The sequence below is a fragment of the Musa acuminata genome, unplaced genomic scaffold (assembly GCF_036884655.1).
Source record: "Musa acuminata AAA Group cultivar baxijiao unplaced genomic scaffold, Cavendish_Baxijiao_AAA HiC_scaffold_1077, whole genome shotgun sequence".
Taxonomy (NCBI): Eukaryota; Viridiplantae; Streptophyta; class Magnoliopsida; order Zingiberales; family Musaceae; genus Musa; species Musa acuminata.
This window is the reverse complement of record NW_027021291.1, coordinates 1417897-1487558: the sequence shown is the minus strand read 5'-3', so window position 1 is coordinate 1487558 and position 69662 is coordinate 1417897. Positions and strand designations below refer to the sequence as shown.

The 69662-nt window shown below is 51.8% G+C and overlaps 6 protein-coding genes and 1 pseudogene across 6 annotated transcripts; 4 read left to right on the top strand and 3 right to left on the bottom strand.

The window, feature by feature from the left end:
* Nucleotides 1-11953: 11953 nt before the first annotated feature.
* On the top strand, nt 11954-13128 carry LOC135666225 (uncharacterized). The gene is made up of 5 exons (XM_065177793.1): nt 11954-12004; nt 12162-12243; nt 12333-12348; nt 12829-12907; nt 13009-13128. The coding sequence occupies exons 1-5, from the start codon at nt 11954-11956 to the stop codon at nt 13126-13128; spliced, it is 348 nt and encodes a 115-aa protein (XP_065033865.1).
* A 5247-nt stretch (nt 13129-18375) lies between these two features.
* On the bottom strand, nt 18376-18843 carry LOC135666223 (DNA damage-repair/toleration protein DRT100-like). Its single transcript, XM_065177792.1, has one exon. The coding sequence runs from the start codon at nt 18841-18843 to the stop codon at nt 18376-18378; it is 468 nt and encodes a 155-aa protein (XP_065033864.1).
* A 1176-nt stretch (nt 18844-20019) lies between these two features.
* Nucleotides 20020-24399, bottom strand: LOC135666222 (transcription factor BEE 1-like). The gene is made up of 6 exons (XM_065177790.1): nt 24242-24399; nt 21247-21325; nt 21063-21128; nt 20901-20969; nt 20735-20818; nt 20020-20177 (listed from the first exon to the last, which is right to left on the bottom strand). The coding sequence occupies exons 1-6, from the start codon at nt 24397-24399 to the stop codon at nt 20091-20093; spliced, it is 543 nt and encodes a 180-aa protein (XP_065033862.1). The 3' UTR covers nt 20020-20090.
* Nucleotides 24400-33361: 8962 nt separating this feature from the next.
* On the top strand, nt 33362-38844 carry LOC135666231 (ATP synthase subunit alpha, chloroplastic-like; annotated as a pseudogene).
* A 1193-nt stretch (nt 38845-40037) lies between these two features.
* Nucleotides 40038-42322, bottom strand: LOC135666230 (LRR receptor-like serine/threonine-protein kinase GSO1). Its single transcript, XM_065177799.1, has one exon. The coding sequence runs from the start codon at nt 42116-42118 to the stop codon at nt 40262-40264; it is 1857 nt and encodes a 618-aa protein (XP_065033871.1). The 5' UTR covers nt 42119-42322; the 3' UTR covers nt 40038-40261.
* An 11868-nt stretch (nt 42323-54190) lies between these two features.
* Nucleotides 54191-58291, top strand: LOC135666220 (uncharacterized). The gene has a single exon (XM_065177789.1). The coding sequence runs from the start codon at nt 54191-54193 to the stop codon at nt 58289-58291; it is 4101 nt and encodes a 1366-aa protein (XP_065033861.1).
* A 5211-nt stretch (nt 58292-63502) lies between these two features.
* Nucleotides 63503-67074, top strand: LOC135666170 (uncharacterized). The gene is made up of 4 exons (XM_065177742.1): nt 63503-64304; nt 64387-64494; nt 65381-66123; nt 66225-67074. The coding sequence occupies exons 1-3, from the start codon at nt 64122-64124 to the stop codon at nt 65474-65476; spliced, it is 387 nt and encodes a 128-aa protein (XP_065033814.1). The 5' UTR covers nt 63503-64121; the 3' UTR covers nt 65477-66123; nt 66225-67074.
* Nucleotides 67075-69662: the final 2588 nt, after the last annotated feature.

Here is a 69662-nt window from a genome sequence, read left to right as displayed (position 1 = left end):
TTGCGTCTAAACGCAGTTTTACGTCTAAACGCAGTTTTACGTCTAAACGTAGTTTGCGTCTAAAACAGTTTCAAAGGGATCTAAACTTAGAAACTAGTTCGTAAAAGCGCAGAAGACAGTTTTGCAGAATCAAAACACAAACGTAAGCTGATTGTACGAAAAACACAGATTTACGTCTGAATGCAAATTCGAAAAGATCAGCACTTAGAACTTGTTCGTAAAGGCGCAGAGAGCAGTAGTTATGTAGGAGGTTTGCAGTAATGATAAGGTACTCGAAATAAACGCAAACCAGAGATTTAGAGTGGTTCGGTCAGTCTTGACTTACTCCACTTTTGGCTTCCTCCTCCGACGAGGTCACCGACGTCAACTAGCTGCCTTCCTTCAATGGGCGAAGGCCAACTGCCCTTTTACAGTTTCACTCCTTTTGACGGGCTCAGGAGACAACCCTTACAGATCCTTTCTCTCCTCTCTTTACAACTCAACACTTGAAGAACAGAAAGAGGAGAACTTTTGGACTTTACACAAATTTGAGCTCTTAGAATCACAGAAAAGATCAAGAATTCGTTGTGGATCTGTATCTTTTCTGTGCTGAATGGGTGGGGTATTTATAGGCCCCAACCCAGTTCAAATTTGGAGCTCAAAACGATCAAATCCCGGAATTCCGGGATCAGGCGGTTGCACCTCTTGACTGGAGAGGTTGCACCGCCTGGCAGAGCTCGAAGACTGAGCTCAGGCGGTTGCACCTCTCTGCCAGAGCTCGAAGATTGAGCTCGGTGGTTGCACCGCCTGGCAGAGCTCGAAGACTGAGCTCGGTGGTTGCACCGCCTGGCAGAGCTCGAAACTTGAGCTCTGGCGGTGCTACCTCTTGACAGAGGAGGTTGCACTGCCCAGTCTCGCTTGGAGACTGAGCCCTGGGCGGTTGCACCTCTTGGCTGGGGCAGTTGCACCGCCCAGTCTCGCTGGGAGACATAGCCTGGGCGGTGCTACCTCCCTGCCTGGGCAGTTGCACCTCCCACAGCAACTTGGGTCCGAATGGGTTGAACCATTCGACCCAATTTGAGTTCTTCAGGGGCCCAATTGCCCCAGGATTAAGCTAATGGGATCACCTCCCATTTCTAACTTAATCAACGTGCTAAATACGATTAAATCTAAGACAATTTCTGCAGCTTTGCTTCGGTACGTCAATCGCTTCTTCCGGCGAGTTTCCGGCGAAATTCCGTCGATCATCCGATGAACCCTCGGTGATGCTTCTGCGGACTTCCGGCAAACTCCTGGATTTTGCGATGATCCACTTGGCGAGTTCCGACGAGCTTCGCTTGGCAAGCTTCCGGACTTCTCGGATCTGTTCTCGCAGAACCTCCGACGACCGTCCGAACTTCCGTCGAACTCTCGAACTCCCAACGTGATCATGATCTTGACTCCGGCGCAACTCCTGCTGCTTGTCTAACTTTCATCGTAGTTAATCCTGCACACTTATCTCAACACATAGATTAGATAACAAATGACAATTGATTGTCATCATCAAAATCCGAGATTCAACAATCTCCCCATTTTTGATGATGACAATCAATTGATAATGGAGTTATCCTTAACTCCCCCTATCTATATGCCATAGTTGAGATAAGTCAACCTTGAATTCAAGACCTAAGAATTCAAGTGACGTATTGATAAGTTAGATCAGTTAAACTTATCAATACTCCCATCATGATACCCATCATGATGTATCTCTTCAAGAATGATGTCAAGGCTTGACATACATCATCAAGTTTGTATGATTATGTTTGTAACAATTCATCATGTAGTTGAACATTGTCATATAAAGCTGCGAAGGACTTTTACATGATGCACACACATGAGATTTTCTAGCAAGTTTGCATTTACTTTACAAGATAAGATATCAACTCAAGACATAATGCAAACTATAGCACACGTTCATATATCTCTTGGTGATGCAAGGATGGCATAACCATAACATTGTTTATAGCATCACTCAAGTATTTGCAACTATGACATAGACATGATCATGGCAGTGTTTATCAATTCATATGTTTCTCCCCCTTTGTCATCAACAAAAAGCATTGTAATTGTGATACGAGGAAAACAATATTAGCAAGCTTATAGAGGAATTTTACATAGATTGCTTTGAAAACTTCTTCCCCTTTTTTGTTATAATCCATTTTACTCGCAAAGATATTACAGGATGAAATACATACACAGGAATCACTTTATCAGATTTATTTCAGAAACTTATTTTTCATGAAAGTGTACGAATAAATCTGTTTTATAGCATTCGAACAAATAAGATGCATTTGGACAAGATTTTGTTACAGATTTTCACATATAAACATGGCAATCAAGTGATCTGATAATTCAATATAGTCCGAAAAATAAGTTTATTTATTCGGACACATCAACATTCCTAATCAACTCACAAGGTTTTCAAAACTTTTAGTTTCAGAGCACAACATTCTTAGTTCGGACATATCACATATCAAAGAAAAACGATACGATTAAAGTTCAAGATAACCTTTACCACAAGGCACATGACAAATGTTTACCACAATAGATGTTTACAACCAGCATGTCAGAAGTGAGTAACATAAGAAGTTTACAACAACAAATGTTCATACAAGTTCATTCATGAGGTGGAAAATTAAAGTGCCTAAACAAGGAGTCAAATTGACTATGAATCTGCTGTAGCTCTGATAGAATTTGATCTTGTCGTTGTTCAATCCGTTCTTATCTCTGTTCGAATCGGTCCATTCGAATCCCAATTTCTTCGACGGATGTATGAGTTTGCTCAACTGGATGTGTTTCCTCAAAGGGACAGATCGGAGGAGATTGGGTACTCCTTAATACTGGTGTTTCCGGTTCTGGTTCAAGTTGAGGAGGATCAGTTCTTCTAGGCAATCTAACCCAGTTACCGTTTCTATAGTGACATCTTAGTCGGTGAAGTAGACTTGTGTTTATTATGCTGAATCTATCTACTTTCATTACTTCTTCTTCTGGTGGTATTTGAATGTCGTAAGCTCTCATTATTCTAGTAATTATACCACCATATGGGAGCATCATGTCTTTCTTAGATAATTCTAACATGCTTTGTTGGATAAGATAGCCAAGACAGATGTCATGTCCCTTCATGATTAAGTACATAGTTCCTAATTCTAATTGACTCACTTCATCATGATGGTATTGTTTAGGAAGAATTATACTAGTCATGATATGATGAAGTAATTTAGTGTTCATAGGTAGTAGATGTTCACAACTTTTAGGAACAAATGTTATGTCGGGATTGGCAAAGATTGTTCCTAAGGCTTCAACATAGGATGTTCCAATAGTTTCATCAACCCATGATCCTCTAAAGTAAAGTCCTATGCTTTTCATGGGAATGCCTATCATATCACAAATGAATCTATCAGTGATTGAGATGTGTTGTCCTAAAAGATAGGTGGACATCCTTTCTTCCTCATCTATTTATATGTTATTGTAAAACAATCGAACTAGCCTAGGATAGATGGGTTCGTTAATCTGCAAGATTGGAAGTAGATCTAGGTTTGCAAACCATTGGATAGTTTCTAAGTCTCTAAGTTCATGTATATCTACGTATTTTACCTTATTGATGCTTCTAAGTTCGAAAGAGGGAAATTTTTCAGCATGGTTTTTTGAATCAAAGAGGGTGAAATCAAACTCTTCTACTAATCTCCTCTTTCCCTTGTCCCTTGAGGATCTTCTAGATCCCATAACTACAGCAGTTTAGAGGGATAAAGATGAGCAAGAGTAAATGAAGAACAAAACAGAATTTAAGAGGTTCTTAGAGAATACCTTAGTGGAATCTTCAAAAGAGGGAAGGATTCTTGATGTTTTGCTCCGAAATGGGAGGTATTTGGGAAGCCAAACGGGGTGAAATGGGGATGGAGGAGGCTTGGAGGAGTAGAGAAGGGAAGGGAAGTGAGTTGGGGTCGGTTTCACCGCCGGCCCTAGCGTGGGTTAAAAAGGCAGAGTTGCGGGCGGTTGCACCTCTAGCTGGAGCGGTGCAACCGCTGGCAACCCGTGATGGCTAGAGGTGCCATCGCCAGCTGGAGAGGTGCCACCGCCAGCTGGAGAGGTGCCACCGCCTGTAGGCAGTGAGCACTTTGTTGTGATTTGATCAGGGATGTTTTGTCTTGAGGAGAGTTTTCATTCAGAGCAATTAACGTTTCTTACGTGATTACGTATGAGTTTTTATTTTAAGGAAAAAAAAAAACTTGTACGATCAAGATAGATCTTATAACGTGCATACTCCCAATGTCGTACACATTTTTGTGATAGTTCGTTCAAGTTGGTAATCCTTTCAAGTGACATAGATTAGATAACAAATGACAATTGATTGTCATCATCAAAATCCGAGATTCAACAGACCTTTCCCACCAGCTTCTGGACAGCGGAAGTACATAATTATAGGAGTGGACTACTTCACAAAGTGGGTCGAGGCCGAGCCGCTGGCGACGATCACGGAACATCAAATGGAGAAGTTCGTGTGGAAGAACCTGGTAACTCGGTTCGGGTTGCCCAAGGCCATTATCACGGACAACGGACCTCAGTTCGCCGGCAGAAGGTTCCAGGAATTCTGCGCCAATCATGGCATTCAACTGAGGTTCAGCTCCGTGGCTCACCCCCAGACGAACGGGCTGGCAGAGGTAACCAACCGATCCATCTTGGACGGACTCAAAAGAAGAGTGTCCGCAGCCCGGTCGGCCTGGATAGACGAGCTCCCCAGCGTACTATGGTCACTGCGCACCACTCCTAAGGCCGCAACCGGAGAATCCCCGTACAGTTTGACGTTCGGGACCGAAGCCGTCTTGCCACCCGAGATGGCTGTCGCCACCCTTCGGACAAAGAGCTATGACGAGGAAGTCTCGAACGAAGGACTTCATGCCAGCCTCGACGTGCTCGAGGAGCGACGCGCTGACGCGCACCTGAAAGCCCTCTCTTACCAGAGAGCCGTTGCGAGGGTCTACAATAAAAAGGTACGACCCCGACCGATCAAGTTAGGCGATCTAGTCCTACGAAGGGTCGAGGTTAGCGACCCGACCCGAGCAAGGGGAAAGCTGGCCCCCAAGTGGGAGGGACCTTATCGGGTCATCAAGGTAGTCCGACCGGGTGCTTACCACCTCACGTCGATGGACGGTTCTCCTTTACCGAGAACCTGGAACGTTGGAAACCTTAAGAAGTTTTTCGTCTGAAACGAAGAAACCTTTTCCGTTTAAAGAAGAAGAACTCTCTCCCGAAGGAAGAAGCTTTTGCCTAGGAAAAGAAGAAGGGAACAATAAAGCGGATGGAGAAAAGTCTTTCCTTTTATTGAAGATAGCAAACCAAAATACAGGACCCGACTTACAAAACCCGACCAACAAAAACAAATTCAAAAACCCTTTATTTTTGGGGGACCTCTAGGCGATCGTCGAAGGGGACTTCCTCGGGCATATCCACCCCCCGGTCCTCGGGGTGAGGGGTAAAAGGGTCCTCCTCCACCTCGAGACCCGGGTGACGAGCACAGAAACGGGACGTAGCGATACGGTATCCATATTCAAAGGATACCCGCCCCGTCCGCGTCAGCCCGAGCTCGAACCCCTCCGACCTCTTGTAGGCCTCGAGGAGCTCCTTGTCCCTCGCGGGTCGGAGACGAGCCTCCTCCGCCAGCGCCTCTGAGGCCGTCTTCGCCTCAACCTTCGCTTCCTCCAGCTTTTTGCTGAGGGCGCTTGCCTCCGTCTTCACCAGGCGGAGCTCAGTCTGCTCCACCCTTATTGTCTTCTGGAGTCCCTCATTCGCCTTCTTAGAGGCCTCGAGCCCCGACCGGAGGCACGCCGCCTCCGCCTCCAGGTCCAACGCACGCTGCTCGGCAGCCGCCACGGCCTCCGGACCAGCTCCGGCTCAAACCTCTTCAACCTGGCAGGACGAGTTCAGCGTTGCGGCTGGCCAGGCCCCCGATGACCCGGCCGGCGTCATGCACCCTGTCCATCAGGGCCACCGCGTAGTGGAGACCTTGCATAGAAGGAAACAGGTCAAGGAGGCTGGCGTCGGACAAATGAACCGGCAAAGCAGGAGCACGCTTACCCAGGTCAGTGACTGGGCCGACTTGTTGAGCAACGCCTCCGAGGGCAGGACATACAAGTCCCGAGCCATATCGGGATGGAGCGCGCCTCGGAGGAACGTCGCGGAGGGATCCCCTCCGGCCCACACCTTAGACCCCCGGGACAAACCCTCCATGCGGGGAACCAGGGGGTCGCTGAGCTCACCGGGTAGGATCTCGCTCGCTAGCCGCGTCAGGTACGGCTCCCCGTCTCTGGCAGGAAGCCGGCAGAGGTCGCGCATGGAGACAGGGCGAAGACCCTTCCCGGCCGTCCGACGACTGGGGACTGCCCCTCCACGATGAGAGCTCGCCTCGGGCCCCTTCGACGGGGTTGTCTTCGCCTTCTTCGAAGGGCGCCCAGCCTCGACCTCCAGCGGGGCGCCCGCCGAGCCGGGTAGCAGGTCGGTCAACGGAGCGGGAGTAGGAGGTTGCGGATCGGTTGGCGAAGCTGGAAGGGGGGGCTCCAAACCCTGACCCCCCAGGAGCGAGCGCAGGTTCACCATATCTACGAAAAACAAAAGAAGTTAGTACCCGGAGCCAACCACGCAAAACGCCCGGACAAAACGTAACCAAACATACCCATAGGCGTCGGGCTGAGGCCCGCCTCGACCAGCCATTGCTCGGTCATGGTACAGATGGCCTGCGACCTAGGGAGAATCTCCTTGAGCCTCACCAGAGCTTGGCGCTCTGCCTCGCCCAGACATGGGGTGGTGTTATCGATCGCCCTCGCGGACCACCGAACCCCGAAACCCCAATCCTGCGCACGGCTGACATAAAAAAACCTCTCATTCCATCCCTTGTTACTGGAAGGGGCACCACCGACTCGAAAACCCGTCCGGGCTGACAAAAAATAGCCCCACGAACCCCTGCAGAGGCGGTAGCAGGAAAGAAAGAGGTTAAGAGTGGGGGTGATGTTGGCATAATGGCATTCCCCCAGGAATACCACCAGGTAACGCCAAGAGTTTGGCGCCACCTGAGATGGCGAAATCCGCCAGAGAGACAGGCAGGATGCTATGAGGGGGTGAAGAGGAAAACGCAAGCCCGCCTCCAGGGCGTCGAGGGTCAAGGCGAAGCCCTTCGGGACTGGATCATACGCCCGTTGGCCCGGTTCGGGAGCACTGAGGATATGGTCCTCCGAGATGCTATAGCGCGCCCGGAGTTCCTCCAGCAAGGCCCCGCTCATGGAGTGACTAAATGCAGTGTGAGCTGTAATCCATATCAATCAAATTAATACCAATACAAATCAATATCAATATATCAATATGTAGTAATATAAAAGTATGAAGTAGTACCAATATCAATATATAGTAATAATTAATACTAATAATTATCGATAATATAATTATAAATGATTATATTAACTAATACTTAATTGATACTTAGATATTTTACATATGAATATTAATACTTACATTAATATTAACTATTAAACTAATTATTAATGTTAACTAATACTTATTTTATTACTTATATTTATTTACTTATATTTATTATATTATTATTATATTATTATTATTTATTATATTAATATTATTATTATATTATATTATCATTATAGGATTATATTATGTATAGGATTATATTTTATATTATGTATAGGATTATATTATGATTACAGAGTAGAAGTTATGATTATAAAAAATAGTAATAGTATGTAATTAAGTAATAGCACGTAATTATGTAATATAGTGATGTTATATAGGATGATAGGGATAGCCTTATATAACTAATGAATATCTAATGTCATTCTAATATGACATATATATTTGTTTCTTCCATAACGTAAATCACCCGTATTTTTTTTAGATTAAATCGGATTCTAGAATCACTCCTAGAAACATAGACGGGTCTGAGCTTATAGACATTACATACATCTAGTATAACCTCCCCAACCCTTCTTTTTTTTTTTACAATTCTGTAATACCGTCCATCTTTTCTCCTAAAACTCTAAGTCATATAGTAATACGTTATTATGTTCCCCAACCAATTGGATTATCTTGAACCACGCATGAATTGGGATAAACTTACTTAATAATAATAATAAAAAGACTATTTTGTAATAATAAAAAGACTATTTTGAAAGCTAGTCAATGATGACCCTCCATGGATTCACCTATATAAGCCGCAGCTAACGTTGCAAAAATAAGAGCTTGAATACCACTTGTAAATAATCCAAGAAACATGACAGGTATAGGAACTACTGAAGGGACTAAAGAAACAAGAACGACAACTACTAAGGTAGCGCACCGATAAGGTAGGAACTCGCTCTTCTTACCGTCGTGTTGTTCACCGAAGTGGAGCTCCCAGTATCTCCCGATCATACCTCCGTATGATAAAGTCCCTCACGGGACTGTGTCGTGTGAATCGCATTGCCACGAACTGCTTCCACCACGATCCGCTGCACCATGTCGCCTCCTGGTGACATCTCCAATGCATTCTGATCATTGTGGGATGAACTTGAATTGTGAACCCTCTATGTGTAGCCTCTGCCAATACATCGCAGGGTCTCCACTTTCGTTTTGTTCGCTCTTTTGACAATCGACCTTCATCCACCCGCTCTTAGGTCACACTTAGTTGAAGCATCGCTCTAGGACAATCCATCGCCTAGTAGCTCCCGAAGTCCACCAACTTCGCTATAATTAGTGCACCATTGTCTGGATCCTGGGCCTCTGCCCCTACAAGCACAATCTCCGCTGCGCATCGCTTCCTTCAAGTAACTTGAATGGCATCACTGTGGCATATTCTTCAAGAATACCTGCCTCCGCATCCTCTTGCCCCATGCCAAGGCATTTTGAACCCAACTTCGCCTCCGCAAGTTGAGTTGCCTTAGTTCCTCCATCAAATGCTTCTCTGAGATAAGGTGCATGTGCCCATAAACTTCTTTCGTCTTTGGCACCATACAAGATGAGTCCGCTCCGTCAGAATGAATGACCCATGGAACAACATGATCCTACTCTTGCCTTTGCAAGAGTTCATGTCCTTGACCTCTGTCCAAGGAAAGCTTTGTGCCTCCGCTCCATGTTCCATCTTTTATGCCGGCTCACTTCATACGGCTTGGGTACTTCGCCAAGTTACACCCAAGTTGCTCCGCTCCTCGTTTTGCATTGAGTTGATGGTGGCCCTCACGCCCACCATTCCTCGGGTCAGCCCTTCCTTGAGTCTGATCATCATATCTACTCCCAAGTGTGCTTTCATTTATGTTGCTTTAGATCGCTCTCTCACTTGATCTCGCAATGCATCCACCAATGCATTCTCTTAAGTGAGATCATTCAACGACTCCTCATCGCTCGCTCGGTCCATTGAGCTTCGTGGAGTTGTTGTTTTTGAGGTACTCCTCCTCAACATGTGCGATCTGTTGCACATGATTCTCCCTCTGGATAACCGAGATCTATCCCTCCTAAATAACTGTCATATTGTAGCAACATCTCTCTTCGTTTCGGAGACCACCATCCCCTTAGACTACTCCGATTTGCTGAACAAACTGTGCATTGTTTCGCCTCCTGCAAACGAACTTGCTAGATTGCGACTCTACGTCAATACAGCCCCCGCTGCATCACTCAAGCCCTAGCAACATGCTGAACTTGCTGCACACTTTAGCCTTCCACGGACGTATCCTTCACATGCCGAAGAGAAAGTTTCAATGCTCCTTGGCACCGAGTTTCGGTCGCCTTGGGATGGCCACGAACATTCCATCATCCGCATGCAAGCCCTTACATGAGCACCGAATTCTTTGAGTTAGCAATTCCTCTCACCTCTGTGAGCTTTGCACAGCTCTTTCGATTGCTAAGCAACTCTTTCCACCTTGCATTGTCTCATCCTTTACCAAGCGCCTCACTTGCCTTGAGCACCATCAAGTGTTGTTGTCAACGTTGAGCCGTAGCTTGAACTCAGCCATCCGAACCTTTGTGCGCTTCACATTCTTCCCAGCTTGCTTGTCCTCGTGGTGCCTCTCGCGCGAAGGATTTGCCATTCCTCCGAATGTCAATCTCAGATGCTCGCTCCTCCGAGCGACTCCTTTTTCCTACATCTCCATGCCCGTTTTCTCCCAAACGGTCGCGCGTGTGCTGACTGCCCTCAACGCAACCCCACTAGGTCCCTCAGATTTGTATGCCAGGTGTTTATATGGGTGCTTGTCCCGGTCTGATACCATCTGTCACAGACTTAGCTAGTTTTGCCTAAGTCGTGCGGCACCCTTGCGTGTTCGTCCGCAAAGGTCAGTCTCCCCGAAACCTCCCATGATCTATTAGGACCCACAAAAGAGAAAACGGTTTAGAGTAAACGCCTCACTCGGAATCCACAAGCAAACATTTCCGAAAAACACTTCACAAACAATGCAAATTACAAATAGACTTTATAAGCTCAGAACAGTTGCACAACAAAGGGGTAAAATGGTCCATTACAGATCGAATAATCTCTCACACGTGTCTACATGACACAACCTTTATTTACAAGCCTAAAGAGGCCACCAAACCCAACTAAAATGAGACTATTAAACCTTTGGTTGTCCATCTATATGCTGTGCAAAGCATAAACAAATAGAAAGACACGGACATACGTAAGCATTACATCAAACATCCTGTTTCGAAGTTTGTCCGTGACACACTGTTCAGTTGTATCACAAAGAAGTACGTCAGGCAGTAGGGCAATAGCACTATATGCTTTCAATCCTTGGAAGCAAGGTAATAGATGATGAAAATGAGCGGGCTCATCAGAAATACTTTTTTTATTTTTATTTTCCGTAGTGTGTCATTGTTAAAATGCTTTTCTGTAAGTGTCAGAGATTATGTGCATACTTGTAGTTGTAGAGACCTTTTAATTAGCTAAAAATTATACAGGGATAAAGGAATCTCTGGTTAGCACTAGAATTATCATTAGGCATTTTCAAAAGATGGCAATTTTAACTACTTTTTAAATATCTAAATCTGGTCAATTCTTCCAAAAAATTCAACATGAGCGGAGATTAGAAGTTGATATTCCTAATCGGTTGGCAAGTTTCCATGGCCTATCCGGAAACATGAGCGGAGAAAAGAAAAGACAATGAGTCTGTAATGGGGAAGCCCATGTCAGTTTTCTATTTCCCCTTTATTTGATTCCTATAACTTCACTTTTTCTTGTTTTGCTACATTTCCATTCTCATATATCCGGAAATATCACAGGAGACCTTTTTCATATCAGTTTAAGTAATTGAATGCTCACTATATATTAGTTATTTCTATTGTGAATTGACAAACTGGGCATGAGTTTTCGGTACATCCACTGTGAGAATAGTTTAAAATGAGTCTAGAAACTTCAATCTATGTTTAAGTTATTGATTTAGTTTGGATAGATTTGATCACAAGTCTGTGTGGTAGCATCAACAAGCATCTTTTTTGTTAGTATAGCTAATATTGCACCCACGAGTGTTTCTAGCTATGTTTATGGCAGACTTCCAGAACTGATACTTTATGGCAGACTTCCAGAACTGCTAATATTGCAAATGACGCATAATGCATGAAAAATTTATGGCAGACTTCCAGAACTGATACTTTTCTAGCTTGAAAAAATTGAACAATTAGTGTGTATTTTTTCCACTGCCATTTCCACCAATGTCAGTAGCTTTGCTGCTACCGATATTTGTTAAGAAGTTGTTTTACTAAACACTTATTTGATCAGATAATCACTTTGAAGTTAACAGACCATTTATGATTAGACATATCGCATGCATTTGCAATCATTTCCATGAATATTCTTCCCAAAGGAACTTTTCAGAAATTTTTGATGAGGACACCCTAAAGTACTTGTGAACATGTTGAACTTTATCATGCCATATTTGAAATTAGCAGTTTCAACAAGCTTGGTCATCAAAGCATGGAATTAATATCATTCAGTAAAGGTACATCTCAGTTGGATTGTGAACATGTTAGTCAGTCTTGTGATGTATCAACTGATAGCTGATTTATCTATTATAATACTACAAGAGGGTAACAAGATTGTCAATTTACAGTTCATTAGGCACTCTGTTCAGATTCTACTCTATATACTCTTTTTTTTTTAAACTTATGTCATATGATTGCAGGATCATCACTATGCATTGCTGCAACGAGAGACTGAAAAACTTCGAGTTGATATCGAGAAAATGCGTAGTGAACTTAGGTCTGGTTTGCATTGAAGTATATAACAGATTAGTGAGCCAATTATATCCAGATTAATACTTCTTTCTTTAATTTAAACTCACTGTCTTAAACAGATATGAAATCGACAAGGTAACTGTTGGGCAGCGCTTGGATCTAAACCTCGAGAGAGAGAGAGAGTAAGGGATGTTAATGTCTTTTTGATAATGGAATATGTGGTGATATCTCAGGCTGAATTATTGTCCATATTTGTTACAGAAAATACACCTTTTTAATTTAACAACTAGGTTAACCATGCTAGTTCAGATGAAGAGATCTCGATTGCATAAGAAAATAGTTAAACTTGGTGCTAAATCTGACTTTTACTGACAATCCACTAGATTGTTGTAGGTAACAAAAAACCAGAGTTCATGTTGATTTGAATTCTGATTTATCATCATGACGTTCTGGTCTGAGTGTTGCTAGATCACTGTGCTAATGTTGATCCAATGTTTCATTTGAGTTTGTTCATTTTTTATCAGCTTTGTTATGCCTGGAACAAACAAATAGGACTACCATCAGTAGCATCAATGTAGTAGCTTTACTTTTAACTTCTTTTTTCTAATTGTTTAGGTGCATATTTGACGAGTTACGTGACGAGTTAGCGAAACAAAGGGCAGAAACCACAGAACTTATTACCAAACTCGACAGGGTAAGTTTCCTAGATCAAGGAGAAAAAAAATTACTGATAATTCTGTCAGTAGTTTTTGGTTTAGTATGTCTAAATTTGGTTTATCTTTGTAAATTTTCCAGGAAATCCTTGCATTAAGGGCACAGTTAGACGCAGCAAAACACGATGCCATAAAGTTGTTCATTGGTATTCTTGTTTCTATGTCGTTCAAAGCAGCAGCCTTTCTTCGACGGTTTCTCTAATGCAAAAGCAACGCTGTCAACCAGTTAAACACTAGAGTGACATTAAAATTCAGATTTGTCACGATATGACATGATAAATAGGATTTTTGTTTGAATGATCGTAAACTGAACTTAAATGAAAAAAAAGCTTAAATATCGTATCAATATATAATTGAAACTTAATACCATGATAAATATTTTGAGTCGATGTAGACCATGATATATGATTTTGAATTAAACGGTTCTTCTTAACAATCTCACGACTTCTGTCGCTCTTAAACATCGGATGGAGATTGGAGATTAGTGCAAAACCTAATCAAATTTACTTGTGATGAAAATAAAAACATAAAGAATATTCATTTTATCGAGGTCCTCTTATATAAACATAGATTTAGATTTGGTACACATATTTGTAAATATATTATTAGAAAAATATTGTGCAAGCCATAAATGGTAGAGGTTGTTCAAATTGAACCTAACCAAGATTTCAGTTCGGATCAATTGAATTGAACTAATTTATTTTATATATATATATATATAATTATTTTAATTATAAACTGATTAATTGAATCGAATTAATCGATCCACGCTGAGGTAGTGGTCTCGGGCAGATGCAGCCGAGGAGCGCGACTCAAACGGGCAGGCCGCGCAGAGGTGGCCTCGGACTTGATGCGGTCGAGGAGCTTAACTCGGGAGGTGGCCTCGAACCGGTTGCGGTCGAGGAGCTTAACTCGGGAGGATGCCTCGGACCGGCTACGGCAAAGGAGCTTAGCTCAGGCGGGTAGGCCGCGTAGAGGTGACCTCGGGCCGGCTGTGGCCGAGGAGCTTGGCTAAGGAGGAGGCCTCATTTATGGTGGGGTGGCGCTTGGCCTGATCCTCTTGTGCTTCTCCCGCCTCCCGACCATCCAGGCTTCTGCCGCGATGTAGTGGTTGGCGCGTTGGAGCATCATCGGTACCGCGGTGGTGGGTTGCTCCAGGAGGGACCAGAAGAACCTGGAAGGTCGCAGGGCTATCATAAATGCCTGTATTAACAGGGAGGGATGAGCTTCCGGCAACCCCCAGATTTATGTGGTAAAGCGATTCACAAAATTGGAGAGGGGCTCGCCCTCCCTTTGGTTGAGTCCGAGGAGCAGCACAACGGACGGCTTCGGGTGGGCGTAAGCCAGGAAGCTGAGCTCGAAGTCACTGACGAGCTGATCAAAGGAGGTGATCGTCCAGGTCTTCAGGCCGTTGTACCATGTGCGAGCTGATCCTCTTAGAGTTGTGGGGAACGCTCTACACATCAAAGCATCAGAGGTCCTATACAGCACCGTCTGGGCACGGAAAGTGGCCACGTGATCCGCTAGGTAGGTGGAGCCGTCATATGCGTCCAGAGAGGGGAGCTGGAAGTTCGGGGGGACTATCTGACCTTGAATCTCGGGCGTGAACGGAGACCCCTGTTGCGCGTTCACCCCGAGCTCCCCCCTTGACCTGCGAACCTCCTGCTGCACTTTGTCGTGCTGCTGACTAACGAAACGTAACTGGGCTCGCAGGGAGTCCGTTGAATCCGAAGACAATGCCTCGAGTTCCGGGCGACCTCTCGGGTTTGTTGTCGCTCGATCCCCGAGCAGGGCCGATCGGTCCCGAGGCGAAGTCGGGACCTCCGGAGGTAGCGTGTGGGCCTGGACAGGCAGCGCTTGTTGCCGCACTGGTTAGATCGCAGGCGGGTGCTCCGGACGAGGGACTAGTGGGATGATGGTTTGCACCATGCCCGTCAAAGCCCGGACTTGATAGGCGAGGTCCTGTAAGGCCTCGGACGACACCGATGATGGGTCGGTAGGGGGACCCTCGGGTGGCGACAAACTTGGGTCGTTAAATGACCGCCAAAAGCGTTCCGAGGTCGTGGCGGGGTGTTCATCTCGAGGTTCTCCTTACGTGGCGCGCTCCCCCGGAGCCCCGATCGGGTGTGACCCCTCAGTTGTGGCTTAGTCCAAGTCGATCTGCCGATCCCTTGACATTCGGGCCGCAAGCGGGCTGGCTTGCCGCGCTAGTGGTCTCGGGCATTACGCGGCCGAGGGGCACGGCGCAAGCAGGCAAACCGCGCAGGTGTGGTCTCGGGCATCGTGCGATCGAGTAGCACGACGCAGGCGAGCAGGCCGCGCAGGTGTGGCCTTGGGCATCGAGCGACCGAGTAGCACCACGCAAGCGGGCTGGCCGCGCAGGTGTGTCTCGGGAGCAGGAAGCCGAGGAGCACGACACAGGCGGGCTGGCCGCGCTAGTGGTCTCGGGCATTACGCGGCCGAGGAGCACGACGCAGGCGGGCAAACCGCGCAGGTGTGGTCTCGGGCATCATGCGACCGAGTAGAACGACACAAGCGGGCAGGGCTCGCAGGTGTGGCCTTGGGCATCGAGCGACCGAGTAGCACCATGCAGGCGGACAGGCCACGCTGGTGAGGTCTCGGGCATCGAGCGATCGAGTAGCATGACGCAGGCGGGCAAATTGCGCAGGTGGAACTCAGTAGTCTACGTCCGAGGGACACGGCTCGGGTCAAAGGTATGACCCGGGCCGAGGGATGCATCTCAGGCGGGAAGGCCACGCTGAGATAGGACTCGGCAGTTTGCTGCCGAGGGACGCAGCGAAGGCCGAGGTTGTCTCCGGCCGAGCCGTGTAGGCTCGGAGGAGTTTAGGCCGGGGCTAACAGCGAGTCCAGTGGAGGTAAGGCAGATACTGAACCTTCGCTCGGAAAAGACCGAGGCAGGGCTTTGATTTCTTTCACGAGGACTACATCGAGTAGCCACTATGTGCGCTTGGCCTCTCTCGTAGAGCCCGCGATCGGGAGTCGTCCCTTCTCCTCCCGGCCGCCCAGGTCTCCGCTGCGATGTACCGGTTAGCCCGCTGGAGCATTTCTAGCACCGTGGTGGGAGGTCGCTCTACGAGGGACTAGAGAAATCTGGAAGGTCGCATGTCTATCACGTACGCCTGCACTAACAGAGAGGGGTGAGAGTCCGACAAACCCCGGATTTGCGTGACAAAGTGATCCACGAAATGTAAGAGGGGCTTGTCCTCCCTTTGTCTGAGTCCAAGGAGCAGTGCCACGGAAGGCTTCGGCCGTGCATATGCCATGAAGTGGAGCTCGAAGTCATTGACGAGCTGGTCGAAAGACGCGATCGTTCCGGTCTTCAAGCCGCCGTACCACGCGTGGGCCGGCCCTCTCAGAGTTGTGGGAAACACTCTACACATCAGAGCATCAGATGTCCCGTATAGCGCCATCTGGGCGCGAAAAGTAGCTACATGGTCCGCTGGGTCGGCGGAGCCATCGTAAGCGTCCAGAGAGGGGAGCTGGAAGTCCGAGGGGACTGTCAGATCCCGTATCTCGGGCGTGAATGGAGACCCTTGGTGTACGTCCTCCCTTAGCTCTCCCCTGGACCTATGGACCTCTTTCTGCAGCTCGTCGAGTCGCTGGCTGACGAGCCGCAACTGGGCTCACAGAGATTCCGAAGAGAGTGCCTCGGGTTCCGGGCAGTCGCTCGGGTTTGCCATCACTCGATCCTCGAGTGGTAATGATGGGATCCGAGGCGAGCCGGGAGACTCCAAGGGCGGCGTGTGAGCCTGAACGGGTGGCTCTTCTTGCCACAGCGGTTTAGCAATGTACGGGATGATGGATTGCACCATGTCCGTTAGAGCTTGGACTTGATGAACGAGGGCCTGAAAGGCCTCGAGCGACACGGGCGTCGAGTCGGTTGGGGCGCCGCCGGGTGGCGACAAGCCCGGGTCGTTGATTATTTGACAATATCGTCCTAAGGTCATGGCGAGGTGTTCGTCACGATGGTCTCCGTGCGGGGGCCGTTCCCGCGAGGCTTCGGTCGGGCGCGACCTCTTAGCCGTAAGCTCGTCTGAGCCGCTCGAGTGATCACCCGACATTCCGAGCCCTCCTTCTAGCGCCAAAATGTTGTGGTAAACAACTGTAAGCCGTGGCCTCGGGGGCCGACGCGGCTTGGTTCGGGCTCGGTCGATAAGGGGATCTCTCCGAGGTGGGCTTCGACGAACCGTCTGGGTGGTCGCGTGCTGGTGTCGTCGGGTCCTCATGGAGGCGGCTCCACGACGAGAGCCTAGCGGGAGGTCGGGCGTCTTCATACCTGCACGGAGGTCGGGTCGGAAGCTCGGCCCGACCCCTCCGACGACCAAGTTAGAGGAAGCGGAGAGGGTTTTAGGTGGAGAAGTAGAAGTTCCAGTCCCCCTTTTCCATTCAGAAGGTAAGGGTATTTATAGGGAAGCTTACTGTTCCCTGATGTGCCCGCTTGCAAGGGGCAGGCTGGTAGCATCTGACATTGCTATTGACGTTGCGTGGAGAACCGAAATGTCGAAGGGTATGGGCGAGGGTCGGTTGTCGTCCTCCTCTACCTCGGTCAAGCGCACGAGGTCAAGCAACGATGAAGTCGTTGTCTGAGAGCGGATGACATCAGCGCATGTCGAGTTAGCATTATTGCCCTCCTCCTCGGACAGAGTGGCGCCCAGGTGAGGCCGACGTCGTGACGCGTCATGTCGCCATTATTACCCCTATCAAGAACTATCAAGGTTTCGAGTTTGCCTATGGACCTGGGGATGCTGCCGGAGATCTTGTTCTCTGAAAGATCAAGAATAGTGAGCCTTCGCAGCAATCCGATCTCCATGGGGATGGAGCCGGTGAGGTGGTTGCCATGGAGGTCTAATGCCTCCGTTGCAGGTACCCAACCGATGAATTCCATTTTTTTTATTCTTTAATTTTTGTTTTATTAACTTTTTAAATTTCTATACAAGTTCAAATTCATCACCACTTCAGCTTATGCTCAAGTGGTTTTCTTGTGTTCTATATCTCAAATCGTTCATGTTCTTTGAAAGGTTGTTTTGTTCATCATGTTCATCATGTGTATTGTACACCATTTTCATATGTCATTAACGAATCAATTAGTTCTTCAAATGATAAATTGTTTAGATTTTTAGCTTCTTTTATCACGGTTAATTTTTAATTCCAATTTTTAGAAAGAGAATGTAAAATCTTGTTTACAAGTTCAAAATCCGAAAAACTTCTACCAATTGTTTTTAAACCATTGACGACATACGGATGTACATGTCAACAACGATTTCTTTTGGTTTCATTTAAAAGAGTTCAAAATCGTACATTAAAATATTGATTTTTGAAACCTTAACACTTCGTGTGTGGTTTCAAGAAAAAGTGTCAAATATCGAAAGTAGTTTCGGATAAAGAAACCCGATTAAACTATGTTTTATATAAGACGTAAAATAGAGCATTAATAGTCAGGTGAGGTTTGCGAACGCGGAGGGGATGCAACCGGTGAGTTGGTTGGAGTCGAGGAGGAGGTGTTCGAGAGGCGGCCGAGGGCGGGTGGAATGGGGCCGGCGAGCTGCTTGAGGTTGCTGAGATCGAGCAACCGGAGGGAGAAGAGGTCGCCGAGGGCAGGCGAGAGCCTCCCGGCAATGGAGGCGTCGGAGATGAAGTCGGGCCCCGAGGAGAGGCCAGGGCGGGAGACGTTGACGACGCGGCCAGTGGCAGCGTCGCAGGCCACGCCGTCCCACGCGGAGCAACAGTCCGTGGCCGAGTCCCAGGAGCGGAGGAGGCCGGAGGGGTCGGCGGTGATGCTGGCCTTGAAGGCGAGAAGGGCCGAACGGTCGTGGGGGTGACATCCCTGCGACCACTGCAGCAATAGGGTGGAGCAGAGGAAGAGGAAGACGAGGCACAGCGGCTGCATGTTATCCATCTCTTACGTGAAAGAATCGACGAGGGTCGACAGATGTTCTCCCCAGTCGAAGAACTTGTGCAATGAAAAGGCGGTGAATCAAACTGGAGTAAAAAAGCATTCGTTACTGCCATGAAAGTGGCAGCAGAGGGTCTCTTAAGAGACCATTTCCTCGCAGTTTCTACTTTCTTTAATGGGCTCTCAGGTCGGCAGAAATGTGGAGATGCAGCAGCAAATTAGGCGTGGAAATGGAGTCTGCTGCTGCAGTCATGAACGGTCTCCAAGGAAACTGGGGTGAGGCTCCATGAAGCTTGCCTGGGTTCAGACGCCCCATGATGGAAGTGGCGCTGCTGACTTTAATGGGACCAGAGAAGAAAGAATAGGGGCGTCTCTCTGTCCCAATGGAGTATTTTATATCTCCTTCCTTCTCACCTAATGAGCTGTCGGAGTCGATGGGCTTCACTTGCCTTCGCCTGCCTTTCCAGGGTGTGTACTTGTGATGGCGCACGAGGCTGTCAACCACTCACCACAGCAAACTGCAGGTTGGGGGAACCTCAACTCATTGTATCATCTGGCTGTTTCTACAAGGCTTTGATACTGATTAGATATCGTTGCACACAGGCATTTAGATATCGTCATGTCCACATAATAAAATGTACTCTCAGATTCTTAATGTCTCCATCCGTTTACGTTAATAAGAAATCTATGTTGACAAGCATATTTTGTCCCGTTAACTGTATCCTTAATTGGTGTCTTTTGGAGGTTGATGGACAATAATAATATCCATCCTAAAATGGACAATTTCTTACACGTCTCTATAGTGTATATGGTCTTTCCACAAGTCAAAATTTCTCTCTACCCTCGTTCGGCATCTGCTCGTAAGATTGCGATCTCAAACGATCCAACAAAGATTACGAAGAAGGAAAACAACTAGTCGAAGAAAGTACTAGTGTCACCATCTGACACGGCACGTACAACAGAGCTCTTTACAGATAGAGTTACGCCTGCCACATCAGATCTAATTTAAATAAATCATGCTAAAAAATGTGGACTTATTTCTTGCCATTCATTTGAGATAGATAGCAACATCATCAAGTACTGAGTCAAAGTGGACAGATGCAAACACGGCAAACACAAAAAGAAGTAAAGCTTATTTATATATATATATATATATGTGCATGGGAAAATACATGTGTGCCATGCACGAGTAGATGTAATCAGAAATGGCAGTCGAAGCAAAAAGAGAGAGAGAGATGCGAAAGGACAAACTACAGAGGAAAGCCGGTGGTACAACCCCCATACTCCTCTCCCACCGGTCTCACAGCTGCCTCATCTGTCTCCTGCCCATCACCTGCCTGCAGATATAAGAGAAACAAGGACTAGTGTCCCTTCAGGCATTAACTCCACAAGTAGGGGTGTATATATGAACAATCTCAGGTACACAAATCAACTTCATTACGACTATGTTTTACAGTGCATTAATGTGAGGCAGAGTACAACACAATAAGAAGCCAGTGGCTGGCATCCATCAGAGAAGTATGAACTCTTCTTAAAGCACATAATTAGGTTGACTCCGAGTATTTAACATTACCTAGCTAAATTATATTAACTCCAAACTCTGGCCCATCGGAGGATGTTAAGTTCACTATAGTCGTTAGAAGTGGCACGATCAATCAATTCATTTCTTAGCATGCTCAGTCATTGGTATCACAGCAACTGCAGAGGTGTGGTTAATATCATTGGTATCATCACATCAACCGTATTGGTATCACTTTGGCATAACCTTTCATAAAATTGTTGTTGTGATGTGTGTGGGCGTGAGAGAGCATAAGAACAAGGGAGTGGTCCTCGCTCTTCTGCCTCTCCCCAATGGAACCGCACATGGACTATATATTCACACGGCAAGGATCACCTGTGGTGTGGAGAGAGTCTCCATGCCCATGTCGAAGCAGCAGTCGTAGAAGGAGCTTGCAGCCGAAAGTTTCAGCGAAAGGAACTGTATCAAGACAAAACGGCAGGTGCTGAAGAAAGCAAAACAGAGTGACAAGAAAACCCCTCGGATCATGAACAAGTCTTACCTCAACTTGGTTCTGCAGTGATTGTACATAGTTAATTATCTCGTCGAGCATTCCGGCCATGCCCATGGCCTGTAATCACCATGGCCTCTCTTTAGAATATTCACTAAGTAATTGAATTGCGCGTAACAAAAGCCGACAAGCTTCCTTGTGGGCTATATTTACCTTGTAGCAGCCGGGAACCAGGCCTTGTAAACAGCGCATTCTTTCATTAATCCTCTCTCTTCTCACCTGAAGCCATTAACGAATCATGTAATAAACAAACAGGTAAAAAAATCATCAAACTGATGAATGCTATTAGTCGATCGACATTAGTTTCTTTGTCGGTGATGGGAGTTTCCGCGCTTACCCTCTCGGCTAGGCTGTGGCTGTCAGTGGCTTGGCCTCTTCTTGCCCTCACATGAACCTTGTAGAAACAGCCCAGGGACCTCCTCGACCTCAACGCCCGGAAACGTGCAAAGAAAGTAACCCCCGTCCACGAGGCAACAATCAACACGGCAGCTTTTAAGAGCCGCCACGGCCGCACCTCGGCCCTTCGGCTTTACACCACCCAAGACATGCTTGGCCGCTCCTCGGCCCTTCGGCTTTACGCCACCCAAGACATGCTCGGCCGCTCCTCGACACTTCGGCTTTACGCCACCCAAGACATGCTCGGCCGCCCATCGGCCCTTCGGCTTTACGCCACCCAAGACATGCTCCGCCGCTCATCGGCCCTTCGGCTTTACGCCACCCAAGACATGCTCCGCCGCTCATCGGCCCTTCGGCTTTACGCCACCCAAGACATGCTCGGCCGCTCATCGGCCCTTCGGCTTTACGCCACCCAAGACATGCTCGGCCGCTCCTCGGCCCTTTGGCTTTACGCCACCCAAGACATGCTCGGCCGCTCCTCGGCCCTTCGGCTTTCCGCCTCCTGACACATACTTGGCCCCTTCCGGTCCCTTGGCCTTGCGCCGCACGGGAGGCCATTCCCCTTCCGCACCCCCAGGGTCTGTGACTCCGCACCCGACCAACTCTAAAAACGAAAGCCATGCCTCGGACTCTCGCTACGAAAGCCATGCCTCAGACTCTCGCTACGACTGCCGACGCATAGCTTCTTTCCGGGGGGGAATATGATGAGGGCAATAATGGCGACATGATGTGAATGACGCCAGCCACCCTGTACCAAGGCCTCACTCCCCGGTCAACGAAACCCTGGGACACCGACCCAGGCGCATTAACACCCGGACTGGACCCCGTCCGTCACAACAACGCCACCACCCCTCGGCCAACGAGCCTGGCTCTGCGCCTTCTGGGCTCGGTCAAGGGTAAGGAACACGCCAACCGAGACGCGCCATACCCTGCAGCAGCCCGGCCTCCCACACAGCCCCAATGGGCGTGTCAGACGCAACATGAAGTATTTACCCAGGCCCATCTATAAATACTAGGGAGTTCCAGACAAGCGGAGGAGGACACACTCACACACCACACTTGTATGGAGGCATTTCGTCCTCCAAAACCCCCTCCACATCTCCCTCTAACTTGATCGTCGGAGGGGTCGGGCCGAGCTTCCGACCCGACCTGTGTGCAGGAACGAAGACGAGGTGGCCTCTTCCTGGTGCTGCTGCGGAGCTGCCGACCCGATCTACCGCCCCGAACGACCGATCCCGACCGGGAGACCCCGAGGGAGCTGCGCCCGAGATCTCCGACATTTCGAGCCCTAGAACCGAGCCGCGTCGGCCCCGAGGCCACGGCTTAAAAAGTTACTCACCGTAACAGCAAGCGAACGATTTCTTCTGTTACAAGGCAAAGGAGAGGAATGGCAGACGGCTAGCGCCCACAGGTCAGAGGCTAGATGCAGAAATCAAGGTAATGCGTGCTTTGAGATGCACGAAAGCAATTCAATTCGAGTGATATGAACTATAAATATGGTTGGTCATTTGACAGTGATCCTCTCTTTAGTAACACTGATCTATTATTTCTCGATTGCGCCAGTTCTATAATGCCTGTCATCATGGAACTGCGTTTCTAGGGATTCACTTGTAAGATATCAAGTAAGATTTAGGTTATTAGCATCCTCCAATTAAGGAACCCATATCCCCGTTGGCCCGACCTCCACTTACACATACAAAACAAGTTAAGGAAATTTGTGGTTTCTGAGTGGATAAGACCAACGCAATGCACTAAAGTGCTCCGGCTGGTGCTATGACAGTAGAAAGCAAGTCTTTGCACGATTTGTTTGGAGAAAAACAAGACAAACGTGACCAGGAAGTATCAGATGATAAGGATCACCAGCTAAAATGTACTTGGCTCACATACATAACCTTCACAAATCTGGATAATATAATGCGCAAGTAAAAGAGCCAGCTGTAGAAGATGCAATTGCCCTAAGCAAAACAAATATCACTGATAACCAATATAAGCAAAAGTGCTCAAACCATCTTTGACTATTAAGGACTGAAAATTAATTCCATGTGTTTGAGTTGAAACATCTGTTATTGTGCTAATAAACATAATATGCTTTGTTCTTTTGTTTCATCACGTATGGAAGCTTCTGATTTCTCTCATCCTATGTGAGCTTGCTTTCCTATTTACATGTTTATTCTCTTTTATGCATACTCCTCAAATAATGACATTTACAATAAAATCAAAACACACTCAATTGCATAGAATCTCCAAACGTGATTCCAGAGAAGGCACTAGGTTTACTGGACACCAGATTCCTTAGGAATGATGAGGATTAAATAATCTGATTCAAATAGGTCCAATTCTAACCCTAAATACTATGATTTCCATGTACCTGACAAAATGAAAGCAAATGAGAAACTTAAAAGGCTTCAGAGAAGAAAAGAAAATTGATTACTTTGGTAAATCAATAAAAATCTGCTGCGGGAACGGGTGGAGAAAGTTCGTTAGCATCCATGTGAAATTTATTGCAGATATTGGCGGACAGAAGAACTTCAACTGCTGGTCATATTCCTGCAAATGTTAACAAGGAAGGTGATGGACCATAAATGATCTTTTGGAAGTTCTATTTTATTTAAAACAAGGATGGATGTTGTTAGGGTAAGTAACTTTTTAGCCGTGACTTCGGGGTCGACGCGGCTGGTTCAGGGCTCCAAATGACTCGGATCAGACGTGACTCCCTTTGAAGTCCCGGGGCGGCGGATGCGGGGGATCTCGCTGGGAAACTCCGCCTTGTCGAGCAGGCTTAACAGCGATCGGGTGCCTGCACACAGGTCGGGTCAGTAGCTCGGCCCGACCCCTCCGACGATCAAGTCAGTGGGGAGAAGTATAGTATTGAGAGATCGATCCCCCCCCTTTCGGTTGGGAGTCGGGGGGTATTTATACAGGGGGTTTGATGTTACCTGATGGGCCATCCTGCAGGAGGAGGGTCGTACCTCTGATGGCGTCTGTCGTCGTCGCGGGCGTTGCGTGGAGAGCCGAGCTTCGGCAGGGTGAGGGGAGCGTCGGTCAGCCGAGGGGGTCTGGGTACGGTGGGTGTGGGCGCATGTCGTGTCGTCATTAACGTTCGTTCTGGGGCAGTGTGCCGCACAGGGTGTTCGACGTGGAGGGTGTATTACGTCAAATCCGGGGTGCTATGTCAGGTCAGTTTTTTACCCCTATCATATGCCCCATCCGAAAGGAGCTATGCGTCGGTTTTGCATGTGGGGAGTCCGATGCATGGCTTCCTGCTTCAGGCGTGCTATTCGTGTGGGTCTGAGAGGCGCGCCGTAGACGGATCGGTCGCGTTAACGCTTCTTGAGCAGCGCTAGGCCGAGACACGCAACTCTATCGGGAGGCCGAGCAGGGTTGGACTCGGGGCCAATAGAGCCGATGAGGATCGAGAGCCGAGGATCGAGGAGCACAACGCAGGCGGGGTGACCGCGCAGGTGTGACTCGGGATGTCGTAAAGCCGAGGGCCGAGGAGCACAACGCAGGCGGGGTGACCGCGCAGGTGTGACTCGGGCTGGCGTAAAGCCGAGGGCCGAGGGGCCAAGTAACACGACCAAGTGGGCAGGACGCGAGGACGCGGCCTCGGGCACCACATAGCTGAGGAACACGGCAGGCGTTTGGGGCCGCGCCGCGGTGAGTCTCGGCAGAGATTTGGCCGAGGCGCTTGGTGCAGGTAGGCTGTAACCGAGGTGATGGCCCCGGGCGTAACACGACCGAGGCGATACTTGGCTTTTGATCAGTGTTTGGTCGTTTTGACCGTTGTGCGGGCGCGGGCAGTCGGGTTGCCTTTTTCCTGGGGAAGATCAAAGGGCCACGCCTTTTGGGCGTCGTCGGTTTTCGAGGTTGATATGATTAGGGGCTCCGTACTTCGCACCGTGCTGTGATTAAGAGCCGTGCCAGCCGAAGTTATGGCGATGCAGCTTTTGCGTCTTCGCAGCACATCTCAGGAGGGGAAGGGTCGCCGCTTCGACGGGAAACAGGCTATAAATAGCGCTCCGTCGGTCTCTTTCACTTCTTGGTACCTGCATTCGCTTCAACCCCCTCTTTGGGTGACTCAGCCTAGCACTCTTCAGCCGCCTTGCCTTCCCAAAAGCTCGGTAAGGATGGCTTCCCCTCCGTCGTCGTCTCCTTCTTCGCCTCCTCTTTCCGATGCCGCCGGTGAGGAGGTGGCGTTGGCGAGCCCCCGCTCGTCGTCCGAGGAACGGGCCACCAAAGCCCTTGAATCGCTGATGTGGCCGCACGACCTCGACTCCACCGTGAGCGAGTAGTCGCTGGGCCTCCTTCGGGACCGTTATGGTATCCCGACGGAGTTCACGCTCCTTGCCCCTGAGCCGGGGCAGCGGGCGTATGATCCCATTCCTAGGGGCTTTGCCCTAACCGTAGATGCCTTCGAAGCCGGACTACGCCTACCGTTCCACCCGGTCATAACCTCCTGTGTCGCGTGGTGGCGCATTTCCCCTTCTCAAATGGCGCCGAATTCTTAGCGCTACCTGGTGGCGTTCCTCGGGGAATGCTACTACGCCCGAATCACCCCGAGCCGGTCTCTTTTCCTTTCCTGTTTTCGCCTGTCCAGGGGGTCGGGGGGCTATTACCTGTCCGCCCGACCTGGTTTTCGGGTCAGCGGGGCTCCTTCCAGCAACAAGGGGTGGAAGGAGCGCTTCTTCTACGTCTGCCATCCGAAGAGTTGGAGCTTCGGGCTCCGGTGGGCGGCGCACGCAGTTGATAACACTGCCCCAGCCTTGGATGAGGGGGGGCTCCGAGCCCTTCGAAGATTGAAGGAGATCCTCCCATCTTCCAGAGTCATCCGAAAGATGACCGAGGCGTGGTTGGTCGAGGCGGGCTTGAGCCCGGTACCTCGAGGTATGCCTTGAGAAGGTGGCGGTAGGCCCTCATGTTTTATTTTCCTCTTTCGGGGTGCTCACCGAGGCCGATGTGTTTTCGCAGAGATGGTGAACCTTACTGCAGTGCGCGGAGGACGCGCCCCGTCCGCAGCATCTCCACGGCGTCAGGTCGGCCTAGGCGTCGGCACAAGAGAGGCGCCAGTGAAGCTCGAGGATGCCCACCCTCGGAAGAAGGCCAAGGTCGGTGCTTCGAAGAAACCGACTCCCCCGCGGGCTCAGGTGAGCGTGGGGGCGGCGGAGTCGAGCTCGCACGATAGGCGAGGGCGAGGTCGGGGCGAGGCAGGCCCGAGCAACGAGGCGGGGAAGGCACCGCGGGAGCCCTCGATCCGGGACTTGTGCCGTCTGCCCGCGGGGCCGCCGGACGACTTCTACCAAGCACGCCTGATGGGCGAGCTTTCCGAAGGCCAACCCTTTGAGGCGGTCGCGGCAGCCGAGCAGCGCTCCTCGGAGCTTGAAGCGGAGGTGACGTGTCTCCGGGCTGAGGCAGGGGCGACCGAGGCTGAGGTCCTTCGCCTAAGGTCCAAGGCGAAGGCGGCTGAGGAGGTGAAAGACAACCTCCGAAGGCTCCTGGAGGGGGCGCAGTCCGAGGCTTGCCTGGCCCGAGGCGAGGCGGCCGCCCTTACCCAGTGGCTGGAGGGGGCTTTGGCCGACGCGAAGGGGGCCTCGGAAGCCCTGGCGGCCGAGCGGGAGCGGCGGTTGGAGAAGGAGAGGGAAATAATCGAAGCCTACAAGCAATCCCCCGGCTTCCAACTCGGGCTGGTTCGGTCAGGGCAGGTTACCTACGAGTACGGGTACCGGATAGCCCTGGGCCGATTCCGGACGTGCCATCCCAGGTTGGGGGGTCGAGGCGGATCCTTTTACCTCGCACCCCGAGGACTTGGACGTAGACATGCCGGAGGAGGTTCCTTTCGACGATAGCGTCGGGGGCCCCGATGGCTTAGGGCAGTCTTGAAGTCGGCTCAGCCGAGCCGTTTTAGCTTCTTGTAACTTTTGTAGTCTTCGGGTCAGGTCGCAGTTGTAATCCCGTGCTTCGTAAAATCTTCTCCCAGTGTGCCTTTTCGCTTCGAGAGTTGTCTTGTATTCTCATGCTTCAGAAATAAAGGTCCTTTCCCCGTATGTTTTTGAGCTTCAGAAATTGCACAGCTTCGACTTGGGAGATGTTAACACGGGTATTGACCTCAGACAAAGAACTTTTTAAGGTTCTGGATGTTCCACGTTCTCGGCAAGGAGGAACCGTCCATCGCTGTGAGCCGATACGTACCCGGTCGGACCACGCCGGCGACCCGATATGGTCCCTCCCACTTGGGGGCCAGCTTCCCCCTCGTTCGGGTCGGGTCGCTGACCTCGGCCCTTCGTAGGACTAGATCGCCTAACTTGATCGGTCGGGGTCATAATTTTCTGTTGTAGACCCTGGCGACGGCTCTCTGGTGAGAGAGGGCCTTCAGGTGCGCGTCGGTGCGTCGCTCCTCGAGCATGTCGAGGCTGGCGCGAAGTCCCTGGTTCGAGGCTTCCTCGTCGTAGCTCCTCGTCCGAAGCGTGGCGATAGCCATCTCGGGTGGTAGGATGGCCTCGGTTCCGAACGTCAAGCTGTACGGGGATTCTCCGGTCGCAGTCTTGGGAGTGGTGCGCAGCGACCATAACACACTGGGGAGCTCGTCCGTCCAGGTCGATCGGGCCGCAGACACTCTTCTTTTGAGGCCATCTAAGATGGACTTGTTGGTTACCTCGGCCAACCCGTTCGTCTGAGGGTGGGCCACCGAGCTGAACCTTAGTTGAATGCCATGACCGGCGCAGAATTCCCGGAACCTTGTGCCTGCGAACTGAGGTCCGTTGTCGGTGATAATGGCCCTGGGCAACCCGAACCGAGTTACCAGGTTCTTCCACACGAATTTCTCCATCTGATGTTCCGTGATCGTCGCCAGTGGCTCGGCCTCGACCCACTTTGTGAAGTAGTCTACTCCTACAATTATGTACTTCCGCTGTCCAGAAGCCGGTGGGAAGGGACCGAGGAGGTCCAGCCCCCACTGGGCAAACGACCATGCGCAGTCGATGGGGCAGAGCGGGACCGAGGGTTGTCGGGGTGCGCGGGCGTGTTGCTAGCACGAACCGCACCGCTGAACGTAGGCTTTCGCATCTCGGCACATGGTTGGCCAGTAGTAGCCTTGGCGGAGTATCTTGTGCGCCAAGGTTCGTCTGCCGATGTGTTCGCCGCAGACCCCCTCGTGAGTTTCGGCCAGGACTGTCCGTGCTTCGTCAGGCTCCAAGCATCGCAGGAGGGGATGGGTGAAGGACCGTTTGTAAAGCCGACCACTCTCCTTGGCGTACCACGCGTGTGTGCGGCGCAGACGCCGAGCTGCGACTTCGTCGAGGGGGAGAGTTCCATCCCGCTTGAAGCGCAGCAACTCTTGCACCCACGTGGTCGGCGCACCGCCTGGGGCCATAGTCGCTACTTCGATGGCGCGAGCGGGGAGCTCCTCAATCTCTGTCCACGCTTCGGGGGTTTGTCTTGACGCCAGCTTAGCGAGCGCATCGGCTTGCTCGTTTTCCTCCCTCGGAACATTAGATAATGTAAAGTAAGGGAATCTCGCGGTTAGGTCTCTTACCCGTGCCAGGTATTTGGCCATGGTTGCGTCCCGAGCTTCATATCCACCGCTGAGCTGTTTGGCCACAAGTTGCGAGTCGGTGAGGACATGTATTGCGTCCACCTGCATCTCGAGGGCCAGCCTCAATCCCGCTAGGAGTGCCTCGTATTCTGCCTCGTTATTAGTGGCTTTAAACCTGAAGTGGAGGGAACGCTCGAACGAGCGTCCGTCAGGGGCGAGGAGGACCAGCCCCGCTCCGGCACCACTCGAGTTGGCCGAGCCGTCCACGTGTAGGATCCAAGCCTCGGGGGTTTGCTCGGGATCTCTGTCCATCGGAGCTAACTCCGCGACGAAGTCGGCTACTGCCTGGGCCTTCATGGCGGTCCTGGGTACGTAACTGATATCATGTTAACCGAGCTCCACCGCCCATCGGAGGAGCCGACCTGCAACATCGAATTTTGTTAAGACCTGCCGGAGAGGCTGGTCGGTGATGACTTCCACCGGGTGCGCCTGGAAGTAAGGGCACAACTTCCGAGCCGAGAGCACCAGGGCGAGTGCGAGTTTTTCTATCGGCGGGTAGCGCTCTTTAGGTCCACTCAGGACGTGGTTGACGTAGTAGATCGGGAGTTGCGGGCCGGAGCTTTCCTTGACAAGGACGGAGCTGACCGCATGCGGGGAGGCTGCTAGGTAGAGTCCCAGCTTCTCGCCGGGGGAGACAGAGGCGAGCCGAGGGAGGCTGGCCAGGTGCTGCTTTATCTGCTTTAAAGCCTCCTCGCATTCCAATGTCCATTGGAAATTCTTCGGGTTTTTGAGCGCCTTGAAGAACGGGAGGCAGCGATCGCCCGATCGGGCGAGGAAGCGGGACAGGGCGACAAGTCTTCCGTTGAATCGCTGCAGGTCCTTAACTGTCCGGGGGGACTACATATCGATTATTGCCTGTACCTTCTCCGGGTCGGCGTCGATTCCTCTCTAGTGTACAATGAATCCTTGGAACTTCCCGGAGGTGACGCCGAAAGCGCACTTTGTGGGGTTGAGCCGCATGCCGAACTTGCGCAGCGTGGCGAAGGCCTCGGCCAGGTCGGCAAGGTGCGTTCCGGCCTCTCGGCTTTTCACAATCATGTCGTCCACGTAGACTTCCATGTTTCTGCCGATTTGATGGGCAAACATCTTGTTTACCGTCCTCTGGTATGTGGCCCCGGCATTTTTTAACCCGAACGGCATGACCTTGTAGAAGTATATCCCTTGATCGGTGAGGAAAGTCGTATGTTCTCTGTCTTCGGGCGCCATCCTGATCTGGTTGTACCCTGAATAGGCATCCATGAAAGAGAGGCGTGCATGCCCCGCCGTCGCGTCGACTAGCTGGTCGATCTTCGGGAGGGGATAGCAGTCTTTAGGACATGCACTATTGAGACTGGTGTAGTAAACGCACATCCTCCAGCTTCCATTGTGTTTTTTCACGAGAACTACATTGGACAACCACTGAGGATACTTGGCTTCTTCTATGAAGCCTGCCGCTAAGAGTCGGTCCACCTCCTCTTGTATGCCGCGTTGTTGGTCAGGGGCGTGGCGCCGGGGCTTTTGCTTCACTGGGCGAGTGTCAGGTGGGATATTGAGATGATGCTCCGCGACCTCTGGGTCGACCCCCCCCATGTCCGATGGGGACCAGGCGAAGATGTCGGCATTTTCCCGCAGAAGACCGACGAGCTGTTCCCGTTCCCGTTCGGGTAGTTCCGATCCGACCCTAACCGTTTGGTTCGGCCGCGCTTCCTGCAAAGGAACGTCAACAGTGGATCCCCTCGGCTCGGGATGAGGAGCCAGTTTCTTCGCTTCCCGCGGATCTTCCAAGGGCGCCTCGGCCCTGGTTCTCTTGCCTAATGAGACGGAGGTAAGGTAGCAGCGCCTGGACTCTCGGGGGCTTCCGGTGACTTCCCCGACCCCCTCGCGAGTCGGGAATTTGACGGTCCGGTAGTAGGTTGAGACGACGGCTCTGACCTTGTTGAGGGTCGGTCGACCTAGTATGGCATTGTAAGCGGTGGGATGGTCGACCACCAGGAAAGTGGTCATTACGGTCTTCGATCTCAGCGGGGTCCCCACAGTCAGAGGCAAGGTAATGGCTCCCAGGGGCGATATTGAATCTCCCGTGAACGCAGAGGCAAGGTAAACTGTGTTTTAGAGGTAATGGCTCTCAGTTTACGTCTAAACGCAGTTTTACGTCTAAACGTAGTTTGCGTCTAAACGCAGTTTTATGTCTAAACGTAGTTTTGCGTTCAAAAGTAGTTTACGTCTAAAACATAGTTTTATGTCTAAACACAGTTTGCGCAGTTTACGTCTAAACACAGTTTTGCGTCTAAACTCAGTTTACGTCTAAACGCAGTTTTACGTCTAAACGCAGTTTGCGTCTAAACGCAGTTTTACGTCTAAACATAGTATTACGTTTAAAAGTAGTTTACATCTAAAACACAGTTTTATGTTTAAACACAGTTTGCGCAGTTTACGTTTAAACGCAGTTTTACGTCTAAACGCAGTTTGCGTCTAAACGCAGTTTTACGTTTGAACGTAGTTTTACGTCTAAACGTAGTTTGCGTCTAAAACAGTTTCAAAGGGATCTGAACTTAGAAACTAGTTCGTAAAAGCGCAGAAGACAGTTTTGCAGAATCAAAACGCAAACGTAAGCTGCAATGTAAAGATCGTACGAAAAACACCGATTTACGTCTGAATGCAGATTTGGAAAGATCAGCACTTAGAAACTTGTTCGTAAAGGCGCAGAGAGTAGTAGCTATGTAGGAGGTTTGCAGTAATGATAAGGTACTCGAAATAAAAGCAAACCAGAGATTTAGAGTGGTTCGGTCAGTCTTGACCTACTCCACTTTTGGCTTCCTCCTCCGACGAGGTCACCGACGTCAACTAGAGGCCTTCCTTCAATAGGCGAAGGCCAACTGCCCTTTTACAGTTTCACTCCTTTTGATGGGCTCAGGAGACAACCCTTACAGAACCTTTCTCTCCTCACTTTACAACTCAAAAGCTTGAAGAACAGAAGGAGGAGACTTAAAGGCTTTACAACAATTTTGAGCTCTTAGAATCACAGAAAGGATCAAGATTTTGGTGTAGGTCTGTGTGCTTTTTGTGCTGAATGGGTGGGGTATTTATAGGCCCCAACCCAGTTCAAATTTGGAGCTCAAAACGATCAAATCCCGGAATTCCGGGATCAGGCGGTTGCACCTCCTGACTGGAGCGGTTGCACCGCCTGGCAGAGCTCGAAGACTGAGCTCAAGCGGTTGCACCTCTCTGTCAGGGGCGGTTGCACCGCCTGAGTCTGGCTCGGAGACTGAGCCCCAGGCGGTGCCACCTCTTGATTGAGGCGGTTGCACCTCTCTTCCAGAGCTCGAAGACCGAGCTCAGGCGGTGCCACCTCTTTGTCAGGGAGGTTGCACCGCCCAGTCTAGCTCGAAGACTGAGCTCAGGCGGTGCCACCTCCTGGCTGGGGCGGTTGCACCGCCCAGTCTCACTGGGAGACTTAGCCCAGGCGGTTGCACCTCCTGCCTGGGGCGGTTGCACCTCCTTCACTATTTCAGCTCACTTGGTTTGGCTCCAAACTTGGCCCAAACCAGTCCGAACTTGAGCCTAATTGGCCCCTACTTGGGTTATAGGATTAACACCTAATCCTAACCCTAATTAATGTGCTAACTATGATTTTAAAGACATTTTCTAAGCTATTACAAAGTCCGCAAGTCAAGACTTCTTCTGGCGAGCTTCCGGCAAACTTCCGGCGGTCTTCCGATGAACTCTCGGAAACCATTCTGCGGACTCCCGGCAAGCTTCTAGACTTCACGATTTGATCTTAGCGAGTTCCAACGAGCTTCTTCGGCAAGCTCCGATCTTTCTCGGTGAGCTCCGCGAACTTCCAACGAACCTTCCGGCGAGCTTCCGAAAAACCCTTCGGCAAGCTCCCAACTCATTCTCGGCTAGTTCCGGTAGCATTCCCGACGAACCTTCGGACTTCCGTCGAACTCTTGAACTCGCAACAAATCCTTCGCGCTTGACTCCGACACTTTGTTTCGCTTTATGTCTTCATCGTTATCATAGTTAATCCTGCACAACAAAACAAAACTTCGATCGAGACAATTAATCCTAAGCAATTAACCAAGTTGTCCGACATGTCATTGGTCACTCGACGCTTCGTCCGATTCTTCGGCGCATCGTCCTCTCCTGCAGCCTATTTCCCAATCGGCCAGTTGACTTCGCAACTCCGATATCCTTGGCACAATACCTGCTCTTCTTGGCCTGATGCCCGATTCCACGGCCCGAAGCCTTCTGTCGATACGTCGACCGATCCACCGGCCCGACGTCTAATCTTCTGACATGTTCCTTCGGCACAACATGATTTTCCTGCTTTAATTGTCTCATCCTGATCGAAGCATCCTGCGTTACTCAAACCGCAGATTAAATCATAAACATATATCAAGTAGTTTCATCATCAAAATACGAGATTCAACAAAGAAATCGATCAAAAAAAGGCGAGTGAAGTGATACAAAAAGAACTCTGTTCTTTGTTAGTCCTATCCATAAGAGAGGGGAGCATATGAAAAATGTAATCGATTCTTTCGTTTCCTTGGGTCACTGGCCATCTGCCGGGAGTTTCGGGTTTAATACCGATATTTTAGCAACAAATCCAATAAATCTAAGTGTAGTGCTTGGTGTATTGATTTATTTTGGAAAGGGAGTGTGTGCGAGTTGTGTATTTCAAGAATAGGTTGGATCCATCCGGCTGCACTTTATTTATGGTATTTATAGGAGAAATAGGAAAAAGGTGCACGATCTCGATGAATTACTTCTGAATAAATTAAGAAATCATATGTAAGAACCATAGCATTTCGTGACTTATTGGTAAATCCACTTTGATTCTCTATCAACCAATAATGTGAGACCATTAACATGGTTAAAGCTAAATTGTTTAAAGTCTAGGTAAAACATGGTACTCTTTCTACCACTTCTACCACTACGTTAGTAACGAAATGGTTAAAAAAAAATAGTTGGTAATTTATTTGATTTGATATAGAACACTCGTATCGATAAAAGAATTTGAACCATTTACTAGAAAAATGAGCACTTTGCTTTTTTTATCTAATGCCAAAATGACGACCTATGTATAAAAAAAAGGAATTTTTGGACTTGAAGAAACAAATAAAAAAATATAATAATTATTATTTTCATTTTTTAAAAATGAAAAATGAAATAGAATTCTAAAATTGAAAATGATAAATAAAATACAAAACAAATATAAATAAAATACAAATAAAGAAACAACTTTGTTGACAATTCTAGATTTTTGTCTGGTCTAGTCGGAAGAGTCCTCCTGATATTCTGGTCTTGTATCAGTTTTGACATCTTTGAATACAAACAGAAAAGAGAGGGTAGGCTCATTACATTAAAAAAGATATGGGAATACCCACACCATAAATAAAACATAAAAAAAGATATGGGAATACCCACACCATAAATAAAATAAATAATTGAGCGTGAGAGCCAAATGAATCGAAAGATTCATGTTTGGTTTGGGAAGAGATCATGGAAGTTTTGAAATTAATGATAAGATAATCTACTTTCATTAAATGATTTATTAGATAATCGAAAACAGAGGATTTTGAATACTATTCAAAATTCGGAAGAATTACGTAAAGGGGCCATTGAGCAGCTTGAAAGAGCCCGGGCTCGCTTATGTAAAGTGGAAATGGAAGCATATGAGTATCGAATGAATGGATACTCTGAAATAGAATGAGAAAAACAAAATTTGATTAATGCCACTAGTAATAGTTTGGAACAATTAGAAAATTACAAAAATGAAACCCTTCAGTTTGAACAACAAAGAGCGATTAATCAGGTCCGACAACGAGTTTTCCAACAAGCCTTACAAGGAGCTCTGAATAGTTGCTTGAATAGCGAGTTACATTTCCGTACGATCCGTGCTAATATTGGCATTCTCAGGGCCATGCAAGAAATAACTGATTAGCCCTTCTTTTTTTAGTTATAGTTTAGGCATTATTTTTTTCTTTTCCTTCCTAAAAAGAATAAAGAAACACTAATGGTAACCCTTCGAGCCGACGAAATTAGTAATATTAATCGTGAGCGTATTGAACAATATAGTAGAGAAATAAAGATTGTGAATACCGGTACCGTACTTCAAGTAGGCGACGGAATTGCTCGTGTTCATGGTCTTGATGAAGTAATGGCAGGTGAATTAGTAGAGTTTCAAGAGGGTACAATAGGCATTGCTCTGAATTTGGAATCAAATAATGTTGGCATTGTATTAATGGGTGATGGTTTGATGATACAAGAGGGAAGTTCCGTAAAAGAAACAGGACGAATTGCTCAGATACCTGTGAGTGAGGGTTATTTGGGTCGTGTTATAAATGCTCTGGCTAAACCTATTGATGGGAGAGGTGAAATTTCTGTTAGGATCGAGAGCACTAAGAGGGGGGGGTGAATTAGTGCAGCGGAAATCTTACAGCGATTAAAAACCAAAAGCTGTGTTCGTTCAATGAAAACTATTATGATGCAAAAGCTAATTCTCAGTTTGTATCTAAGTGCAGTTTGCGTCTAAGCGCAGATTGCGTCTAAGCGCAGTTTGCGTCTAAACACAGTTTGCGTCTAAGCGCAGTTTGCGTCTAAGCGCAGTTTGCGTCTAAACACAGTTTGCGTCTAAGCGCAGTTTTGCGTCTAAGCGCAGTTTACGTCTAAACTCAGATTTACGTCTAAACGCAATTTTATGTCTAAACGCAGATTTACGTCTAAACGCAGTTTTACGTCTAAACGCAGATTTACGTCTAAACTCAGATTTACGTCTAAACTTTGAAACTCGTTTGTATACTCGCAGAAGACAGTATGCAGTTGAAATCAAGACGTAAACGTGAACTGAGAACTGATGATTGTGAGAGGAAAGCCGATTTACGTCTAAATGCAGTTTTACGTCTAAATGTTGAAACTCGTTCGTAAAATTGTAGAGGACAGTTTGCAGTTATCAATAGGATCAAAATGTAAGTGTAAATTGCAAAGAAACTCTTTCGTAAAAGCACGGAAGACAGTTCTGCAGAATCAAACGTAAACGTAAACTGTAATGTACGAAAATACGAATTTACGTCTGAATGCAGATTCGGAAGAACAGCACTTAGAACTTGTTCGTGAAAGCGCAGAGAGCAGTAGTATTGAAGGAGGTTTGCAGTAATGATAAATTGCTCAAAGATAAACGCAAACCAGAGATTTAGAGTGGTTCGGTCAGCCTTGACCTACTCCACTTTTGGCTTCCTCCACCGACGAGGTTGCCGACGTCAACTAGCTGCCTTCCTTCAATGGGCGAAGGCCAAACTGCCCTTTTACAGTTTTTCTCCTTTTGACAGGCTCAGGAGACAACCTTTACAGACCTTTCTCTCCTCACTTTACAACTGAAAACTTGAAGAACAGAAGGAGGAGACTTAAAGGCTTTACAACACTTTTGAGCTCTTAGAATCACAGAAAAGATCAAGATTTCGGTGTAGGTCTGTATCTTTTCAGTGCTGAATGGGTGGGGTATTTATAGGCCCCAACCCAATTCAAATTTCGAGCTCAAAACGATCAAATCCCGGAATTCCGGGATCAGGCGGTTGCACCTCTTGACTGGAGAGGTGGCACCGCCTGGCAGAGCTCGAAGTCTGAGCTCAGGCGGTTGCACCTCTCGACTGGAGAGGTGGCACTGCCTGGCAGAGCTCGAAGACTGAGCTCGGACGGTTCCACCTTCTCTGTCAGGGGTGGTTGCACCTTCCTGCCAGAGCTCGAAGACTGAGCTCAGGCGGTGCATCTCCTGACCAGAGAAGTTTCTCTTCTCTGCCAGAGGTGATCGCACCTTTCTGCCAGAGGTGGTTGCACCTCTCTGCCAGAGGTGGTTGCACCACTCTGCCAGAGCTCGAAGACCGAGCTTAGGCTGTGCATCTCCTGGCCAGAGAGGTTGCAGCTCTCTGCTAGAGCTCGAAGACCGAGCTCGGTGGTTGCATCGCCTGCCAGAGCTCGGAACTTGAGCTCTGGCGGTGCTACCTCTCGACAGAGGAGGTTGCACCGCCCAGTCTCGCTTGGAGACTGACCCCTGGGCGGTTGCACCTCTTGGCTGGGGCGGTTGCACCGCCCAGTCTCGCTGGGAGACTTAGCCTGGGCGGTGGCACCTCCCTGCCTGGGCGGTTGCACCTCCCACAGCCACTTGGGTTCGAATGGGTTGAACCATTCGACCCAACTTGAGTTCTTCAGGGGCCCAATTGCCCCAGGATTAAGCTAATGGGATCACCTCCCATTTCTAACTTAATCACCGTGCTAACTACGATTAAATCTAAGACAATTTCTGCAGCTTTGCTTCGGTACGTCAATCGCTTCTTCCGGCGAGTTTCCGGCGAACTTCCGTCGATCATCCGATGAACCCTCGGTGATGCTCCTGCGGACTTCCGGCAAACTCCTGGACTTTGCGACGATCCACTTGGCGAGTTCCGACGAGCTTCGCTTGGCAAGCTTCTGGACTTCTCGGATCTGTTCCCGCAGAACCTCCGACGACTGTCCGTACTTCCGTCGAACTCTTGAACTCCCAATGTGATCATGAACTTGACTCCGGCGCAACTCCTGCTGCTTGTCTATCTTTCATCGTAGTTAATCCTGCACACTTAAAACAAAACTTCGATCGAGACAATTAATCCTAAGCAATTAACCAAGTTGTCCGGCATGTCATTGGTCCCTCGACGCTTCGTCTGATTCTTCAGCGCATCGTCCTCTCCTGCGGCCTATTGCCCAATCGGCCAGTTGACTCCGCAACTCCGATATCCTTGGCACAATACCCGCTCTTCTTGGCCCGATGCCCGAGTCCACGGCCCGAAGCCTTCTGTCGATACGTCGACCGATCCACCGGCCCGACGTCCAATCTTCTGACATGTTCCTCCGGCACAACATGATTTTCCTGCTTTAATTGTCTCATCCTGATCAAAGCATCCTGCGTCACTCAAAACGCAGATTAAATCATAAACATATATCAAGTAGTTTCATCATCAAAATACGAGATTCAACAATTTCAGCTTCTGAATCTCGGTTAATTGAATCTCCTGCCCCATGTATTATTTCTAGACGTTCTGTATATGAGCCTCTTCAAACGGGGCTTATTGCCATTGATTTGATGATCCCTAGGACGCGGTCAACAAGAATTAATTATTGGAGACAGACAGATTGGCAAAACAGCCGTAGCCACAGATACGATTCTCAATCAAAAAGGTCAAAATGTAATGTGTGTTTATGTAGCTATTGGTCAAAAAGCATCTTCTGTGGCTCAGGTAGGATAGATGGAATATACTATTGTGGTAGCCGAAACGGCGGATTCACCTGCTACATTACAATACCTCGCTCCTTATACGGGAGCGGCTCTGGCTGAGTTTTTTATGTATCGTGGACAACATATTTTAATAATTTATGATGATCTCTCCAAACAGGCACAAGCTTATCGCCAAATGTCTCTTCTATTAAGAAGACCTCCCGGTCGTGAAGCTTATCCAGGAGATGTTTTTTATTTGCATTCACGACTTTTGGAAAGAGCCGCTAAATCAAATTCTAGTTTAGGTGAAGGAAGTATGACCGCTTTACCGATAGTTGAGACTCAATCTGGAGACGTTTCAGCTTATATTCCTACTAATGTAATTTCCATTACAGATGGACAAATATTCTTATCTGCCGATCTATTCAATGCTGGAATCCGACCTGCTATTAATGTGGGTATTTCCGTTTCCAAAGTAGGATCCGTAGCTCAAATTAAAGCCATGAAACAAGTAGCCGGCAAATCAAAATTGAAACTAGCCCAATTCACAGAGTTAGAAGCCTTTGCACTATTCGCTTCTGATCTCGATAAAGCTACTCAGAATCAATTGGCAAGAGGTCAACGATTACGCGAGTTGCTTAAATAATCCCAATCAGACCCTCTCGCAGTGGAAGAACAGATAGCTACTATTTATACCGGAGCGAATGGATATCTTGATCCGCTAGAAATTGGACAGGTAAAGAAATTTATCAATTAGTTACGTAACTACTTAAAAAACAATAAACCTAAATTTCAAGAAATTATATCTTCTACCAAGTCATTCACCGAGGAAGTAGAATTTCTTTTGAACGTTCATCGGCTTCTTAGGTAAATCCGATCTCTCAACGGTTTCTTGAATTGGCTTCCTTCCTTGGTTCTTGATCTTGGAATGGGGTTTGTCTGTGATTAGGGTGGGATCACCTTCAGCTGCGTTTCTTTGGAGTGGCACTTGGGACATGGATTTCACTTCATTTACGAAGAAGCTAATCCTTTACTTTGCCTGATTAGTTCCCATGGAGGGTTGGATCGAACTGTTTGTTTTCTTGATGTGAAGCTTCTGGTTGATCGGCTTTCTTCCACTGTTTGCTTTCCGTTCGAGATCATGCTCGTTGCAAGTGTCGTTGAAAGTAGCAGCCTTTCTTTGACGGTTTCTCTAATGCAAAAACAACGTTGTCAACCGGTTAAACATTGGAGTGACATTAAAACTAAGATTTGTCACGATATGACATGATAAATAGGATTTTTGTTCGAATGATCGTAAACTGAACTTAAGTGAAAAAAAAACTTAAATATCAGATCAATATATAATTGAAACTTAATACCATGATAAATATTTTGAGTCGATGTAGACCATGATATATGATTTTGACTATTAAACGGTTCTTCTTAACAATCTCATGACTTCTGCCACTCTTAAACATCGGTTGGAGATCGGAGATTAGTGCAAAACCTAATCAAATTTACTTGTGATGAAAATAAAAATATAAAGAATATTCATTTTATCGAGGTCCTCTTATATAATCATAGATTTAGATTTGGTACACATATTTGTAAATATATTATTAGAAAAATATTGTGCAAGCCATAAATGGTAGAGGTGTTCAAATTGAACCTAACCAAGATTTCAGTTCGGATCAATTGAATTGAACTAATTTATTATATATATATATATATATAATTATTTTAATTATAAACTGATTAATTGAATCGAATTAATCGAATCGATTAAATAAATTTGAATCGATTACGATTCAAACTATCTTATTTTAATCAAATCTAACTGAAAACGGTTTGAACCAGATTTTATTACGTCGACTGAAACAACACATGGATATTGTTCGATTGGAGGAGCTCAAGTATATAGATATATTCATCAATCTCTATAAATTATGTAAGTATGTAGCCTTATATTATATTATATAGTTTGATATATTAAGATTCCTCACCTTAATAGACAATTGGACTCCAAAAAACGAAAAAGAAAAAAGTGCAAGCCGTTCTTACGTTTCCATGAATTGTCAAACAAGAAAGTATTGTTTTGTTCTCCGTCACCTTGACATCGGGAAATTAAATCTGAGACTCCTTCCTGTGTACTTTGGCTCGTTACCACAGCTTGCATGGCGGGAGAGGCGCGCTGCAGAGCCCCGTGTTTCCTCTGAAGCCCTCCGCCGTCAAGGGAGCCCGATGGCGCGGTATCCGACCGCTGAGCCTGTTATCTGACACATCGAACTCGGTCAGTCGCGCGAGGTCCAGCACGCCCTCAGGTATGCTCCCGGAGAGCCCGTTCCCCGCCATCCCCACCTCCTTCAGCGCCGCCAGCCTCGCCATGGACGCCGGTATCCCGCCGCCAAGCTCTGGGTTGTGCGACACCACTAGCCTCTCTACTGTGTCCATCGCGGCCAGCTCCCCCACGCCCTCGTCAAGCCCCTCGGTGAACCGGTTGCGTGACAGATCCAGCGTCCGGTAGTGCCCCAAGGGGTCCTGCGTCCCCTTCGCCAGCACTGGCCGCAGCCGGCCGTACAGCTCGTTGGAGTGCAGGTCCAGGTCCATCAGCAGCGTCAGGTTCTTGAACCCCTCCGGGATCCCCGAATGCAGAGTGTTGTTGGAGAGGTTGAGCAACGAGAGCCCGGTCATGTTGCCGATCCACGGCGGGAGATCCCCCACCAGTCCGTTGCTGGAAAGGTCGAGGATCGAGATGGACGACGCCGACGACAGCCAGTCAGACAGCGGACCGGAGATCCCTGTGTCCGCCAGGACAAGCTTGAATATGTTCATCTGGCCGAGCCAGCTCGGCGGCCTGCCCAAGTGCATCAGGGAGTTGAAGGAGAGATCCAGCTCTTGGAGGTTCCGCAGCCGGGAGAGCTCGGCGGGGATTGGACCACCGAGGCGGTTCCGCGACAGGTCTAACGTCTGCAGATTGGCCAGGTTGGCGAAGCTGGAAGGGATCCTGCCGGTAAATCGGTTGTTGGAGAAGAAGATGTCCGTGAGCGTGGCGAGGCGTCCTATAGCGGCGGGCAGCTGACCGGTGAGCTTGTTGTTCTCCAGTATCAGTCTCTCGATGCTAGGTAGGCCGCCGATCGAATCCGGGATGCTCCCGGTGAGCTGGTTCTCCGACATCCTACAGAACTGCAGCGAGACCATACCGGCGATGGAAGGCGGAATGCTTCCCGTGATGCGGTTCTGGTTCAAGTAGAGAACCACCAGGTTTTTTAGCTTGCCTATGGAGCTGGGGATGCCGCCGGAGATCTTGTTCTCTGAAAGATCAAGAACAGTGAGCCTTCGCAGCAATCCGATCTCCATGGGGATGGAGCCGGTGAGGTGGTTGCCATGGAGGTCTAGTGCCTCCATTGCAGGTACCCGCCCGATGGATGCCGGGATGCCGCCGGTTAGCCTGTTGTTGGAAAGAGAGACCACGGAAAGAAATGGAGAGGTGAACATGGAAGGGGGAAGCGATCCGGAGAGGCGGTTGTTGCCGAGGGAGAGCTTCCGGAGTCGGGTGAGGTTTGCGAAGGCGGAGGGGATGCAGCCGGTGAGTTGGTTGGAGTCGAGGAGGAGGTGTTCAAGGCGGGAGAGGCGGCCGAGGGCGGGTGGAACGGGGCCGGCGAGCTGCTTGAGGTTGCTGAGATCGAGCAACCGGAGGGAGAAGAGGTCGCCGAGGGCAGGCGAGAGACTCCCGGCAATGGAGGCGTCGGAGATGAAGTCGGGCCCGGAGGAGAGGCCAGGGCGGCAGACGTTGACGACGCGGCCAGTGGCAGCGTCGCAGGCCACGCCGTCCCACGCGGAGCAACAGTCCGTGGCCGAGTCCCAGGAGCGGAGGAGGCCGGAGGGGTCGGCGGTGATGCCGGCCTTGAAGGTGAGAAGGGCCGAACGGTCGTGGGGGTGACATCCCTGCGACCACTGCAGCAACAGGGTGGAGCAGAGGAAGAGGAAGACGAGGCACAGCGGCTGCATGTTATCCATCTCTTACGTGAAAGAATCGACGAGGGTCGACCGATGTTCTCCCCAGTCGAAGAACTTGCAATGAAAAGGCGGTGGATCAAACTGGAGTCGAAAAGCATTCGTTACTGCCATGAAAGTGGCAGCAGAGGGTCTCTTAAGAGACCATTTCCTCGCAGTTTCTACTTCTTTAATGGGCTCTCAGGTCGGCAGAAATGTGGAGATGCAGCAGCAAATTAGGCGTGGAAACGGAGTCTGCTGCTGCAGTCATGAACGGTCTCCAAGGAAACTGGGGTGAGGCCCCATGAAGCTTGCCTGGGTTCAGACGCCCCATGGTGGAAGTGGCGCTGCTGACTTTAATGGGACCAGAGAAGAAAGAATAGGGGCGTCTCTCTGTCCCAATGGAGTATTATATCTCCTTCCTTCTCACCTAATGAGCTGTCGGAGTCGATGGGCTTCACTTGCCTTCGCCTGCCTTTCCAGGGTGTGTACTTGTGATGGCGCACGAGGCTGTCAACCACTCACCACAGCAAACTGCAGGTTGGGGGAACCTCAACTCATTGGATCATCTGGCTGTTTCTACAAGGCTTTGATACTGATTAGATATCGTTGCACACAGGCATTTAGGAAGCGAACGATTTCTTCTGTTAGAAGGCAAAGGAGAGGAATGGCAGACGGCTAGCGCCCACAGGTCAGAGGCTAGATGCAGAAATCAAGGTAATGCGTGCTTTGAGATGCATGAAAGCAATTCAATTCGAGTGATATGAACTATAAATATGGTTGGTCATTTGACAGTGATCCTCTCTTTGACCGAATAGATTCTCTGTGCCATCTCACTAACACTGATCTATTATTTCTCGATTGCGCCAGTTCTATAATGCCTGTTGATAGGGGTAAAAAATTGGCCTGACGTAACACCCTGGATTTGACGTAATATACCCCCCACGTCGAACGCCCTGTGCGGCACACTGTCCCAGAACGAACGTTAATAACGACGCGACATGAGCCCACACCCACCGTACCCAGACCCCCTCGGCTGACCGACGCTCCCCTCACCCTGCCGAAGCTCGGCTCTCCACGCAACGTCCATGACGACAGACGCCATCAGAGGTACGGCCCCCCTCCTGCAGGATGGCCCATCAGGTAACATCAAAACCCTTGTATAAATACCCATCGGACATGGGGGAAAGGGGGAGGCCAAAAAACACGATACTTCCCCGTACTGACTTGATCATCGGAGGGGTTGGGCCGAGCTACCGATCCGACCTGTGTGCAGGTACCCGACCGCTGTTAAGCCTGCTCGACAAGACGGAGTTCCCCGGCAAGATCCCCCGCATCCGCCGCCCCGGGACTTCAAAGGGAGTCACGTCTGATCCGAGTCATTTGGAGCCTTGAATCAGCCGCGTCAACCCCGAAGTCGCGGCTAAAAGGTTACTTACCGTAACAGATTGGCGCTAGAAGGAGGGCCGCATCCAAATGTCAGGCGACCAGCGAATCCACCTCGGCGGATCCTCAAATACGGAGCTCCCCGCCTTATGGGAACAGCGTGACGAAACCCACGACGAACGCCCCGCAGCGGTATCAGAACGCTACTGGCGACTGTTCAACGACCCGGGCTTGGCGCCCCCCGGCGGTGCACCCGCCGACCCGTCGCAAGTGCCACCTGAGGCCTTTCATGACCTCGCCCACCAGGTCCGAACTTTGACAAGCATAGTGCAGACCATCGTCTCCCAGCGAACGTCTTCGCAGGCAGCGCCGCCTTCGCGGCAACAGGAGCCCCCCGCCCGGACCCACGTGCCACTCACAGAACTTCCTGGCTCGCCTCGAAACCCCACAACTCATCCCGGGAGTCGGGAAGCAGAGGACACGGTGAGCCATCCCGAACCTGAGGCTCCGACTGTCGATTCGACGAACGCTCTACGAGCTCAGCTGTGCCTCGTCAGTCAAAGGCTTGACGAGGTACAACAGGAAGTTCGTAAGTCAAAGGGAGAGCTCGGGGCGGACGGACACCGAGGATCTCCGTTCATCCTCGAGATACAGGACCAGGCGATCCCGCCGCACTTCCACCTCCCCTCACTGGATGCGTACGACGGCGCAGCCGACCCGGCGGACCACGTGGCTGCTTTCCGGGCCCAGATGGCGCTATTCGGGACTTCAGACGCCCTGATGTGCAGGGCGTTCCCGACGACTCTGCGGGGACCAGCCCGCGCGTGGTACAGCGGCTTGAAGCCAGGGACCATCGCCTCCTTCGACCAGCTCGCCAAGGATTTCGAGCTTAACTTCCTGACGTACGCCCGGCCAAAGCCGTCCATGGCGTTGCTCTTGGGGCTCAACCAGAAGGAGGACGAGCCCCTCTCCCACTTTGTGAACCGATTTACAACACAAATCCGGGGACTAGCGGATGCTCACCCCTCTCTCTTGATGCAGGCCTTCATGGTTGGCCTGCGGCCCTCCAGGTTCTTCTGGTCACTCGTGGAGCGGCCCCCCGTCGCGGTCCCCGAAATGCTCCAACGTGCCAGTCAGTTTATCGCCGCGTAAACCTGGATGGCTGGAAAGCGGGAGGAGCACAAAAAGGTCAAGTCAGAATCACCCCGACAGCAACAACCTACCGCCTCCCGGCGAAAGTTGGACAGGCCCGACCCCAGGCCTCCTCTTCCCGCCTTGAATTCTTCCCGGACTGAAATATTCTTACACGAGAGAGGGAAGGGGATGCTCAGGGACCCTCACCCGATGAAGAACCCGCGGGAGCTCGCAGACCGTTTAAAGTATTGCCGATTCCATCGACAACACGGGCACGACACTGAGCAGTGCTACGAGTTGAAGAGACAAATCGAGGAGCTCATCCTCAGAGGTCATCTCGGCCAATACCTCCGGCCGAACAAGGAGCAGTCACCTCGCCTAGAAGGCCCTGTCGAGCGACACATCGATGTCATAGCCGGAGGCCCCGCATCCGGAGGAAATTCCATGTCGGGCAGAAAGGCGTACGCCCGGTCCGCTCCCGACGAAGCCTCGGGACACAAGCCCGAGCCCGAGATCACCTTCCCAACCGGAGCTGCTGAGCGACCCGACCACGACGATGCCTTGGTGATATCGGCAAGGGTAGCCAACGCGCAAATGAGGAGAATCATGGTCGACACGGGAAGCTCGGCCAACATACTCTACTTCAGTGCCTTTCAGAAGCTGGGCCTGGCCAGGGAAAATTTAAGCCCGATCTGCTCAGCGCTCACCGGCTTCACGGGAGATTCAATATCGCCCCTGGGAGCCATTACCTTGCCTCTGACCGTGGGGACCCCGCCAAGATCGAAGACCGTAATGACTACGTTCTTGGTGGTCGACCTTCCCACCGCTTACAATGCCATACTAGGTCGACCGACCCTCAACAAGGTCAGAGCCGTCGTCTCGACCTACTATAGGACCGTCAAATTCCCGACTCGCGAGGGGGTCGGGGAGGCCACCGGAAGCCCCCGAGAGTCCAGGCGCTGCTACCTTACCTCCGTCTCATTGGGCAAGAGAACTAGGGCCGGGGCGCCCTTGGAAGATCCGCGGGAAGCGAAGAAACTGGCTCCTCATCCCGAGCCGAGGGGATCCACTGTTGACGTTCCTTTGCAGGAAGCGCGGCCAAGCCAAACGGTAAGGGTCGGATCGGAACTGCCCGAACGGGAACGGGAACAGCTCGTCGGTCTTCTGCGGAAAAATGCCGACATCTTTGCCTGGTCCCCATCGGACATGGAGGGGGTCGACCCAGAGGTCGCAGAGCATCATCTCAATATCCCACCTGACGCTCGCCCAGTGAAACAAAAACCCCGGCGCCACGCCCCTGACCGACAACGCGTCATACGAGAGGAGGTGGGCCGACTCTTAGCGGCAGGCTTCATAGAAGAAGCCAAGTATCCCCAGTGGTTATCCAATGTAGTTCTCGTGAAGAAACACAATGGAAGCTGGAGGATGTGCGTTGACAACACCAGTCTCAACAGTGCGTGCCCTAAAGACTGCTATCCCCTCCCGAAGATCGACCGGCTGGTCGACGCGATGGCAGGACACGCACGCCTCTCTTTCATGGACGCCTATTCAGGGTATAACCAGATCAGGATGGCGCCCGAAGACAGAGAACGTACGGCTTTCCTCACCGATCAAGGGATAAACTTCTACAAGGTCATGCCGTTCGGGTTAAAAAATGCCGGGGCCACATACCAGAGGACGGTAAACAAAATGTTTGCCCATCAAATCGGCAGAAACATGGAAGTCTACGTAGACGACATGATCGTAAAAAGCCGAGAGGCCAGAACGCACCTTGCCGACCTGGCCGAGGCCTTCGCCACGCTACGCAAGTTCCGCATGCGGCTCAACCCCACAAAGTGCGCTTTCGGCGTCACCTCCGGGAAGTTCCTAGGATTCATTGTACACCAGAGAGGAATCGACGCCGACCCAGAGAAGGTACAGGCAATAATCGATATGCAGACCCCCCGGACGGTTAAGGACCTACAGCGATTCAACGAAAGACTTGTCGCCCTGTCCTGCTTCCTCGCCCGAGCGGGCGATCGCTGCCTCCCGCTCTTCAAGGCGCTCAAAAACCCGAAGGATTTCCAATGGACATCGGAATGCGAGGAGGCCTTAAAGCAGCACCTGGCCAGCCTCCCTCGGCTCACCTCTGTCTCCCCCGGCGAGGAGCTGGGACTCTACCTAGCGGCCTCCCCGCATGCGGTCAGCTCCGTCCTTGTCAAGGAAAGCTCCGGCCCGCAACTACCGATCTACTACGTCAGCCACGTCCTGAGTGGACCTGAAGAGCGCTACCCGCCGATAGAAAAACTCGCACTCACCCTGGTGCTCTCGGCTCGGAAGTTGCGCCCTTACTTCCAGGCGCACCCGGTGAAAGTCATCACCGACCAGCCTCTCCGGCAGGTCTTAACAAAATTCGATGTTGCAGGTCGACTCCTCCGATGGGCCGTGGAGCTCGGTGAACATGATATCAGTTACGCACCCAGGACCGCCATGAAGGCCCAAGCGGTGGCCGACTTCATCGCGGAGCTGGCTCCCATGGACGGAGATCCCAAGCAAACCCCCGAGGCTTGGATCCTACACGTGGACGGCTCAGCTAACTCAAGTGGTGCCGGAGCGGGGCTGGTCCTCCTCGCCCCTGACGGACGCTCGTTCGAGCGTTCCCTCCGCTTCGGGTTTAAAGCCACTAATAACGAGGCGGAATACGAGGCACTCCTAGCGGGATTAAGGCTGGCCCTCGAAATGCAGGTAAACGCAATACACGTCCTCACCGACTCGCAACTTGTGGCCAAACAGCTCAACGGTGGATATGAAGCTCGGGACGCAACCATGGCCAAGTACCTGGCACGGGTAAGAGACCTAACCGCGAGGTTCCCTTACTTTACATTATCTAATGTCCCGAGGGAGGAAAACGAGCGAGCCGATGCGCTCGCTAAGCTGGCGTCAAGACAAACCCCCGAGGCATGGCCAGAGATTGAGGAGCTCCCCGCCCGCGCCATCGAAGTAGCGACTATGGCCCCAGGCGGTGCGCCGACTACGTGGGTGCAAGAGTTGCTGCGCTTCAAACGGGATGGAACTCTCCCTCTCGACGAAGTCGCCGCTCGACGTCTATGCCGCACACACGCGTGGTACGCCGAGGAGGGTGGTCGGCTTTACAAACGGTCCTTCACCCACCCCCTCCTGCGATGCTTCAAACCTGACGAAGCACAGACAGTCTTGGCCGAAACTCACGAGGGGGTCTGCGGCGAACACATCGGCGGACGAACCTTGGCGCACAAGATACTCCGCCAAGGCTACTACTGGCCAACCATGTGCCGAGATGCGAAAGCCTACGTGCAGCGGTGCGGATCGTGCCAGCAACACGCCCACGCACCCCGACAACCCTCGGTCCCGCTCTCCCCCATCGACTGCGCATGGCCTTTTGCCCAGTGGGGGCTGGACCTCCTCGGTCCCTTCCCACCGGCTTCTGGACAGCGGAAGTACATAATTGTAGGAGTAGACTACTTCACAAAGTGGGTCGAGGCTGAGCCACTGGCGACGATCACGGAACATCAGATGGAGAAATTCGTGTGGAAGAACCTTGTAACTCGGTTTGGGTTGCCCAGGGCCATTATCACCGACAACGGACCTCAGTTCGCAGGCACAAGGTTTCGGGAATTCTGCGTCGGTCACGGCATTCAACTAAGGTTCAGCTCGGTGGCCCACCTTCAGACGAACGGGTTGGCCAAGGTAACCAACCGGTCCATCTTGGATGGCCTCAAAAGAAGAGTGTCAGCGGCCCGATCGATCTGGACGGACGAGCTCCCTAGTGTGTTATGGTCGCTGCGAACCACTCCCAAGACTGCGACCGGAGAATCCCCGTACAGTTTGACGTTCGGAACCGAGGCCATCCTACCACCCGAGATGTCTATCGCCACGCGTCGGACAAGGAGCTACGACGAGGAAACCTCGAACCAGGGACTTCGCGCCAGCCTCGACGTGCTCGAGGAGCGGCGCGCCGACGCGCACCTGAAGGCCCTCTCTCACCAGAGAGCCGTCGCCAGGGCCTACAACAAAAAGGTGCGACCCCGACCGATCATGTTAGGCGATCTAGTCCTACGAAGGGCCGAGGTCAGCGACCTGACCCGAACGAGGGGGAAGCTGGCCCCCAAGTGGGAGGGACCATATCGAGTTGTTGCCGTGGTCCGACCGGGTACGTATCGACTCACAGCAATGGACGGTTCCTCCTTGCCGAGAACGTGGAACATCCAGAACCTCAAAAAGTTCTTTGTCTGAGGTCAACATCCGTGTTAAGCATCTCCCAAGTCTCCCAAGTCGAAGCTATGCAATTTCTGAAGCTCAAAAACATACGAGGAAAGGACCTTTATTTCTGGAGCATGAGAATACAAGAAGACTCTCGAAGCAAAAAGGCACACTGGGAAGATTTTACGAAGCACAGGATTACAACTACGACCTGACCCGAAGACCACAAAAGTTACAAGCAAAAACGGCTCGGCTGAGCCGACTTCAAGACTGCCCTAAGCCATCGGGGCCCCCGACGCTATTGTCGAAAGGAACTTCCTCCGGCATGTCTACGTCCAAGTCCTCGGGGTGCGAGGTGAAAGGATCCGCCTCGACCCCCAACCCGGGATGGCACGTCCGGAATCGGCCCAAGGCTATCCGGTACCCGTACTCATAGGTAACCTGCCCTGACCGAACCAGCCCAAGTTGGAAGCCGGGGGATTGCTTGTAGGCTTCGATTATTTCCCTCTCCTTCTCCGGTCGCCGCTCCCGCTCGGCCGCCAGGGCTTCCGAGGCCCCCTTCGCGTCGGCCAATGCCCCCTCCAGCCGCTGGGTAAGAGCGGCCGCCTCGCCTCGGGCCAAGCAAGCCTCGGACTGCGCCCCCTCCAGGAGCCTTCGGAGGTTGTCTTTCTCCTCCTCAGCCGCCTTCGCCTCGGACCTTAGGCGAAGGACCTCGGCCTCGGTCTCCCCAGCCTCAGCCCGTAGACGCGTCACCTCCGCTTCAAGCTCTAAGGAACGCTGCTCGGCTGCCGCGACCGCCTCAGGAGCTGCCCCTGCACGAACCTCCTCAAGCTGCCTACGCAGCTCGGCGTTGCGATCGCACAAAATACCTAAGGCCCGGCCTGAGTCGCAAACACGATCTGCCAATGCCATAGCGTAGTGCTGACCCTGCGGGAGGAAAGTCAGAACCCTCGGTTGCGTCATAGATCGAAAGCCAACAGTAGAGCACTTACCCACAACAGCGACTTCACGGATTTACCGAGCAGGACATCCGACGGCAGAATATACATTTCGCGAGCCAGGTCAGGATGCAGCCCCCCTCGGAAGAATGCAGCTGCGGTCTCCGCATCGGCCCACACCCGGGTCCCGCGGGTCAGCCCCCCCCAGCGGGCTACCAACCGGTCAGAGGGTTGGCCTTCGGAAAGCTCGCCCATCAAGCGCGCTTGGTAGGAGTCGTTTGGCGGCCCCGCGGGTAGACGGCACAAGTCCCGGATCGAGGGTTCCCGCGGCGCCTTCCCCGCCTCGTTGCTCGGGCCTGCCTCGCCCTCGCCTGTCGTGTGAGCCCGACTCCGCCGCCCCCACGCTCTCCTGAGCCCACGGGGGAGTCGGTTTCTTTGAAGCTCCGACCTTGGCCTTCTTCCGAGGGCGGGCATCCTCGAGCTCCACTGGCGCCTCTCTTGTACCAGCGCCTAGGCCGACCTGACGCCGCGGAGATGCTGCGGACGGGACGCGTCCTCCGCGCACTACAGCAAGTTTCACCATCTCTGCAAAAACACATCGGCCTCGATGAGCACCCCGAAAGAAGAAAATAAAACATGAGGGCCTACCGCCACCTTCTCAAGGCATACCTCGAGGTACCGGGCTCAAGCCCGCCTCGACCAACCACGCCTCGGTCATCTTTCGGATGACTCTGGAAGATGGGAGGATCTCCTTCAATCTTCGAAGGGCTTGGAGCTCCCCCTCATCCAAGGCCGGGACATTGTTATCGACTGCGTGCGTGGCCCACCGGAGCCCAAAGCTCCAACTCTCCGGATGGCAGACATAGAAGAAGCGCTCCTTCCACCCGTTGTTGCTGGAGGGAGCCCCGCCGACCCGGAAACCAGGTCGGGCGGACAAGTAATAGCCCCCCGACCCCCTGGACAGGCGAAAACAGGAAAAGGAAAAGAGACCGGCTCGGGGTGATTCGGGCGAAGTAGCATTCCCCGAGGAACGCCACCAGGTAGCGCCAAGAATTCGGCGCCATCTGAGAAGGGGAAATGCGCCACCACGCGACACAGGAGGTTATGACCGGGTGGAACGGTAGGCGTAGTCCGGCTTCGAAGGCATCTATGGTTAGGGCAAAGCCCCTAGGAATGGGATCATACGCCCGCTGCCCCGGCTTAGGGGCAAGGAGCGAGAACTCCGGCGGGATACCATAGCGGTCCCGAAGGAGCCCCAGCAACGACTCGCTCACAATGGAGTCGAGGTCGTGCGGCCACATCAGCGATTCAAGGGCTTTGGTGGCCCGTTCCTCGGACGACGAGCGGGGGCTCGCCAACGCCACCTCACCAGCAGCACCAGAAAAAGGAGGCAAAGAAGGAGACAACGACGGAGGGGAAGCCATCCTTACCGAGCTTTTGGGAAGGCAGGGCGACTGAAGAGTGCTAGGTCGAGTCACCCAGAGAAGGGGTTGAAGCAAATGCAGGTACCAAGAAGTGAAAGAGACCGACGGAGTGCTATTTATAGCCTGCTTCCCGCCGAAGCGGCGACCCTTCCCCTCCTGAGATATGCTGCGAAGACGCAAAGGCCGTATCGCCATAACTTCGGCTGGTACGGCTCTTAATCACAGTGCGGTGCGAAGTACGGAGCCCCTAATCATGTCAACCTCGAAAACCGATGACGCCCGAAAGGCGTGGCCCTTTGATCTTCCCCAGGCAAAAGGCAACCCGGCTGACTGCGCCCGCACAACGGTCAAAAACGACCAAAACACCGATCGAAAGCCAAGTATCGCCTCGTCCGTGTTACAACCGGGGCCATCGCCTCGGTTACAGCCTGCCCGAACCGAGCGCCTCGGCTTTACGCCATCCCGAGACACACCTGAGCGGTCACCCCGCCCACGTTGTGCTCCTCGGCCCTCAGCTTTACGCATCCCGAGACACACCTGAGCGGTCACCCCGCCCACGTTGTGCTCCTCGGCCCTCAGCTTTACGCCATCCGGAGACACACCTGAGCGGTCACCCCGCCCACGTTGTGCTCCTCGGCCCTCAGCTTTACGCATCCCGAGACACACCTGAGCGGTCACCCCGCCCATGTTGTGCTCCTCGGCCCTCAGCTTTACGCCATCCCGAGACACACCTGAGCGGTCACCCCGCCCACGTTGTGCTCCTCGGCCCTCGGCCCTCGGCTTTACGCCTCCCGAAGATCACACCTGCGCGGTCACCCCGCCTACGTTGTGCTCCTCGGCCCTCGGCTCTACGACTCCCAAAACCACACCTGCGCAGTCACCCTGCCTGCGCTGTGCTCCTCAGCTCCAGTACCCCCGAGTCCAACTCTGCTCATCTTCCTGACTAAAGTTGCGCACCTCGACCTCGTGCTGCTCGAGATGCGTTCGCGCGACCGGCTCGTCTGCACCATGCCCCTCGGACCCGCATGAACAGCCTACCCGAAGTAGGAAGCCATGCATCGGACTCCCTGCATGAAAAACCGACGCATAGCTCCTTTTAGGGGGGGCATATGATACTGGTAAAAAATTGGCCTGACGTAACACCCCGGATTTGACGTAATACACCCCCCACGTCGAACGCCCTGTGCGGCACACTGCCCCAGAACGAACGTTAATAACGACGCGACATGAGCCCAAACCCACCGTACCCAGACCCCCTCGGCTGACCGACGCTCCCCTCACCCTGCCGAAGCTCGGCTCTCCACGCAACGTCCACGACGACAGACGCCATCAGAGGTACGGCCCCCCTCCTGCAGGATGGCCCATCAGGTAACATCAAAACCCTTGTATAAATACCCATCGGACATGGGGGAAAGGGGGAGGCCAAAAAACACGATACTTCCCCGCACTGACTTGATCGTCGGAGGGGTCGGGCCGAGCTACCGACCCGACCTGTGTGCAGGTACCCGACCGCTGTTAAGCCTGCTCGACAAGACGGAGTTCCCCGGCAAGATCCCCCGCATCCGTCGCCCCGGGACTTCAAAGGGAGTCACGTTTGATCCGAGTCATTTGGAGCCCTGAATCAGCCGCGTCAACCCCGAAGTCGCGACTAAAAGGTTACTTACCGTAACACCTGTCATCATGGAACTGCGTTTCTAGGGATTCACTTGTAAGATATCAAGTAGGATTTAGGTTATCAGCATCCTCCAATTATGGAACCCATATCCCCATTGGCCCGACCTCCACTTACAAATACAAAACAAGTTAAGGAAATTTATTGTTTCCGAGTGGATAAGACCAACGCAATGCACTAAAGTGACCTGGTAGTATCAGATGACAGTAGAAAGCAAGTCTTTGCACGATTTGTTTGGAGAAAACCAAGACAAACGTGACCAGGAAGTATCAGATGATAAGGATCACCAGCTAAAATGTACTTTGGCTCACATACATTACCTTCACAAATCTGGATAATATAATGCGCAAGTAAAAAAGCCAGCTGTAGAAGAAGCAATTGCCCAAAGCAAAACAAATATCACTGGTGATGAGGGCAATAATGGTGACAGGATGTGAATGACGTCAGCCACCCTGTACCAATGCCTCACGCCCTGGTCAACGAAGCCCTGGGACGCCGACCCAGGTGCATTAACGCCCGGACTGGCCCCCGTCCGTCACAAACAACGCCACCACCCCTCGGCCAACGAGCCCGGCTCTGCGCCTTTTGGGCTCGGTCAAGGGTACGGAACACGCCCACCGAGACGCACCATACCCTGCTGCAGCTCGGCCTCCCACGCAGCCCCAATGGGCGTGTCAGTCGCAACGTGAGGTATTCACCCAGGCCCACCTATAAATACCCCTGAGTCCTAAGCCAGGGGGAGGACACACTCACAAACCACACTTGCATGGAGGCATTTCGTCCTCCAAAACCCCCTCCACATCTTCCTCTAACTTGATCGTCGGAGGGGTCGGGCCGAGCTTCCGACCCGACCTGTGTGCAGGAACGAAAACTAGGTGGCCTCTTCCCGGCGCTGCTGCGGAGCTGCCGACCCGATCTACCGCCCCGAACGACCGATCCCGATCGGGAGACCCCGAGGGAGCTGCGCCCGAGATCCTCGACATTCCGAGCCCCAGAACCGAGCCGCGTCGGCCCCGAGGCCACGGCTTAAAAAGTTACACACCGTAACATTTTGGCGCTAGAAGGAGGGCCCAGCATGTCGAGCGATCATCAGGATGATCGTGCCAGACTCGCCATCGGGGAACCATTCCCGACCGAGGGTACGGGGGAACTCCCCCCTCTCCAAGGATCTCGAGAAGAGCGTCCCGCTACGGCTTCAGAGCGCTACCGGCGGATCTTCAACGATCCGGGCCTATCGCCCCCCGACGGAACCACCGGCGGTCCGCCGCCCGTATCAGCCGAAGCCTTCCACGGCCTCACTCACTAGGTCCAACTACTCACTAACATGGTGCAAACTATTGTCCCCCTTGTCTCCCGTCCATCTCGGCCCCCGGGCCCCCAACTGTTGTACCAACAGGGGGTCCCTAGTCAAGCTCCCACCCCCCCTCGAGAGCCCCCCGCTTCGCCTCGGGTGCCGCTATCTCAGCCCCGAGAGCAGGCGGCGATCTGCCCGGAAGGCCATTCGGAACCAGAGGCACTATCCTCGAACTCTGCAGTATCCCTCCGCGCTCAGTTGCGCCTCGTCAACCAGCGGCTTGACAATGTGCAAAGGGAAATCCGTGCCGGGCCACCAGGGGAGCCCACGGAAGGCCCGCATCAGGGGTCGCCGTTCGTGCCGAAGATACTGGAACACGCCATTCCCCCAGGCTTCCGACTCCCCCCCCTGGACGCTTATGACGGCTCCGCCGACCCGGCCGACCACACGGCGGCCTTCCGCGCGCAGATGTCGTTGTACGGGACCTCCGACGCCTTGATGAGCAGGGCATTCCCCACCACGTTGAGAGGGCCGGCCCTCGCGTGGTACGGAGGCTTGAAGACTGCGACGATCGCCTCATTCGACCAGCTCGCCAAGGACTTCGAGCTCCACTTCATAGCTAGCGCTCGCCCGAAGCCCTCCATGGCGTTCCTCCTCGGGCTTACCCAGAAGGAGGATGAGCCCCTCTCCCTTTACGTAAATCGCTTTGCTACAAGGATCCGGGAACTCCCGGACGCTCACCCTTCACTGTTAATGCAGGCGTTCGTAACAGGCCTGCGTCCCTCCCGACTCTTCTGGTCTCTCGTGGAGCGACCTCCTACCTCGGTCCCCGAGATGCTCCAGCGCGCGAACCAGTTCGTGGAAGTCGAAGCCTGGACGGGGGGGAAACGGCAGGAACACAAGAGGGAAAGACCAGAACTGGCTCAGGGACAGCTCCCTCCCAGACGCAAGCTCCACCAACCCGATCCTCCCCTGCTGAGACCCCTCCCGCTCCCAACGGGTGCATCCCGGACGGAAATTTTTCTCCAGATCAGGGAAAGGGGAATGCTCAAAACCCCTTACCCGATGAACAACCCGCGAGAGCTGGCCGATCGGTCCAAGTACTGCCGCTTCCACCGCCAAAACGGACATGACACTGAAGAATGCCGCGAGCTCTCGCGGCAAATCTACAAACTCCGCCGGGAGGGGCGCCTCGACCCCCACGTTCAGAAAGGCAACATCCCCCCGCCTTGCCCAGACGGTCCGACCGAGCGCCTAATCAACGTCATCACTGGCGGCCCAGCATCCGGAGGGGATAGCATGTCTGGAAGGAAGGCCTACGCCCGCTCGGCCAGGGACGAGGGTCCCCATGGAACCCCTGACCCCCGGGTCGCATTTCCCCCCGAAGACGCCGAACGACTGGAGCACGATGACGCGCTAGTAATAACCGCCAGAATCGCCAATGCCCAGGTAAGAAGAATTATGATTGACACAGGAAGCTCGGCGGATATACTATTCCACGACGCCTTCCAGAAGCTGGGACTTACGAAGCAAGCCCTGAAACCAGTCCGCTCGGACCTCACCGGGTTCACCGGCAACTCGGTTTCGCCATTGGGATCTGTCACACTACCTCTGACGCTGGGGACACCGCCCAAGACTAAAACGGTGATGTCGACCTTTCTGATAGTAGATCTTTCTACAGCGTACAATGCCATCCTCGGCCGACCTTCCCTCAACAAAAGCAGGGCCCTGGTCTCCACTTACCATCAGACAGTGAAATTCCCGACTCACGCGGGAACTGGAGAGGTCTGGGGAAGCCCTCGGGAATCCAGGCGATGCTACCTGACGGCGGTCTCCCTACACAATAGGCCAAAAACCGAAGCACCCCTGGACGATCCCAGAGAAATGAAACGGCCAAATCCACATCCCGAGCCGTCGGCCCCAACCTACGACGTGTCACTGAAAAAGGGACGCCCGGACCGAACCATTAAGGTCGGGACTGACCTACCCCTGGACGAGCGGGAACAACTCGTCGGCCTCTTGCAAGAGAACGCCGACGTCTTTGCTTGGTCGCCATCCGACGTAGCAGGCGTGGACCCAAAGGCAGCCCAACATCACCTCAACATATCGCCTGATGCCCGCCCGGTGAAACAAAGGCCGCGACCCCAGGCCCCGGACAGGCAACAAGCCATCCGCGAAGAGGTAAAACGGCTCCTAGCGGCCGGCTTTATAGAAGAGGTCAAGTACCCACAGTGGCTATCCAATGTAGTTCTGGTAAAAAAGCATAATGGGAGCTGGCGAATGTGTGTTGACTACACCAGTCTTAATCAGGCATGCCCAAAAGACTGCTACCCCCTTCCAAGGATTGATCAGCTCGTGGATGCAACCGCAGGGCACGCCCGACTCTCATTCATGGACGCCTTCTCCGGATATAATCAGATCCGAATGGCGCCTAAGGATCAGAGACACACAGCCTTCATCACCAACCTCGGGGCATACTTTTACAAAGTGATGCCGTTCGGGCTAAAGAACGCGGGCGCAACTTATCAGAGGACCATCAACAAGATATTCGCCCAACAAATAGGGCGAAACCTAGAGGTCTATGTGGACGACATGATTGTAAAAAGCCGGGTCTCGCGAGATCACCTAACGGACCTATCAGAAACATTCGCCACACTCCGAAACTGCGGCCTTCGGCTCAACCCCGCAAAGTGCGCCTTCGGCGTTAGTACAGGAAAGTTCCTCGGATTCATTGTACATGAAAGAGGGATCGACGTCAACCCGGAAAAGGTCCAGGCGATCCTCGACATGCAGGCCCCTTGGACGATCAAAGACCTACAGCGACTAAACGGACGGCTGGCCGCCCTATCCCGATTCTTGTCCCGGTCGGGTGATCGCTGCCTCGCCTTCTTCCGTGCAATAAGAGACCCGAAGAATTTCCAATGGACGCCCCAGTGTGGGGAAGCTTTCCGACAGGTCCAGCAACATTTAGCCAACCTTCTGCGCCTCACTTCAGTCACTGCTGGAGAAGAGCTCGGCGTTTACCTAGCTGCCTCACAGCACGTAGTCAGCTCGGTCCTCATCAAGACAGCCGGCCAACAGCTCCCTGTCTACTACACCAGTCATGTCCTGAGCGGGCCCGAGGAGCGATATCCTCCAATCGAGAAGCTTGCCCTCGCGCTCGTGCTGGCGGCCCGAAAGTTACGCCCCTACTTCCAAGCTCATCCGATCAAGGTAATCACCGACCAACCTCTCAGTCAAGTACTGTCCAAATTCGATGTCGCAGGGCGACTCCTCAAGTGGTCGGTCGAGCTCGGAGAGTTCGACATCCACTACACGCCCAGGACCGCCATCAAAGCACAAGCACTGGCCGACTTCATCTCAGAGCTCGCCCATCCCGAAGGGTGGCCCTCTAGTGAACTAGGCGGAACGTGGGTCCTACAGGTGGACGGCTCGTCCGCTTCAACCGGGGCAGGCGCAGGACTGGTGCTGTCGGCCCCCGATGGGCAGACGTTCGAGCGTTCCCTCCGCTTCGGGTTCCATGCCACCAACAATGAAGCCGAGTACGAGGCACTCCTGGCGGGGCTCAGACTATCCCGCGAGATGCAGGTCGACGCCATCAAAGTCCTCACCGATTCGCAACTAGTGACCGAGCAACTTAACGGCGGATATGTGGCCAGAGAACCCACCATGGCAAAGTACGTAGCGGAGGTAAAAAACTTAGCCTCCTGTTTCGCACACTTCACGATATCCAGGGTGCCAAGACATCAGAACGACCGTGCCGATGAGCTGGCCAAGCTAGCCTCGAAGCGACCTCCGGGCACCACCCACGGTATCGAGGAGCTTCCCTCCCCCTCTATCCCGATCGCGTGTGTTTCGGTGGCCGACTCCCGAGCCACCTGGGTAGGGGACATGCTGCGCTACAAACGCGACGGGACCCTCCCCACCGACGAAGCCGCAGCTCGACGTATTCGCCGAAATCATGCATGGTACTCCGAAGCGAACGGGCGGCTATACAAGCGGTCTTTCTCCCACCCTCTTCTGCGGTGCCTCGAGCCAGAAGAGGCGGCGACTGTCTTGGCCGAGGTCCACGAAGGGATTTGTGGAGAGCACATCGCCGGCCGAACCCTGGCCTGCAAAATTCTCCGCTAAGGCTATTACTGGCCCACCATGGTCCAGGACGCGAAGGCCTACGTACGGAAGTGCGGCCCGTGCCAAAGGCACGCCTGGACCCCCCAACTGTCGGCGGTGCCGCTCTCCCCCATCACCTGCGCGTGGCCGTTCGCGCAATGGGGGCTGGATCTCCTCGGCCCCTTCCCCCCAGCCTCAGGGCAGAGAAGGTACATTGTGGTCGCAATAGACTACTTCACCCGATGGCCGGAAGCTGAACCCCTGGCGGCGATCACCGAGCAGCAGATCAAGAAGTTCATATGGAAAAACATCGTGACTCGGTTCGGCCTCCCCAGGACCATCGTCACGGACAACGGGACCCAATTCGCCGGCAAAAGGATTCAAGAATTCTGCGCTAGCTATGGAATCCGGTTAAAACACAGCTCGGTAGCCTACCCCCAAACGAATGGGCTGGCCGAGGTAACAAACCGATCTATCCTGGACGGGCTCAAAAGAAGGGTATCAGCTTCCCGAACGGCCTAGGTCGAGGAGTTACCCAGCATCTTGTGGTCCTTACGGACCACCCCCAAAACAGCCACCGGGGAATCACCCTACAGCCTCTCGTATGGGACCGAGGCCGTCCTACCCCCCGAGGTAGTATTCCCTACCCCTCGAGTAGAAGAGTACCTCGAGACCACATCGGACCAGGGGCTGCGCGCCGGCTTGGACCTGATCGAAGAGCGGCGCGCCGGCGCACACCTGAGGGATCTTTCTTATAAAAGAGCAGTTGCCCGGGTGTACAACCGCAGGGTACGACCTCGGCCTATTAAAATGAACGACTTAGTCCTACGAAGGGCCGAAGTCAGCAACCCGACCAGGGCCGGGGGTAAGCTGGCCCCCAACTAGGAAGGACCTTATCGGATCATCGAGGTAGTCCGACCAGGCACATTCAGGCTCACGACAATGGACGAGTCCCGCTTGCCAAGAACATGGAACGTCCGGAACCTTAAGAGATTTTTTGTTTAGAACAATGGGGAGATCGCGCCGCCAAGCGAAGGGCCTCTTTGGCCGGACAGTACACGAATGGTAGAAAGCTTCCTTTATTTCAAAAATGGAGAAATACAAGACTCGGCACCCAGAGGAAGCACAAAGGCTCGGCGCACATAAGTCCGCAGCCCGTCCTCACTGCCGGGGGACCTCCAAGCGGTCGTCGAAGGGAACCTCCTCAGGCATGTCCACACCTCGGTCTTCGGGGTGAGAGTTGAAGGGGTCCTCATCCACCACGAGACCAGGATGGCGAGCACGGAAGCGCGACGTAGCGATTCGATACCCGTATTCGAAGGATACCCGCCCCGTCCGCGTCAGCCCGAGTTCGAACCCTTCCGACTTCTTGTACGCCTCGATAAGCGCCTTGTCCTTCAGGGGTCGAAGCAGGGTCTCCTCCGCCAATGCCTCCGAGGCCTTTTTCACCTCGGCATTTGCGCCCTCCAGCTTCTTGCTAAGGGCACTCGCCTCGGCCTTCACCAGACGAAGCTCGATCCGTTCTATCTGAATCAGTTTTTGAAGCTCCCCGTTGGCCTCCGTCATGGCGTCGTTGGCCTCTTTGGAGGCCTTAAGCTCCGACTGGAGACGGACGACTTCTGCCTCAAAGCCCGAGGCACGCTCCTCAGCAGTCGCCACAACCTCAGGCCCGTTTTTTGCCTGAATCTCCGCCATCTGGTGGCCGAGCTCAGCGTTACGACTAACGAGGCCCCCGACGGTTCGGCCGGCATCCCGCACCCTGTCCATCAGGGCCGTCGCATAATGAAGACCCTGCAGAAGGAGAAAAGTGTCAAGGAAGTCGGCACCGAGCAGCCAAACCCCAAGAGAAAGATATACTTACCCAGACCAGCGACTGAGCAGACTTGTTGAGGAGCGTTTCCGAGGGCAGGGTGTACAAATCCCGAGCCAGGTCGGGATGGAGCGCCCCTCGGAGGAACGCCGCAGAGGGATCCCCTCCGGCCCACACCCTATCCCCCCGGAAAAGACCCTCCCAGCGGGCGACCAGGGGCTCGCGAGGCTCGCCACGCGGGATCTCGCCGACCAGCCGCGCCAGGAACGGCTCCCCATCCCCAGCCGGGAGCCGGCACAAGCCATGCACGGAGACAGGGTGGGGCCCCTTCCCCGCCATGCGCCGATCTGGCCTGACCCCGCCCGGACGGGAGCTCGTTCCCGGCCCCTTCGACGCGCATACCTTCGCCTTCTTTGAAGGGCGCCCGTCCCCGACCTCCAAGGGGGCACCCTCCGTACCGGGTTGTGGTTCGGTCACCAGCGCCGAAGGAGGGGGTGACGATTCGGCTGCCAAAGCCGGCTGTGGAGGTTGTGATTCGGTCGCCGGAACGGGGGGAGGAGGCCGCAAGGCGGTCTCTGGAGTCGGGGAAGGAGGCTGCGACGCCGGATTCTCCAGGAGCGTCCAAAGGTTCACCATTTCTACAGAAAATGGAAAACATCAGTGTCCGAAACCAGCCACACAAAGACCCGACACAACTGTCACTCACATACCCTGAGGCACCGGGCTAAGGCCCGCCGCGACCAACCACTGCTCGGTCATGGTCCGGATGGCCTGCGACCTAGGGAGAATCTCTCTGAGCCTCTCCCGAGCTTGGCGATCCACTTCACCCAAACAAGGGGGGGTGTTGTCAATCACCCTCGCAGACCACCGAACCCCGAAGCCCCAGTCCCGTGTACGGCTGACATAAAAAAACCTCCCCTTCCATCCCTTGTTATTGGAAGGGGCACCCCCAACGCGAAATCCACTCCGAGCCGTTAAGAAGTAACCCCCCGAGCCTTTGCAAAAGCGGTAACAGGAAAGAAAGAGGCTGAGGGTGGGGGTGATATGGGCATAATGGCACTCCCCCAGGAATACCACTAGGTAACGCCAGGAGTTCGGCGTTACCTGAGACGGAGAAACCAGCCAGAAGGACAAACAAGATACAATGAAGGGATGGAGGGGGAAACGCAAACCCGCCTCCAGAGCATCAAGGGACAAAGCGAAACCCTTCGGGATCGGGTCATACGCCCGCTGCCCTGGCTCAGGTACACTGAGGGCATGATCTCCCGGGATGCAATAACGTTCGCGGAGTCCCCCCAGCGAGGGTTCACTCACAGTCGAGTCAATATCGTGCGGCCACATCAAAGCCTCAAGCGACCGCGCCACCTCCTCGTCAGGGGACTCGTCGAGGGTCGAAGGAGGACCGCCCCCTCCAGCCCCAAGCACGGAAGAAGAAGAGGGAGAGGAAGACGGGGAGGAAAGTGAAGAAGGAGAGGACGGCATCTCGACTGACCTCGAGAAGAAGACAAAAACCGGGAAGAAGCTCGGGGACACAACGGCGGGGCTCGAAGGAGGAAGCGCAGCAGCAAGGGAGTGGAGGAAAGGACAGGTGCCCAAACGATTAAAGAAGACACCCCCCCCCCAGAGTCAATGCCTCATCGTTTCCCGAGAATGGGCGGCAGCGCACTCGCGCAAAGGCGCGGCCGTTACGTCACATCGAAGAGCGCCCAAAGGCGCCCCGAATTAAAGGAATGGCCTGACGTGGCGCCACCCGGAGGACGAGGTGCCACCCAAGGACCTCCTCGACCTCAACGCCCGGAAACGTGCAGAGAAAGTAACCCCCGTCCATGAGGCAACAGTCAACACGGCAGCTTTTAAGAGCCGCCACGTCCGCTCCTCGGCCCCTCGGCTTTACGCCACCCAAGACATGCTCGGCCGCTCCTCGGCCCCTCGGCTTTACGCCACCCAAGACATGCTCGGCCGCTCCTCGGCCCTTCGGCTTTACGCCACCCAAGACATACTCGGCCGCTCCTCGGCCCTTCGGCTTTACGCCACCCAAGACATGCTCGGCCGCTCCTCGGCCCCTCGGCTTTACGCCACCCAAGACATGCTCAGCCGCTCCTCGGCTCCTTGGCCCCTCGGCTTTACGCCACCCAAGACATGCTCGGCCGCGCCTCGGTCCCTCGGCTTTACGCCACCCAAGACATGCTCGGCCGCTCCTCGGCCCTTCGGCTTTACGCCACCCAAGACATGCTCGGCCGCGCCTCGGCCCCTCGGCTTTACGCCACCCAAGACATGCTCGGCCGCTCCTCGGCCCTTCGGCTTTACGCCACCCAAGACATGCTCGGCCGCGCCTCGGCCCCTCGGCTTTACGCCACCCAAGACATGCTCGGCCGCTCCTCGGCCCATCGGCTTTACGCCACCCAAGACATGCTCGGTCGCGCCTCGGCCCCTCGGCTTCACGCCACCCAAGACATGCTCGGCCGCGCCTCGGTCCTTCGGCTTTACGCCCCCCAAGACGTTCTTGGCCGCTCCTCGGCCCTTCGGCTTTCCGCCTCCCGACACACGCTTGGCCCCTTCTCGGTCCCTAGGCTTTGCGCCGCACGGGAGGCCATCCCCCTTCCGCACCCCCAGGGTCTGTGACTCCGCAGCCGACCAAATCTAAAACGAAAGCCATGCCTCGGACTCTCGCTACGACTGCCGACGCATAGCTTCTTTCCGGGGGGGAATATGATGAGGGCAATAATGGCGACAGGATGTGAATGACGTCAGCCACCCTGTACCAATGCCTCACGCCCCGGTCAACGAAGCCCTGGGACGCCGACCCAGGCGCATTAACGCCCGGACTGGCCCCCATCCGTCACAAACAACGCCACCACCCCTCGGCCAACGAGCCCGGCTCTGCGCCTTTTGGGCTCGGTCAAGGGTACGGAACACGCCCACCGAGACGCACCATACTCTGCTGCAGCTCGGCCTCCCACGCAGCCCCAATGGGCGTGTCAGTCGCAACGTGAGGTATTCACCCAGGCCCACCTATAAATACCCCTGAGTCCTAAGCCAGGGGGAGGACACACTCACAAACCACACTTGCATGGAGGCATTTCGTCCTCCAAAACCCCCTCCACATCTTCCTCTAACTTGATCGTCGGAGGGGTCGGGCCGAGCTTCCGACCCGACCTGTGTGCAGGAACGAAGACGAGGTGGCCTCTTCCCGGCGCTGCTGCGGAGCTGCCGACCCGATCTACCGCCCCGAACGACCAATCCCAACCGGGAGACCCCGAGGGAGCTGCGCCCGAGATCCTCGACATTCCGAGCCCCAGAACCGAGCCGCGTCGGCCCTGAGGCCACGACTTAAAAAGTTACACACCGTAACAACTGGTAACCAATATAAGCAAAAGTGCTCAAACCATCTTTGACTATTAAGGACTGAAAATTAATTCCATGTGTTTGAGTTGAAACATCTGTTATTGTGCTAATAAACATAATATGCTTTGTTCTTTTGTTTCATCACGTATGGAAGCTTCTGATTTCTCTCATCCTATTTGAGCTTGCTTTCCTATTTACATGTTTATTCTCTTTTATGCATACTCCTCAAATAATGACATTTACAATATAATCAAAACACACTCAATTGCATAGAATCTCCAAACTTGATTCCAGAGAAGACACTAGGTTTAGTGGACACCAAACTCCTTAGGAATGATGAGGATTAAATAATCTGATTCAAATAGGTCCAATTCTAACCCTACATACTATGATCTACATGTACCTGACAAAATGAAAGCAAATGAGAAACTTAAAAGGCTTCAGCGAAGAAAAGAAAATTGATTACTTTGGTAAATCAAGAAGTTCGTTAGCATCCATGGGAACGGTCTTCGTCATCATAGCAACCGCCCAATCGCCCAAGGGGGCCAAGAAGCCAAATAAAACCCTTCTCTTCGCGGCCTAAGCAACAGGAAGAAGAAAGGTTGTCGATAGCGAACGCGACAATATATTTCCTTTTTTCGTTTTCATCCCCCTCGATCTCGAATCGGACGGACGAGTTCTCACTTCGCGATCCAGATGTCTGCGGCGGCTATCGCCTGCAGTAGAGGCGCCGCCACGTTCGGGTTTCGTTGCTGGTCGCTGATGCGGCTGCCGGCGGCGCAAGTCGGGTACCCTCGGTCCAATTTATCGCTGCTGCAGCGCTTCACTTCGGACGAGAGCAACGGGAGTAGGGCTTGCCTTATCGACACGCTCGCTCTGGTACTGCGCTACCTTATCGGTGTTCGACTGATGGGAGGGGGTCTTGGTTGCGCTACAGGTGTTTGTGTTTTTGCTTGTGTAGGTCAAGAAGTTGGAGAAGGAAGGGGTCCCGTCGAAGCAAGCGGAGGCCATAACGAAGGTTTTGAACGAGATCGCCCGCTCCCTTGGGTCCAAGCCCGAGATACAGAGGGTTTGATCTCTTTTTATGTTTCTTGAGACCTTTTTCATATCAGTTTAAGTAATTGAATGCTCACTATATATTAGTTATTTCTATTGTGAATTGACAAACTGAGCATGAGTTTTCGGTACATCCACTGTGAGGATAGTTTAAAATGAGTCTAGAAACTTCAATCTATGTTTAAGTTATTGATTTAGTTTGGATAGATTTGATCACAAGTCTGTGTGGTAGCATCGACAAGCATCTTTTTTGTTAGTATAGCTAATATTGCATGCACAAGTGTTTCTAGCTATGTTTTTGTTATGCTGCAATTTTATGAAGTGACGCATAATGCATGAAAATTTATGGCAGACTTCCAGAACTGATACTTTTCTAGCTTGAAAAAATTGAACAATTAGTGTGTATTTTTTCCACTGCCATTTCCACCAATGTCAGTAGCTTTGCTACTACCGATATTTGTTAAGAAGTTGTTTTACTAAACACTTATTTGATCAGATAATCACTTCGAAGTTAACAGACCTTTTATGATTAGACATATCGCAAGCATTTGCAATCATTTCCATAAATATTCTTCCCAAAGGAACGTTTCAGAAATTTTTGATGAAGACACCCTAAAGTACTTGTGAACATGTTGAACTTTATCATGCCATATTTGAAATTAGCAGTTTCAACAAGCTTGGACATCAAAGCATGGAATTAATATCATTCAGTAAAGGTACATCTCAATTGGATTGTGAACATGTTAGTCAGTCTTGTGATGTATCAACTGATAGCTGATTTATCTATTATAATACTACATGAGGGTAACAAGTTTGTCGATTTACAGTTCATTAGGCACTCTGTTCAGATTCTACTCTATATACTCTTTTTTTTTTAAACTTATGTCATATGATTGCAGGATCAACACTATCCAATGCTGCAACGAGAGACTGAAGAAAATCTTCGAGTTGATATCGAGAAAATGCGTAGTGAACTTAGGTCTGGTTTGCATTGAAGTATATAACAGATTAGTAAGCCAATTATATCCAGATTAATACTTCTTTCTTTAATTTAAACTCACTGTCTTAAACAGATATGAAATCGACAAGGTTATTGCTGGGCAGCGCTCGGATCTAATCCTCGAGAGACGGTAAGGGATGTTAATGTCTATTTGATAATGGAATATGTGGTGATATCTCAGGCTGAATTATTGTCCATATTTGTTACAGAAAATACACCTTTTTAATTTAACAACTAGGTTAACCATGCTAGTTCAGATGAAGAGTTCATGTTGTAGGTAACAAAAAACAAGAGTTCATGTTGATTTGAATTCTGATTTATCATCAAGACGTTCTGGTCTGAGTGTTGCTAGATCACTGTGCTAATGTTGATCCAATGTTTCATTTGACTTTGTTCATTTTTTATCACCTTTGTTATGCCTGGAGCAAACAAATAGGACTACCATCAGTAGCATCGATCAATGATTATGTATGTGCTTATTGCAAGTAGCTTTTCATTTTTAATGTGCTGTACCGGATGAATGTAGTAGCTTTAATTTTAACTTCTTTTTTCTAATTGTTTAGGCGCATACGTCACAAGTTACGTGACAAGTTAGCCAAACAAAGTGCAGAAACCACAGAACTTATTACCAAAATCGAGAGGGTAAGTTTCCTAGATCAAGGAGAAAAAAAATTACTGATAATTCTGTCCGTAGTTTTTGGTTTAGTATGTCTAAATTTGATTTATCTTTGTAAATTTTCCAGGAAATCCTTGCATTAAGGGCACAGCTAGACACAGCAAAATATGATGCCACAAAGTTCTGCATCGCTACGGTTGTTTCTATATGTGCTGTTGCTTGTCAGATTGCGGCTCTCACGTTCAGTCCCTCGCGTGTAGAAGCGGCTGAGGAGATCCCCAAGGACAAATTATTGATTTATCAATTCTAACCCTACATACTATGATCTACATGTACCTGACAAAATGAAAGCAAATGAGAAACTTAAAAGGCTTCAGCGAAGAAAAGAAAATTGATTACTTTGGTAAATCAATAAAAATCTGCTACGGGAACGGGTGGAGAAAGTTCGTTAGCATCCATGGGAACGGTCTTCGTCATCATAGCAACCGCCCAACCGCCCAAGGGGGCCAAGAAGCCAAATAAAACCCTTCTCTTCGCGGCCTAAGCAACAGGAAGAAGAAAGGTTGTCGATAGCGAACGCGACAATATATTTCCTTTTTTCGTTTTCATCCCCCTCGATCTCGAATCGGACGGACGAGTTCTCACTTCGCGATCCAGATGTCTGCGGCGGCTATCGCCTGCAGTAGAGGCGCCGCCGCGTTCGGGTTTCGTTGCTGGTCGCTGATGCGGCTGCTGGCGGCGCAAGTCGGGTGCCCTCGGTCCAATTTATCGCTGCTGCAGCGCTTCACTTCGGACGAGAGCAACGGGAGTAGGGCTTGCCTTATCGACACGCTCGCTCTGGTACTGCGCTACCTTATCAGTGTTCGATTGATGGGACAACTACCTTAGGGCTTCCCCCAACCTGCAGTTTGCTGTGGTGAGTGGTTGACAGCCTCGTGCGCCATCATAAGTACACACCCTGGAAAGGCAGGCGAAGGCAAGTGAAGCCCATCGACTCCGACAGCTCATTAGGTGAGAAGGAAGGAGATATAATACTCCATTGGGACAGAGAGACGCCCCTATTCTTTCTTCTCTGGTCCCATTAAAGTCAGCAAAGCCACTTCCATCATGGGGCGTCTGAACCCAGGCAAGCTTCATGGGGCCTGATGAGGGAAATAATGGCAACAAGATTGGCTGACGTCACCTGTCCCATCACGCCTCAGCACCTGGTCAAACTGGTCAACACGTTGATCGAGGCACCATTAAAACCAGTCTATCCCCTGTCAAAAGTCAAGTCTAACACGCTGACCGAGGCACATTAATGTCGACCTGCCCCCTGCAAGTGGGCAGCTTAGGAAGCAGATTGCTTCCCTATAAATACCCTCTCGCTCATTAGAAGAAAAAGGGACGGACAGAGAAACACTCCCTCTTCAACCACCCTCTAGTTCATGGGGGACTCGGAAGACATTTGAGAACACTTCTGCTTCTCTTCCTCCAAAACCCTCTCCACATCATCGCTAACTTGATCGTCGGAGGGGTCGGGCCGAGCCTCCGACCCGACCTGTGTGCAGGAACGAAGGCAAGGTGGCCTCTTCTCGGTGCTGCTGCGGAGTTGCCGACCCGATCTACCGCCCCGAACCACAGTGCTCGGCCTCCAGGAAACCCCGAGGGACGTCTCCCGAGATCCTCGACATCCGGACCCTAGAACCGAGCCGCGTCGGCCCCGAGGCCACGGCTTAAAAAGTTACCTACCGTAACATTTTGGCGCTAGAAGGAGGGCCCGGAATGACAGTACGTTAGCCTTCTCTTGGGTTGCTCCACTGCAGCCGACCTGCACCAGCAGTAGCGACTTCTGGGGCTCCACCGCGACCAGCCCGCGCGCCTCGGCTTCTCGGCCCCACGCGCGCGGCCAGACCGCGCGCCTCGGCCCCTCGGCCCCACCCGCCTGGACCCCTCAGTCCCACGCGAACAGCCCGCCCGCGTCGGCCCCACGCACGCGAACAGCCCGCCCGCGTCGGCAATCCGCACGCGAACAACCCGCCCGCGTCGGCACCACGCGCGCGAACAGCCCACCTGTTAGGATCGAGAGCACTAAGAGGGGGGGTGAATTAGTGCAGCGGAAATCTTACAGCGATTAAAAACCAAAAGCTGCGTTCGTTCAATAAAAACTATTATGATGCAAAAGCTAATTCTCAGTTTGTATCTAAGTGCAGTTTGCGTCTAAGCGCAGATTGCGTCTAAGCGCAGTTTGCGTCTAAACACAGTTTGCGTCTAAGCGCAGTTTGCGTCTAAACACAGTTTGCGTCTAAGCGCAGTTTTGCGTCTAAGCGCAGTTTACGTCTAAACTCAGATTTACGTCTAAACGCAGTTTTACGTCTAAACGCAGATTTACGTCTAAACGCAGTTTTACGTCTAAACGCAGATTTACGTCTAAACTCAGATTTACGTCTAAACGCTGTTTTACGTCTAGACGCAGATTTACGTCTAAACTTTGAAACTCGTTTGTATACTCGCAGAAGGCAGTATGCAGTTGAAATCACGACGTAAACGTGAACTGAGAACTGATGATTGTGAGAGGAAAGCCGATTTACGTCTAAATGCAGTTTTACGTCTAAATGTTGAAACTCGTTCGTAAAATTGTAGAGGACAGTTTGCAGTTATCAATAGGATCAAAATGTAAGTGTAAACTGCAAAGAAACTCTTTCGTAAAAGCACGGAAGACAGTTCTGCAGAATCAAACGTAAACGTAAACTGTAATGTACGAAAATACGAATTTACGTCTGAATGCAGATTCGGAAGAACAGCACTTAGAACTTGTTCGTGAAAGCGCAGAGAGCAGTAGTAATGAAGGAGGTTTGCAGTAATGATAAAGTGCTCAAAAATAAACGCAAACCAGAGATTTAGAGTGGTTCGGTCAGCCTTGACCTACTCCACTTTTGGCTTCCTCCACCGACGAGGTTGCCGACGTCAACTAGGGGCCTTCCTTCAATAGGCGAAGGCCAACTACCCTCTTACAGATTCACTCCTTTTGACGGGCTTAGGAGACAACCCTTTCAGATGTTTTCTCTCCTCTCTTTACAACTCAAACTTGAAGAACAGAAGGAGGAGGAAAACTAGAAGTTTTGAGCTCTAAGAACCACTGAAAAGATCAAGATTTCGGGTAAGTTCTTACTCTTTTCAGTGCTGAATGGGTGGGGTATTTATAGGCCCCAACCCAATTCAAATTTCGAGCTCAAAACGATCAAATCCCGGAATTCCGGGATCAGGCGGTTGCACCTCTTGACTGGAGAGGTTGCACCGCCTGGCAGAGCTCGAAGACCGAGCTCAGGCGGTGCCACCTCTCTGTCAGGGAGGTTGCACCTCTCTGCCAGAGCTCGAAGACCGAGCTCAGGCGGTGCATCTCCTGGCCAGAGAGGTTGCACCTCTCTTCCAGAGCTCGATGACCGAGCTCGGTGATTGCATTGCCTGGCAGAGCTCGAAACTTGAGCTCTGGCGGTGCTACCTCTTGACAGAGGAGGTTGCACCGCCCAGTCTCGCTTGGAGACTGAGCCCTGGGCGGTTGCACCGCCTGGCTGGAGCGGTTGCA

Bases quoted from the DNA above. Each gene is read 5' to 3' on its own strand.
- LOC135666225 (XM_065177793.1), top strand. From the start codon at position 11,954: ATGGAATTAATATCATTCAGTAAAGGTACATCTCAGTTGGATTGTGAA. The intron at 12,005-12,161 runs GTTAGTCAGTCT...ATATGATTGCAG, and splicing joins CTCAGTTGGATTGTGAACAT to GATCATCACTATGCATTGCT. The intron at 12,908-13,008 runs GTAAGTTTCCTA...TAAATTTTCCAG, and splicing joins TTATTACCAAACTCGACAGG to GAAATCCTTGCATTAAGGGC.
- LOC135666223 (XM_065177792.1), bottom strand. From the start codon at position 18,843: ATGGATAACATGCAGCCGCTGTGCCTCGTCTTCCTCTTCCTCTGCTCC.
- LOC135666222 (XM_065177790.1), bottom strand. From the start codon at position 24,399: ATGACGACACGACATGCGCCCACACCCACCGTACCCAGACCCCCTCGG. The intron at 20,970-21,062 runs GTAAATATAGCC...TGGTGATTACAG, and splicing joins TGGTTCCCGGCTGCTACAAG to GCCATGGGCATGGCCGGAAT. The intron at 20,178-20,734 runs GTGATCCTTGCC...TTATATCTGCAG, and splicing joins AGACTCTCTCCACACCACAG to GCAGGTGATGGGCAGGAGAC.
- LOC135666230 (XM_065177799.1), bottom strand. From the start codon at position 42,118: ATGGATAACATGCAGCCGCTGTGCCTCGTCTTCCTCTTCCTCTGCTCC.
- LOC135666220 (XM_065177789.1), top strand. From the start codon at position 54,191: ATGGTGCAAACTATTGTCCCCCTTGTCTCCCGTCCATCTCGGCCCCCG.
- LOC135666170 (XM_065177742.1), top strand. From the start codon at position 64,122: ATGTCTGCGGCGGCTATCGCCTGCAGTAGAGGCGCCGCCACGTTCGGG. The intron at 64,305-64,386 runs GTACTGCGCTAC...TTGCTTGTGTAG, and splicing joins TTATCGACACGCTCGCTCTG to GTCAAGAAGTTGGAGAAGGA. The intron at 64,495-65,380 runs GTTTGATCTCTT...ATATGATTGCAG, and splicing joins CCAAGCCCGAGATACAGAGG to GATCAACACTATCCAATGCT.